Genomic DNA, 72089 nt, shown 5'->3' on the forward strand with positions numbered 1-72089 from the left:
GCAACACTGAGCAAACGGAAACAACCCAAGCCACACAGAGCCGCTCCCGTAGTACCGGGGTTCTTTCCTGGGAGGGGAGGTTCTCATCTAAGCTTTAAGATCTATCCCTGGAAGAGCTTCCAGACAGGCACAAAGCGCTCAAATAACAAAGACGATGATACACACTCGGTTAAGAGTCTGAAGTGTCTCAGACCCTCTGTGAGATTCAAGGCCAGAGCTGGGTAAGGACCTTCAACGTACTTAAGCAGCTTCCCACGGTGCAAAACCTAGAAGAAAATACTAACTGGATTGATGCGGCACGTTATTGATAAACCCAATAACCATGTGTCACAATTCAATCGCTGAAGGAGAAACGAATGGCACTGAAGGCTCTGTATTCACTAGGCAGACCCTGAGCCTGATTTATGTGTTGAGTGCAAACTGCTCCCAGCGGTACCCAGAATGATGGGTCTAAACTACCTCTCGTGTCTTTGCTTCTTGAGTCCTTCCTCTGTGTCTGAAAGGATTCGCTAGGCAGTACGACCTCTGCAGTGTCATCATTGCTTGTTACATCTGTGCTGAGAGCTGGACATAAAGGTGTACCGGAGAGGGAACCACACCCCTGGCATGGGACACGGCCACTGCTGGACATTGTTAAAACACTTCGGAAGGACTAACTACTGTACATAAAATAGATAAACAGTAAGTTTCTTCTGTACTACACAGGGAACTATATTCAATATCTTATAGTAACCTATAATGAAAAACAATATGAAAACAAATATATGCATGTATATATATGACTGAACCTTTATGCTGTACACCAGAAATTGACACGACATTGTAAACTGACTATACTTCAATAAAAAAGAGAGAGAGAGAACAGATACCAAAAAAAAAAAAAAAAACCCACTTTGGAAGGAGAGATTATTTTCCTGTCTTTCCATCATGAGGGTGGCTTTCAAGAAATGGTGAGCCATTTATTTATGTGTGTATTCTTCTAACATTTATTGATAACCATTAAGAAATAGACTCTGCTAGGCACTATAGTTACAAAAATATGTAAGAGGTAGCTCCCACCCTCAGTGTTCCTCACAGACTAGTGGAGAATGAGGATATTAGGGAATGTACTAAAATAAGAGGAAAAAGACCCAGGCTCTCACTGCATCCGGACCACCTATCTGTTCAAACGCAAGCACATCCCTTACTCTTTGATCCCCAGTTTTCTCATCTGAAAGCTGCAGACAATAGTAAACCTATACCTGGACTGAAGGCCGTTAGGAAGCTCAGACCATCCAGAGCACACAGAATTGTGGGCTTCACAGCACTCTGTGAATTCAGTATGAGTCTCACATTCATGATCATTATCATCCATTTCTTGAGCATCAGTTATTCGCAGCTTATACCAAAGACTTTTAAGAGTTGCATCCGCCATCGCGCTTTGGTCTTCAAGCAAATATATTCCCACTCCGCTCCGGCTGTAGAACAAGATACCACACCACGTGGCTTGAACAATGGGCATTTCTTTTCTCACAGTTCTGGAGGCTGGAAGTCCAAGATCAAGGTCCGGCAGGGTTGGTTTCCGATGATATGTCTCTGCTTGACTTGCAGGCAGCACCTTCTTGCCGTGATGACTTTTCTCTGTGTGCGTGCAATCTTGGTGCCTCTTCCTCTTACTAAAAGGACACCTGTCTATTGGACAAGCTCCCACCCCCACCTTATGATCTCTTTCGATTTTAATTACCCCTTTAAAGGTCCTATCTCCAAAAACAATTGCCTTTGGGGATTAGGGCTTCAACCTACGAACTAGGGAGAACACAATTCAGTTTGTAAAACTATTCAAACTGACTAAATCAATAGCAGCGTTACTTATTATGACCTAACAGGAAGCTCACAGGGTGCCGGTGGGAACTTCAGGTTTGGCTGATGCAGCAGCTCAACACTGACACCAGAAACCCAGAATTTCTCTGCACACTGTGCCCCTACCCAACTCCACAGTGTTGGTTTCACCCCCTAGCCTGGCTCCCCTCACTGACAGGACTGCCCGCAGAAACCGGGCAGTGGGATGCTTCAATTCCAGTACAGTGAAGGAGGAAAACTGGACTTCTTTTCCCAGAAGCCCTCAGTAAGGCTCTTCTAGCATCTCATTGGCCTCGATTGGGCCAATGGCACAGGCCTGCCCACCCCTGAGCCAATCACTGACGAGGAGGATAGACTGACTGTGGTCTGGATAAACCACCTGGAAGGAAATGAATGTGTGGGGTCCATCACGGTGCCCTCCATGCTTCTTGTCCTCAAGGGGTTTATATTGTTAAAAATGCAAAGGCAAAGATACCTTTGAAATGGGGATGCTGGTAGGGTAGATTTTTCTTTTTAATTTTTCATTTCTCTGCATGTGTCTATATATTCTCTGTAACCATATGGTTAGAAAAGGCAACGGTTGGAAGTTGACTTAAAATGAAGAAAAGAAGATTCTTTGATATGATGCAACCACGGGAAAGTTTTTAACCTCTTCACCAGAGAAGGAAAGGAAGCCCTTTCTGAGCTTTCATGCGCCAGTCACTGTGTGTGTTACCAGTCTGTAGTAACTGGTTTATCCTCACACCCTGCCTAGAATACTGGTAGGAAAATCATTACTCTCGCTGTAGAAGAAACAGGCCCAGAGGTTCAAAAATTAGGTTCAAGGTCACACAGTAGATGGTGGAGTCAGAACCAGAGCCCCAGTGTGTCTGACTCCACATCCACATTATTTCCAGCACATCGTGATGATTCCTAAAGACAGTTGGAGACTTTCCCTCCACAATTTCCTCCCCTTTTACAATAGCTACAACAATAAGTATGATTTACTGAACACTCGCTATGTGCCAAGCATTGTACAGAATGCCGAAAATATGATAGCAACCAAAAACATCATTTTTGAAAATTTAATAAACAGAAACCTCATTTACAATAGAGTCAGGAGACCAGAAGGGGGAGCTCTCACACCCTACCACTCAACCTCAGTTGCAGACCCAGTGGGAAGAGCCAAGCCTTGCATCTGTGACAGGAAGGCGGCTACTACTTTACTACCCGGCCCAGCGAAGGAAGAATTTCTCCTTGCCTAGCAACAGCCCAGCCAATGAGAGACTGTCACAATTCAGCCAATGGAAGCCACTACACTCTGAACTCCCAGTTTCCTCCAACAGACTCTTTATAGCATTTCCTCCCAACTCCCCCTTTTCCTTTATAAATGAATGGTCCACTTCTTTGTTCTCTGGACTTGCCTGTGGTTTGCCATACATTGCCTGTATCGAATTGCAATTCTTTGCTCTTCCCAAATAAACCCAATTCACTGATAAAATGACTTTTATTGCTTTAGGTCAACACATGTATTTAACCCCTTCCCTCCCCCCCCCCAAAAAAGAATGCACTAGGGCTTCAAGGAGAAAAGTAAAACTCTTATAAAGACCCTTTAAAAAAAAAAAAACAACCAACATCAACCCATGGCTTTAATACTGTTCTAAAGAAAATTCCAGCAGAAATTTTTTAGAAATTTGAAAAACTGATTCTAAAATTTATATGGAAATTTAAAAGCTGTGACTATCTAAGGTAATTTTGAAAAATGGGAGTAGAGCAAAGGTTTATTTTACTAAATATTAAGACATATTATTAAATCATAGTTTTTTTTCCTTGCTTTTTGTTTGTTTTAATGAGGGGGAAGTAATCAGTTTATTTATTTCTATTTGGAGGAGGTACTGGGGATTGAATCCAGGACTCATGCATGTTGAGCATGCGCTGTACCACTTGAGCTATACCCTCCCTCTTAAATCATAGTTTAAGTGTGGTATAAATAGATCAAAGAAGCTGCATAGAGATTCCAGAAACACTCCTACATATAAAGGAGGTTTGGTGTCATACCCCATTTAGGAAAGAATGAATTATTTTGTAGAATTTCATGGTTCACTATATGGGAAAAATAAAATTGAATTCCTTCCTTCCCACCTGAATGTGAAAAAAAAAAAAACTATAGAAGTAACAAAATGGAGTAGATAATCTTGGCAACTTGGAAGTGGGCAGGTTCCAAAGCAAGATCTAAAAAAAGCCAGCCATAAGGGAGAAATGTGAAGTGTGTGACTACATTAAAACTGAGATTTCTGCTCAGAAAAGGACAACCTCCACACATTTCACAACTCGTGGACTGTGAGAAGATGTCTAAAACGGGGCTGACATTGATAGCCAGAGAAACGTCTAAAAATCAAGAAAATTTTAGGAAACCCAATAGAAAAATGGGCAAAGTCTATGAGAAGAAAATTAACAGAAGAGGAAACACTAATGGCTAATAAATACATCAAGAGATACTCAACCTCATGAGTAATCAGAAAGAAGCAAATTAAACCAACAATGACGTATCACTTTACGCCCATTGGATCGGCAAAAATTACAAAGTCGGAGACCACCAAGTGCGAGGGACAAGTGTCAAGTAAGCAGCCATTCCAAGTAGCAGCCCCTGAGTACTCAGTGCAATTCACTAATCATCTGTCAACAATCCCTTGCCTGGACGTGCACCTCCGAGAAACTCTCCCACAAAACCATGAGGACGCATGCATAAGGATGTTCACCGTAGCTTCCTTTGTGATAGCAGAGACTTCGGTGGCTTTCATCACTAGGGGAATGGATAAGCAAATTGTGGTCTATACATATGTTGACTCCAAGGCCACAGTCAGATTTTAATTCATTAGATTTACATAGAACAAATAAAGAGAGGTCAAAATACAGTGCTGAGAGGGGAGAAGTAAGGTCTGGGGATCCAAGCCATTTATATAAATTATTCAAAAACATATAAAAACAACTCTATACAGTTTATCAATTATGTACATTTATCTACACTTGACAAATGAAAGGAGAACTGAGAAAGCTCATGTTCTGTATACTAAAATGAGTGCCTATGCAGTTATAAAATTATGGCTTTTGAAATGAAAAGAAAAAAATGTGAATGACGGGCCACAAATGGCAAAATATCCTTCTTTCTTATGGGTGAGTTGTGTTCCATTACATTTATATGCTGCATCTTCTTTATCCATTCATCTATTGAGATGCACTTAGGGTGCTTCCATATCTTGGCAATTATAAACAATGTTGCTGTCAATAGTGGGGTGTATGTATCTTTTTTAATTAATTCTTATTTTGTGGTTGGCTTTATTCCTTTGATAACTATGTAAGTTTAAAAAACTAAAGCTCTGAACGTTCTTAGAAACAATGAAAAGTACATAGATGTAAATTTTAAAATAGGTGCAGTGTATTGCGTGTATGTATTTACATGCAATACATTGTAAATGTGCAGTCAAATTGTAACAATTCTACCTAATAAAACTGAAAAAAAAAATGAGTGCCTATGGGATGGGAGGAGAGAGTAAGGAGACCTGGGGATGGAGGAGAAAACATAATGAAAGGAAATAAAAATGTGAGAAGCTTGCTCCGACCAGTGAATGCGACCCAGTCTACTCTGTGGCCCTGTGGTACCAACCGTGCTCACCGGAATGGTGGGGAAATCGCTTGATGTGCATTATCTCATTTAACTCTCACAAAAATGCTAGGAGGTAAGTATCATTGTTTGTCCCATTTTTACTTTGAAAACTAAGTCTCAGAGAGGATGAGGAGTTTGCCCAAGTCAACGGAGTGAGATTCGAACCAGAGCTGTGTGTCTCCGGATCCTGCACTCCTAGCATCACTGTCTACCACCTGTGTTCAGAGAAGACCTCTATGTTCAACGTGATGGAACATAATAAAGGCAAGTATATTAAATTACTTCTGATACAGGCTTATTTTTAGTCAACTAGCAACACCTGATCCAGCAAAACAACAACTTGAGCTCAACAATTTCACAGCTTTTAATGAAAAATAAAGCCTAAGCAAAAACCGTTTCCTGTGGCCCATTTTTTTGTGCGATGCAGCAGCTTGTACCATGGACCATCATTTCCCGAATGAGTTGCCTAAGATTTTCAATGCCAAGTGTACAGTTATTTAAGAGTCAAAATCTAGATAAACTCAGCACAACACTTTGCTTCACTTTAATGAAAACCCCAAGGGTAAGTTTACCTTCCAAAATTATATTATAGCAGAAAATGCAGTCTTGGAACTCCCTGAGGACCAAATATTGATAGCCTTAGATAATACATGGCACATTATTGATGCTTGACAAAGGTTGAGTGGATAGGTAAAATGAGTGGCTTGTCGGGTGGAGGGTGTGTGGATGAGAGAGTGGATGGATGCGAGGATGGGAGGGTGGGTGAGTGAGTGAATAAATTATATGCATTCTTGGTTCCACGGCAGGGACTTTTAACTAATGACTTAACTGAGATGTGTCCCTAGGTACATCAGGGTGATTATAGTATTTCACCTTCTTCCAAAAAAGAAAAACGTGTCCTTGAAAATAGTAGCACTATTTTAAGCTGGTATTTCTCTTAACTTTCAGAAAACTCATTAATCTGCCAGCAACTCCTCCAGAAGTACACGCAGCCTGGAGGGTGACAGCAGTGTGGCTTAGTTCAAAAACCATCCTAGAGACCCCGAAGGCTTTAGAAACTGCTTCTTGTGTTTTCTTCCCTACCATTTTTGCCTAGTTTTAGTGTTGAGAGGAAAAATAAAGAGAAAACTCACCATTAGTTTAACAGAACATCAGAGCTTTCAAACAGGGAGAGCGCTCCAGCAGACCCTGGGCTCAGCGCTCGTGTTCTTAAACACCTTGGGAAATGTCTTTCCTTGAGCTGTCCTTTGGACAAGTTGGTCCCATCTAAAAAAGTCGCAGCTTCTGCGGCTCCATATCTAACTCACGCCTCTCTGCACACACTGAGCGTGTGTGCCTGCCTTTACGGTCTCCGTACACAGCCAGAGTCACCAGAATTCCATGTCACATGTGTCTGTGATATGGACCAGGGCTCAAGAAACTTACACTTCAGATTCCTAAACCAGTCATTTCCGTTTCCATAAAAGATTTCCCCACTGGGGTGATCTTCACCTGAGCTTCGTCCGGCGCCGTTAAGCGAGGTCCTGCCTATAAAGAACAGATTCAGTATCACAAATGCAGCTTCCTCCCGCAAAAATGTCTATGCTGTTTTCTGCACGGTAATCTAGCCTAAGAGAACCTTCATTAACCCACCTACGCTGAAATATATGAAAATGCCAAAGACTCCCCTCTTTACCTTATGTCTTTCTCAATTCTCAATTGAAAGAGGAAATTTCAGGATTATAGGATTATAACTTTATGAATGCCAGCTAGTTCCTGGCCTTGGGGAAGTTCCTTAACCTTCCTCAGTTTAAATTTGCTCATGTGCAAAGGGAAAGAAAATACCCATTTTACACAGTTATTGTAAAGATTCCTTTTTTGGGAACCAGTTTTTGAGATCCGACCCTATGCAAGGCCCTAGGGTGGGGACTGGGGATCAGAGATAACACCAACTGCACGAGGTCAGGAAGTTCACAGGCGAGAGAGAGGCTCAGACCAGCAGTTACAGCACAAGTGCTGGTGCAGGAAGGAGGAAAACTAGATTCAGAGCCGTTCAGGCTGCGTTGAAATCTTGCTCCCCTGCTTCCTCATTGGAGGACACTGGGGAAATGACTGCACCTTCCCGAGTCTCAGCTTATCCACGGAGATAATAATGTCTTTCCCCTGATTTTGTAAGGATTAAGTTAGATACTACCTGATAAGACACTTAGCACAGTGTCCAGACCATAAAAAGTATGGAGTAGACAATGACATTGTGTTATAGGACGGGGTAGGGCGTATAGTTCAGTGGTTGAGCACATGCTTGGTGAGCATGAGGTCCTGGGTTCAACTCCCAGTGCCTCCAGTAAGGAAAAAACATCTTTTTTAAATAAAAAAGAAAGCAAATCAAAAAAATGTTATGGAAACACAAGACCGTAGGAGTGTATGTAAGCCAAGCACAGCGTTTGATATGCAGAAGACTCACTATAAATGTTAGTCCATTAGCCCTTATCCCGGTCCATGTCGTCTCTTCTCCCACAAATAAGGTCGTTACCCAGTTGGAGGAAGGCAAGGGAAGAGCTAGAAAGGGGCCCAAGATCTCAGCGGTCCAAAGCTGGGAGAAGATGCTAATAGCTGACTGCCTGGGAATCTCAGGCGGGACTCTCCCTGGGGCCGAGAGAAGTACAACTTCATTCATGAGGAACCGCTGAAGTACTGGGCAAGATAGAGAGGACAGGGCGGAGCACAGGCGAATACCACAGCATCAGAGCATGAATGTGGGACAGCTATGCCTAATTCTAGCAATGGGAGTCCTTGGAAAAACAGGAGATCTGCTGGGCTGAGACCCTCTGCTGAGCTGTGGACTAGAGCAGTCGCTCCAGCCTGAAGACTGTCCATCATCCCAAAGTGACCCCCGAAAGCAGAAGGAAAGAGAGCTGATATCACATCATTATCTCGGATATGAGTAATGTTGGTGCTGAGCACACTCTCCTGTGCATGGAACTCTACGGAAAGCTGGAAAACACAAGCCTTTAAGCCCTTGTTGGCGGCAAGTGGCAGAAACCCAACTGAAACTGATTTAAGCAAAAATAAATAAATAAACAAATAAAATCGATCAGCTTGCCTAATTGATGGGTAGGACTTCAGGCAGAGCTCGATTCAAGCATTTAAGCGGTTATTACCAAGAATCTGTCTGCCTCCATTTCTTGCCTGTTCTTCTCTGTCTTGTCTTCCTTCAAGAGTGTGCTTCCCATGGAGAGGAAAGATAACCTGAAACAGGTTTCTAGCTTATTCTTTTAAGAATTCCAATCAGAAAGTGTCCTCTACCCCAGTCGTTGTAGTAAAAGTCCCAGGATTCTCACTGGCTCTGCCTGGTCCAACTTGAGTGACGATGTTTCGATTGGCCAGGTCTGGGTCACATGCGCACCTCGAGCACTAGGAACAGATCAGGCCCACCTGAGCCACCTGCCCTGGGGCACGAGTCTGCGGACTGGTGAAAACTCCAGAGAGCCGCTCTACTTTCCCACTGCTCTTTCTCTAGGCATCCTTAGAACATCTGCGAACACATTCAGAAGTCAACCAGTCTCAGATGATGCCAGCAGGGGTAAAACAGAGCAACAGACTCAGAAGTGCCATTATGGCAGTTAATTATGTGAAATTTATCACCACGATTGATCATGCAGCATTTAACCTCAAGAACACCGAGCCTCTAAGTCTTTTTTGACAAAGGCGAGGCAGGGTTTATAAAGACTAGCAGATAGGACTGTGACTTACAAAATGAAAAAAGTAAACAAGAAACACAATTTGATACGATTTAATAAAAGATCTGTTCCTACCCCTTCTCATGGGAACCTCAGCACATTTTCTCTCCACTGACAGTTATTATCTCTACCTTTATTGAACACAGGCACTGGGACACAGCTGCCGAGGATCAGTAAAGAAAATCATTCTTTTATTAATCAGACTGTTATTAGCAGGAAAAAAAAAAAGTCCATGTATGGAGGTTTGCTTTGAAGTTACAGGCCATTTCGAAGAAATGTGGCTGACTCGGGCCAGCTTTATTTCAGGCAATTTCATGATCAAACGTCCTATTAGGTTGTTTAAAATTTTTATAGAGATTGTAAATCAGAACTGTTTTCTATTTTCCCTAAATATGTAGGTGCTACAGGGAAAGCAGATCAAATTAAAGGGTATTGTGTGCATTTTTTTTACTGGGGTCTCGCAGGGATATAAATCATTCCACTTGCACCACGGAGCTCTTCAGTAACACATGTTTGCAAAATCATCTGGTGCTTCTCCAGTGCCCTCATGAAAGGGATGCTTTAGGTTACAACAGCAGTGCCCAGTTCTTCTTCAAATCAGGGACCACGTGCCAAGATTCAAAGAAAACTCAAAGTTTCCCCAGACATCCTAGAGGAAGAAGTTTTGAGCTACTTTATTCCATTGCTTCAGCCCCAACTAACACCGTGGGACAAGAATCAGAAGACAGGAGAAACAAAGATCTGTAGACGTGCTGGAAGGAATCTGTCTTTCTTTTTAGAAACAGAGGGTCAATATCCATCAAACTTTAAGGTGCGTATCCCTCAATCTAGCAATTTCTGTTTAGAGGTTTAACCTACAGATAGACTCACACATGGGCATAAAGACTGATGTTCCAGGATGTTTAATGCAGCCTTGGTTACAGTAGCAAAGGATTGGAAACAATCCAAATGCCTTTCAACATGGCTCTGATTAAATAAATTATGGCACAGCCTCACAATGGAAAGCGATGTAACAGTGAAACAGAATGAGATGGTTCTAGCTAAACTGAAATGGAATTACCTCTAAAATATGCTGTTAAATAGGAAAAAAGGGATGGCACAGGGGAACAAGCATGGTAGTATGCCATTTTGTATTTTTTAAATGTATGCAAATATTTGGTTGTACACACAGAAAATATCAAAAAAAACCCACAGAATTTGCCTCTGTGGAGGGAAAGGGGGGCCAGCCTTATTTCAACTGTTATGTCTTTTAGTACTCCTTATTTTTAGCACTGCTTTTTAAAGCTCTTACCGTGTATGCATATGTAATTTCTGAAGTAAAGTTTTAAACAAAAATAAATGCGATGCCTTACATTAAATCTAACAAGAAACAAAAGATTTCTTGAAAAAAAATAGTAAAACTATTCAGACATATTTGAAGAAGTACACAATTTCTTTGGGTGGTGTGATAGATTGAGTTTTATTTTCCAAATCTTCACTCCATCCTTGAGAATGGGCTACCCTGTATATTTCAGGCTACAGGCGACATTCTTTTACAAAAGGTGCAGAACCAGCATGACTGAGCACAGGAAACAGAGCCCAGGGTTGGAGCTAAAAGAGCACATCTAGTCCACTCATAAGCCTGCACTTAGCTGGTCTGGCTGAACGGCTGGCTGGCTGGCTAGCTGGTCTCGGATGACCTCAGCTAAGACAGTGTGTCTCTGATCCAAGTGGGCTCCTATCATCCAGCAGGTTAGCTCGGGCTTGTGCACATGATGGCTGAGCAGAAGTCCGAGGGGTTGGATGAAAGTGTGCAAGGCCTCTGGAGGCCTACGCCTGAAACTGACACAATGCCACTTCCATCACATTGTATTGACCAAAGCAAGTCACAGGTCTGGCCTGGATTGGAGTGGGGACAGAGACTCAATCGCTAAACAGAAGAGGCTACGAAGTCACATTGCAAGACAATATGCCTACAGGAAGGGGAGTCATTGTAGCCATTGTTACAAGCAGTTTTCCAAAGAACTGTAGTCTTTATTCTGTGTGTGTGGCAGGGGCAGTGAAGACCCAGCTAAAAATTAGGGATTCTACTACTGTGGACGTAAAGGGGAACAAATACTGGGGGACAGCCTGCATCCTCTAAGCCCAGTTCCAAATGCACTTCCTCCCCCTGGGAGCCTTCGCTGAATCATCGGCTAGAATTCCGACCCCTACGGCTTTTTCCCTGTATGTTTCATGGTCCTTGCATGACTACCTGGGGGGATGCTGGCCCGTCAGTGTCTGTGCGGAGTGACAGAAGGGGAGCCCTCAGTCACCTTTGAAGCCACCGTGAGCTTGGATGCCATCTTCACTGAGATACCAACACTTCTGTTGAAACAAGTGCCTTTATTATTTGAAAGTAACAAAGCTCTTGTTTAAACAGCGGGAGTATGGGATTTTTACTCTTGTTTTCAACAGACTCATAAGAGATACAAAGAATCCACGTGATCCAAGGACAATAGGTCAAATACTAAAATCTGGAAGACATCCCCTGGCACCCAGCGCATAAATAGACATACACACTCCTCATCAGAGAGGGCATTGGAACCAGTCCATGGATTCGTTGGCATTTTCTTTCTCCCTTTGTAATTTTTTTTTCTCTCGGTATGACTGGAATATAAATCAGTAGCCTGGAGTCTTTCTGGTTAACAAGGTTCTCATTTGGGAGGGTGCAGCCTAGGAGGCCATTAAAAAGAGAAAGAAAAGCTTCTTCTATAAGCGTTTCCTGCCAGCTGCTGAGGGCTGGAGGGGAGGGAGGGCGGCAGGGTGACAGCCCAGAACAGGACCATGAAGGCAAGAAAGTCTGTAAAGAGTGAGAATTCTTGGTCCATGTCTCTGGCAGACGATGCATGAATAGAAGCCCACTGTGTAAAAAGAAGATCCCCGGAGGAGGAAGGACAAGGGGGAAGAGAACCTTCCACTGATCCAAATGGGCCACTGCTGTCCGAAGTGCAGCAGGAAATTGAAGTCCCTGCAGGTGCTTGCAAAGCGTTTAAAACTAAACACCTGGACTTTAAAAGCTGGAAGAGGGGTGGCCTCAGGCCTCGGCATCCTCCGTCTACTCCTAGAAGAAGAAGAAGAGCTTACATTTGCTGGGCTGTCACTATGTGCCAGCACCACGCGAAGCATCTTACATGCACTAGTTATCTCAGTTAACCTTCGCCACAGCTCCACGAGGCTGGAGCTATTATTATCCTCACGTTCCCAGTGGGCCTGGGGATGCTCCTAATTTGTCCAAGGTCATTTGGTTCACCAGCAGAAGAGCTAGAGTCTGCACCCAGTTTCTCTGCCTGCATAGACAAGACTCTTGGACCTCTGCACCGTCCTGCCCTTTTACACCGTGACAGAGTGAAAGAGGAAGTAAGGCAGATGGTATCATAGAATCATCTGTCCCCGAGATGATCCGGCGGTGGAGACAGTCCCCTTCATGGAAGAGCCCCCGCACTCTGGGAAAAGACACCGGAGAAGCTACATGTAAGGATTAAGCAGCAACACCAACAATCATAAAAGGAGTAATTATATTGTGCCAGGCATATACATATTACATATTATATATTATCTCACTTAATTCTCTGACATAAGAATTGTTGTTCCCATTTTAGAGATAAGAAATGTTAAGTCCCATGTCCGGGATCTCACAGCCAAGGAGCAGCAGAGCTAGAATTCAAACACAAATTTGAAGCCAAAGAGCAAGACCGTTTCCAGACCCCAGGTGCATCTCTAAGTAAGTGGGTGATGTAGTCACTGCTTTATTTATCTCTCAAATATCTTTCTAAAATTTATCTTTCAAATCTTTCAAATAACTTTATCTTTCAAATATTCACTTTGGGGACTTTTTAAAATTTCTGAGATGGGGAGGGGCTAGAAAGAAATCCTTTCTGTTTCTGTTTGACTACAGGAGAACAGATGCTGAGATGAGGAGGACGTCAGGAAGGGAGTGGATTGGAGGGACAATGTGAGAAATGTACACAGTCTCCGTCTAGGCACTTAGATCTGACGTCTTTGATGGAAGTTGGTCTGTGAGTGGGTGAGATGGGAGGCGGGCCAGGGTTGAAAGGGGGAGAATACAGAAAAGAAGAGGCAAGAGTGGAGCTAAGGAGAAGGGTGGAGCCATGACCACGTGTGGATGGCTGGGGGATGCAGGTCTCTGAGGCATCGGGGTGGTGTAATGATGGTCAAGACCTGGGACACTGGGCTCAGACTGCCTGGATGCAAACCCCAGCTCCTTCCCCTATGACTCTAATTATCTTAAAGCCCTCTGCCTCGCTGACATTTGCTTTCCTGGTCAGTAAAAGAGGGATAATTACCATTCCCTCTCATAGAGTTGTTGTGAGGATTAAGTGAGGAAATGAAAGTAAGTGCTTGGCAAGGTGCCTGGCTCCACGATCAGTACATGGTGATTATTTCTATAATGCATCCCCAGGGCTCCGCTAAACCTGGGGTTGAAACAGGGAGGAGTAAAGTTCACGGTAGTGATACGAATAATAATAATAATAATGTATTCTTGTATGTGAGACAGGAAGGAAGAGGGGCAGGGCACAGCCATTCAAGGAATGACACAGCAATTAACACCAAGATGGTGGAGATTCAACTCTCAATAGACCTTGAGGTCCAAGACAGTGGGAGATTTGACTTCCAGTAAACCTCGAGCTTCATTATACGCTCATTGTAATACATTAGCATACAAAATGGCATGCCCACGGGCAACAGGACAGGGCCAAGGCTGACCATAAAAGGTCAAAAAGTGGGCAGTGGCTCAGTTCCTGGGAATCCCAGCCCCTTCCCCAAAGTAGTTGGAATAACCCTCCCACTTGTTAGCATATGAAGTTACCGAGCCGTAAAAGCTAACACCCCCCTACACCTTGTCGCCCACTCTCCCTTCTGAGTGAGACGGCCCGCACTCTGTCTATGGAGAGTGTAACTTACTTTAAACTGAGCACCCAACCCCATAGCTCATGGCCTTTCTCTTGCTTTCTGAGACAGCCTATACTCTGTCTATGGAGTGTGTATCTCTCTGAATGAATCTACCTTTACTCAACTGTGGCTCACTCTTGAATTCTTTCCTGAGCCAAGCCAAGGACCCACACTTGGCGAGGCACATCCCAGAGACTCAGTTGAGACCTGGGACGTGGCCATCCCCTCATCCCACATTTTCCTGTATCGTATGTATTAGTCACCTATTGCTGCCTAACAAGCGACCCCCAAACTTAACAACTGAAAACAATAAACAGTTATTATCTCACAGGTTTTGTGGATCAGGATTCTGGGTTTAACTTTTCTGGATGCCTCTGGCTCAAGATCTCTCATGAAACTGCAGTTAAGCTGTCAGACTCCATGGTCCCATTTGAAGGTTCAACTGGGGGCTCTTCTTCCAGGCACCTTTATGTGACAGTTGGTGGGCTTTGAGCCCTCGCGACATGGACCTCTCCACAGGACTGATTCATGATACAGCAGCTGGCTTCCTACAGGACAAAAAAAATCTAAGAAAGAGCATCCAAGAGAGAAGTAATAGTTTTTAATAACTTAATCTCAGAAATGACAGCTCATCACTTCTGCCATATTCAATTAATTACAAGTAAATCAGTAAGTCCAGCCCACCCTATAGGGGAGGATGTTTCACAAGGGCACGAACATCAGGAGGTGAGGGTAACAAGAGGCCACCACATTGGGACACCTGCCACCTACTGTTTTCACAATCAGGTCACAAGAACCTTCAGTCATCATATCACCTAATCTCTTAACATATGACCTGCTTTCACACTAAAAATGATGGTGTGAATTAAGTTCTCCATCACTCTCAAGAATGTGGAATCAAGCTAAAATTGTGATTTTCAAGCTTTTCGGTGACAGATATTTTCCCCAAATAAAATCTTCTTCGAGAGATGGATGGGTAAACATTCTGTTTCATGTTCGTAAAATCAAATATGACTCAGCCAAAATCTAAAAACAGAAAAGAAGTACTGATACACACAAGAACACAGGTGAGCAGTCAAAGCATTATTCTGAACAAAAGACACCTAACCCAGGAGTACATACAATATGATTGCATTTGTAGGAAACTCTAGGAAAGAAAAATACAATGTATTGTGATAGGTATAGATCAGTGGTTCCCCGGGACCAGGGGTGGATGTTAAGAATTACGTGGGAAGAGGAGCGAAGGAATCTTTGTGGTGATAGAAATGTTCTGTAGCCTCATTGTTAAATCTTATTAGCCTATACTCTTAAAATGGGTATTGGTGATTATAAATTGTATCTCATAGAACTGAAAAATATTGACTGACCTGATCGCAATAAGGATGCGTATCTATCCTGTTATAAAAAACCAATGAGAGGGCTACGGATAGTCAATGCTCACGATGTATACTGAACCACAGAGGACGATTAATTCAATGCTGGGCACCTGCTCTCCCAGTGGAGGACAGGCAAGGACTCAGTCTTTCCACATGGTGCCGTGTAAAACCACCACACATACTCCTTTTATACCGGCCATAAAAATCTGCCTTCATTCTCATGGTTTCTGGAGTAACTGGTGCCTCTGCAAAGGAAATATACTTTTCTTCTACCCCTTTCTCTTTCCATCTCCTTCTCTCTCTCTCTCTCTCCTCTTCGTCCTCACTCCCTTTTCCCCTTTATCTCTGCCACCCCTTCCCCACTTCCTTCCTTCTTTTCACTTTCTATACATCAAATCAGACCCGAGTGACTGTTCTGCAGGTTTTCTCCCGCTTTGTTTCTCTTGGACAACATTCTAGACCGATCTGCCTTACGCTTTTTAATGGCTACGTTGCATTTTGTTGTATGGATATTCTAAGGTGCATTTAGCAAGTACTCTGTGGATAGAAATTTACACTGTTTCCAGCTCAGGCTATTTTTTCACCCTTTCTAAGTTGTTTTATTGTCATAATTGTTTGAGACAAGAAGGAATATCTCCCACTGGTAAAGAGATGCCACTGCCCCCTTAGAAAAGTCCAGCATCCATCCCAGTTGACAGGGTATGCGTATTACTCATCCTGGGCACAGTCGTGCTGCAGGCACCACTGAAACTTTTTTTCTCAGGATCCATGGAGATGGAAGCAGCCTATCTGGCCCTCCTGGGATGAACTTCTAACACCCAAGTAAACTTCCCAGAAGTGAGAACCCAGCAAACATCTTGAACATCTCTGAAGGCTGTGAAAATAAATTGCACTTGAGCTGTTATTAACACATGATAACTCATTAAAACCAACTAATTATCAATAAGCAGCAGGTTCCTTTCACACTCCACATGAATTAGCTCCATTCCAAAATGATGGCTAAATTAAATCCAGAGAGTCAGCCAATGGCCTCTTCCTATAGCCTTGCACATTCTTTGGGCTATTTAATTCCCCATTCTTCATCAATTGCTTGGGAAAATAAATGAGCAGGTGATACACTTCCTCTACTTGATATGCAAGACTTTCTGTGAAATATGATGGTAACAATGTTGATAATAATAATGGCCAATGCACAGTGAACCACTTCCTATAGGCTACATGCCTTACACAGATGATCCCATTGAATTTTACTAATATAATGTGAAAATAGGCACAAAGAATGTAAACAAAGAGTGATCGTAGCCCAATATGATGCAGCTGGTATGGGTGTCCAAGGTCTGTGTACTCCAAAACCCCAGGTTTAGAGTGAGAGGAATTGGACCTGATCACCAGGAGAGAAAGAAAGAAAGAAGAAAAAGAGAGAGAGAGAGAGAGAGAGAGAGAGAGAGAAAGAGAAAGAAAGAAAGAAAGAAAGAAAGAAAAAAAGAAAGAAAGAAAGAAAGAAAGAAAGAAAGAAAGAAAGAAAGAAAGAAAGAAAGGAAGAAAGAAAGAAAGAGAGAGAGAGAGAAAGAGAGAAAGAAAGAGAGAGAGAGAGAGGGAGAAAGGAAGGAAGGAAGGAAAGAAGGAAGGGAGGGAGGAAGGAAGGGAGAAAGAAAGAAAAAGGACTTCATGCTGGCATGCCCCAAAGTTGGCCGTATACGTTTCCACTGTCTGGTACACTGCTTATGTTCCTGAGTGCAAGCCCCTACTGCTTGCCACATGACAGGTCAATAAATTAAGAGGTGAGGTGTTAGGGCAAGGAAGAGCGACTTTATTTGGAAAGCCAGCAGACTCAGAAGATGGTGGACTAGTGTCCCAAAGAACCATCTTGCCCAGGTTTGGATGCTAGTTTCTTTCATAAAACAAAGAGGAGGAGGTAAGGAGGTAACATTAAAAAGGAGGTACATTGTTGCAAATGCTCCCCAGTTCCCACCAGACTCCTGAGGGGATGTGTTAATTTCTTCTTTCCTGTAGCCATTCATGGGTGGGTCTGGTCAGGATGTTCCCTGTGAGCTAAACAAAGGTATTTTAGCTTAACCCTCAGGCATGGGAGATGGGCCATCACGCATACTTTAAACTACAGGCAACATCTTTTTTGTGATTACTTGCAGCAAAAGCAATAGAATACAAAGGTTAAAGTAAAACAAATGGATCCAATATGGAGTCAGATCTGTTCTTCCCTATTACACGTAGCACATACTAGATGCTCAATAAAATTTTTTCACATGAATGAAGAAAAATGGGACTCCTTATGGATTGTTCTAAGGGTTACAGGAAATGTACCTATGGACAAAGCATTGTTCCTTGGCTGGAGTAACTGACTCGTTTTCTACCCCATAGGTAGTCAGGTGGGGTAAGTCAGCATCAGGAAATGCATGTTTATATAAGCTGATCCATCTTTCTTCACAGGCCACGCCTTTCAGAGAATGCTAAGGAAAAGCCTAAGGAAAGAGCATGCTCCTCCCCTAACACCACAGGGAGCATCTTGTCTCACACAGGGATGTCATAACTAACCCTCCAAACAGAACATACCCCGCCCCCTAAAAATTCCAAAATGAAATTAACAGGAGGCATGACAGTTCATGAAATTATGAAACCTAAGTTATGGTTTGATTTATTCTGCAGTCTTGCAGACATCACAAACCTTTCAACAGGATCAAAACAAAAATGTTCTTTCCATAATGGATAATGGATAAGTTAAATCAATCGTGGCATAACTGTAAAATGGAATATTTTTAAACTACTAGAAAGTGTAATCAACATGTATTTAAAGCCACTGAAAGATTTTTTTTTTTGGTGTATAGTCAGCTTACAATGCTGTGTCCATTTCTGGTGGACAGCGAAATAGTTCAGTCATACATATACATACATATATCCGTTTTCATATTCTTTTTCATTATAGGGTACTGCAAGATATTGAATAGAGTTTTCTGTGCTATACAGTAGAAACTTGTTATTTATCTATATTATATATAGTAGTTAGTATCTGCAAATCTCAAACTCCCAATTTATCCCTTCCCAGCCTGAAAGATGTTTTGATAATTGAATGAATAAAGCCAATAAAACAGAAGATGTGGTATAATCCCAGTTTTTCATAAGGTATAAAATTTAAGAAAAAGAGGCTGATAAGAACGTAGATAAGGGGAGCAAAATGTGAGCAGGTTTTTTATGTAGTTAAGCTTCTAGGTGATTTTTAATATTTTACTTGACATATCTGTGTTTTTAAATTTTTACATAATAAATCTATACTGACTGGTGGACTAAAACTAAACTTAGACCTATTGAGATGGTCATGTTTATTTAAAAAGAGGCCTATAGGGCAGAATTCAGTCCTAACCCAGAGCAGGCCCAGAAAGGGCATTTGAAACTGAATATTCAGCCAGGCTGCACCAATTACCAAAGGATCCCAGAGAACTTGGGTAAGAATCAGAAATTGTTGAAAATGGTGGAGAAGTTTTTAAAATTCCACTCTGCTGAGAGGCATAATAACTCCTCTCCCAAACTCTATTATAACTAATTTCAAATATGTCAGTGAAACGCATGTCACTTCTGGATATTTAAAAGCAACCAGATGCCCAATACCGAGTAGGAAAAAAAAAAAGAAGAAGAAGATAAAAAGCTAGTGTTTGTCCACATTTTCCAGTTCAGGTGGCATTTCAGAAGCCTTGCAAAGAACTTTCCTTGGTGTAGGAGCTCTTGGCTAGCTCTTTGGGCAATTTGATCTCCCCAAAGACTCTAGTACCATGATATGGGAAATGACCAAGTCCGGAAGTCAGGAAGGGGTGCCCAGCTCCGCTGTTAGGGCTGTGTGACCTTGGGCAGATCCACCCTCATGTCTCAGCTGGTTGATCTATTCAACCCAAGCACTAAGATTTTCTCCCCTTAGGATTTTGAAACTTGGAAACCGAGTCTGGGAAGTGAGGCACATTCATGGCAGAACTCGAGAAGTCAACCATGAATTCCACCTGCTACCAAGCTCTCCAGAGCTTTGCCAGTATTTCCCTTCCTAAACAACTCTCCCTTCCTGCCGTGATAGCCCCTACCATCCTAACAGTCAATGATTGATCTTCCTTGTAGTAGCCAGAGTCCATTTCTGTTGCTTGGAACCAGCTGAGACTTCACTACTGTGGCTCAGATGGAACGAAGTCCTCCCTGCCCAGCGTGGAGGCAATTGGTCATTCAGGCAAAGGGGTCTGACCCACAGGGAAAGGCTGCCACAGAGAGCAGCTGTCATCCCTGTGCAGAGAGGCAGGGACCCAGCAGGGCAAGCTGTCACACTCAATAAAGATTCTCAAGCCGCCCAGCCGCACGCTCTGAGTACCCAGGCGTGAATCCCCCTGGGGTGAGGGGGCAGAAAGCAGTGACAATGAACATGACTTGTAGTCTACACCGCCCAGCTCCGCACGCCCAGCTGACTGTGTGCCCACCTGAAGTCACACCTGGTGGTATCAATCAGGGAGCAATTCTGCTCCCCAGGGGACATTTGGCAATAATGTCTGCTGACATTTTTGGTTATCCCAACTTGGAGTGGGGTATTACTGGCATCTAATGGGTAGATACCAGAAGTTCTTGCTTTCCATTACTGCTGTAACAAGTTGCTACAAACTGAGTGGTTGGAAACAACACAAATTTATTTTCCTGCAGTTCCAGACGTCAGAAGACGAATGTGATTCCATGAGGTTCCCCTCCATCTGGAGGCTCTGGGGAAGAATCTATTTCTTTGCATTTTCCAGGTTCTCGAGGCTGCGTGCATCCCTTGGCTCATGGTCCTGTCCTCCATCTTCCAGGCCAGCAGCCCCAGCATCTTCTCCTCCCTCTCCGCTTCCATCATCACATCACCTTGTCTCTTAAAAGGACACATATGATTGCATCAGGCCCACATGGATCAACCAGGATAATCTCCTGCATCTCAGAATCCTGAGTTTAAGTCATATCTGCAAGGGTTTTGGTTTGGTTTGGTTGTTTACTATGTGTAAGGTAACATATTCGCAGATTCTGGGAAATGGGATACAGAAATCTTTGGGGGCCATTATGCTATCTCCCACACCAGGGGTCCTGCTGGACATCCTACAGCCTCCACAACAAAGAATCATCAGGTTTGCAAAGTCAGTAGCACAGAGGGTGAGAAACCTGGATGCTCCCCACCAGCCGTGTGAGCCGATTCCCATCCGAAATCTCCTCTTGTGTAATCCTAATGGTTCTGTTGCTCCGGCAAACTCTGACTAACATGATAGACATTAAAAAAAAAAAAAACTTTAATGATAAATACCAAATGTTTCTGGTAGATATTTCTGGGTAGTAGAATTTTAATTGTTTTTTATTGGTTTGTTTATTAATCTTTGTAGCTCCAGTGCCACTCAGCTCCACGCTAGCACATACGAGGTGCTCAGGAAATATTTGCTGTTGAGGTGAAAAAGTACCACCAGCGTGTGCTTAAGCTAAAGCATCAGGGGTTTCACTGGATATAAGGAAGGCGTTTCTACCATAATAATGGGCGGTAAAAACAGGAAAACATAATTAAAACAGCGTCTAGAATTACGTTTCTTGAAGATATTTTTTAAAAGAGTGGAGCCACCTTTAATAAGTCACAAATCCATGAGCTGTAAAAATATATATTTATATATATATATATTTGATTATATAAAAGTTTTTTTAAAAAAAGTCTGCAGACCCAAAACTATGATAAGCGAAGTCAAAATACAAATAATAAACCAGGAATTAATGTTTGTGATGTTGAGCGTAGAGAAAGGCTAATTTCCCTAAAGTATAAAATCAGTAAGAAAAAACGTAGACCAATAAAAAAGTGAGCAAAACATAAGGACAATTTGTAAGAAAAGAAATACAAGTGACTCCAAACAAATGGAAAAATGCTCTACTCATAAGCGAAATGCAAATTAAAACTATGCTGAGATATCAGTTTTCACCTATCAGATTGACAAAATTAAAAAGAACCTGATAACCCACTGTGGTTGATGCAGCTGGAGGGAAACAGTCTCAGACATGAGTGGGGTTGGGGTGTAAATTAGTACAGCTTCTGCAGGGAACATTTTGACAATATCTATTAAAAAGTGTATCATCTGGCCCAACCATTCTACTTTTAGGAATCTAATCCACAGATGTATTTGCACATGAGCAAATTATACAGGTATCAGATTATCGACTGCAGCTTGTTTATAATTTCAAGAGTGGAAACAGCCTGAACATGTACACCAGTAGGCTGCTGCTTAGATAAACTACAGCCTCCTACACAGTGCACTCTGTCGCTCCAGAACAAAGGAAAAGAAAGTTCTCTGTGTACTGAGGATGGGAGCATCTCTAAGGTATGTATTTAAGAGAAGGGATTGGGGAAGCAAATAACAGAAAAGTGGGCATCTTCTATGATTGAAAAAAAAAAAGAGGGAGAAAATATATGTACATAATGGTTCGTTTGTTGCCTCGAGGATGGAGGGGTGGAAAATAGAAAAGCAAGAGACCTTCCACTGTTCATCCTTTTGAACGTTTTGAAGTTGGAACCATGTGAAAATATTTCCTACTCGGAAAACCAATGGAGCCTCCTTCCTACTTCACAATTTTCTTTACAGTGTTCCTAAAGTCAGAGGTGCTCTTACACACACACACATGCACACACACACACACACACACACACACACACAGAGGCACAGTCTTCCTCCTGGAAATGCCTTGTTTTTCATTAAAAACTCCGTTCAGATGTAACTTCCTCCAGGAAGTCTTCCCTGACCAGCCCGAGCTCCTCCACAGACTGTGAGCTATCTCTGTTATACCCATTCACAGTACCCTGTGGCATTTATCACAATTGATGGCTATTAGCAATTATTTAACACCTGTCCCCCTCATCAGAGGTACCACAAGGGACTAGTTCATCAGTGAGTCCCCAGCACCGAGCTGAGCATCTACCACACAGACGTGCTTCTGAAAAAGGCCTTCTTCCTTGGGAGGGAGGTGTTATGCATTGCATGTTTGAAATCCTAACCCCTGTGTGATGCTATACAGAGATAGGGCCTTTGGGAGGTGATTAGGTCATAAGGGTGCAGCCCTCAGGAAGGGGATTAGTGCCCTTATGAAAAAGAGGTCCCCGAGCGCCAGCTAGCTCTCTCTCACTATGCGGGAACACAGGAGAAAATGGCCATCTGCAACCTGGCAGAGGCCTTCACCAGAACCCAACCACGCTGATGGCGGACTTCCCCCAGAACTGTGAGAAATACATGTTTGTTGTTTCAGCCACTCGGTCGGTGGTATTTTTCATAGCAGCCTGACTAAGACAGAAGGGAAGAAAAAGAAAGGAATACGAACAACAACAGTTATTTCACATTGTTGAGCCAGACAGTGGTCTCGGTGCTTCATGCATAGTCACACGTATGATCCTCGCAACAAGTGGGTACCAGCACTTTACAGATGAGGAAACAGAGGCTTGGGGAGACTAAGCCTCCTCCCCACGGTCACCAGGCCACGCCAGGATGCAAATGCAGGCAGTCTGGTTCCAGAGCCCATGACCTCAGTCCCTGGAGGGAAGGATGGATGGGGAGAAAGAGGAGGGAAGGCAGAGGGAAGAAGGTTCCCAGCCAGCAGGAGGACGGAGCATCAGACCAACCCTCCGGTGTGGGGCCTCGCCGGGCCAGCGAACAGCTGGCCTTTGGGACGTTACAAGGACACTGTTTATGAAGATTCTATACTATACATAAAACACTTGCCAACTTGAAGATATTGGACCTCAACAAAGAGACAGCAGGACTGAAGTACAACAGCTGCCTTGTCTAGAGGAGCAGGTAACCCACGTTGTAGATAAATACACTATCTGGTGTGGGTTAATAGGCTTCATTGAATTAATGATGACAGAATAATTAAAGCGACAAGCAAAGCAGCAGGGAGACTGGGGATGCTAATTGGGGATAATTCCCACGCCAGGCAAGATAAGAAGTTTTGACTTTAGGACTATGGAGACTTCCCGGCGATTGGAGCTTGATCATTTTTATTATTTTAAGTCGACAGCATCCACCATGACTTGTCTGGGTTCTCAGCAAGGCAACAGGAATTAGTAATAAGAGAAAGAGAAAGAAATGAGAAATCAGAAAAATAGAGGAGTTCCAATACGTGCTGTTTCTTCTCAAATAGGATTTGTCTGTAATCCTTAAGGTTCAGACTGGATCCTGGAAAGCATAAGTAAACGGGGATTACATTTGCAATAAAAATAGCTATCATTTATTGAGTCCTTACCTCCAGCCAGGCTCTGTAATAAGCCCTCTTTAGGCTTTGGCCCACTGATTGCCCAGAATAATTTGTGGAGTAGGAACAAACATATTCCCTCATTTTATGAGTAAGACAACAGAGGCTCAGAGAGGCAAAGTGACTTGTCCAAGGCCACACAGCCAGTAAATTACAAAAAAAGGGATTTTAAGCTGGAGTTAAGAAAGCAAAGCTTTAGAATAATGCCCAGAAAAGAGTCACTTCTGAGGGAGGAGGTAGATTAAAGAGCACATCAGAAGGCTACACCTAGGTATAATTTGTTGGTGAGAATGAATTCCATTGAATTCAATAAGGAGGGGTCTACTGGATACCTACCATGGGCCCAGCACAGCCCAAGTCTCCTGTTGTTAATTTTTTTCCCAAAGATGGTCAAGACAGTAGCTCCCTTGCCTCATGTTCTTATAAGGTAAACTTGATATTCTTCATGTTGAATGATGGAGTCCATGATCACTCTCCCTTGGACTTGAACAACTGCTTCAGTCAACAGACTATACTAGGAAAGATGCTCTTTGACTTCCAGAGACAGGGTGCTCACTCTTGGACCCCAGCCACTATGCCATGAGGAAGCCCAACTAGCCCATGTTGGGAGACCACATGAAGAGCCCACATGCAGATGTTTTAAATAACTGGCTAGCTGAGGTCCCAGCTAGCAGTCAGCATGAACTCTGGGTGTGTAACAAAAGATGCCTCCAGATGACTCCAACCCCCGGCCATTAAGTCACTCTCAACTTTTCAATTTTTCTCAGCTGAGTCCCCAGACATCACGAAGCAGAAATAAGCCACCCTTTCTGTACTGAGTCTGAATTCTTGACCCAGGGGATCTGTGAGAATAATAAAATTATTGTCATTACCCCTAAATATTGGTGTGATTTGGTACATAGAAATAGTAACTGGAAGAGCCCCCAAAGAGTGATTTTTTAAGTGTACGAAACAGAATCTGCCCTTCCATCTACTTTAAAAAGATAAGACTCCTATGACAGAATTTTAATCAGAAGACAGTGTGCCTCATCATAGCCAAAAGGTGAAAATAATCCAAATGTCCATCAATTGATGACTATTGAACAACCAAAATGTGGTAAATCCATACAATGGAATATTACTCAGCCATAAAAGGGAACAAATTATTGACTTCTGCTACAACATGGATGAACCTGGAAAACATTATGGTTTTTTCCATTCTTCTTTTTTAATGAAATGTAGTTGATTTACAATGTTAGGTTCAGGTGTTCAGCAAAATGATTCAGTTATACATATACATACATACATATATATTTTCAGTTTCTTTTCCATTATGGCTCATTACAAGAAATTGAATACGGTTCCCGGTGCTATACAGTAGGTCCCTGCTGCTTATCTACTTCACAAATAGTAATGTGTATCTGTCAATCCCAAACTCTCAATCTGCCCCTCCCTCCCCCTTTTCCTCCCTGGTAACCAGTTTGTTTTCTATGTCTGTGAGTCTATCTCTGGTTTGTAAATAAAATTTGTATCTTTTTTTTTAGATTCCACATCAAAGCAACGTCATATGATATATCTTTCTCTGTCTGACTTACTTCACTTAATATGATGATCTCTTGGCCCATCCATATTGCTGCAAATGGTATTATTTCATTCTTTTTTAAGTCTAAGTAATATTTATATATATATATATATATATATATATAAAATCTCCTTCATCTATTCATCTGTAGGTGGACATTTAGGTTGCTTCTATGTCCTGGCTATTGTTAATAGTGCTGCTGTGAACATTGGGGTGCCTGTATCTTTTTGAATTACAGGTTCTTTTCAGATATATGCCCAGGAGTGGGATTGTTGAATCAGACAGTAAGTCTATTTTGAGTTTTTTAAAGAACCTCCACACTGTCCTCCATAGTGGCTGCACCAATTTGCATTCCCACCAACAGTGTAGGAGGGTTCCTTTTTCTCCACACCCTCTCCAGCGTTTATTGTTTGTGGACTTTTGAATGATGGCCATTCTGACTGGTGTGAGGTAAAACCTCACTGTAGTTTTGATTTGCATTTCTCTAATAACTAGAGAAACCGAGTATCTTAGGAAAACATTATGTTAAAGAAAGAAGCCAGACATTGTATGATTCCATCTTTTTTAAATTTTTATTTATTTATTTATTTTTAATGGAGGTACTGGGGATTGAACCTAGGATCTCATGCACGCTAAGCATGTGCTCTACCCTTCCCCTTGATTTCAGTTGTATAAAACACCCAGAAGTGGGCAAATCCAGAGGGGTAGAAAGTAGATTAGTGGTTGTCAAAGGATGAGGACAGGGCCAATGGGGAGTGACTGCTTAATGGGTAGAGTTTCTCTGAGGGGCAATTAAATATATAAGAATTAGATAGTGATAAGAGTTGAAAAATCCTGCAAATATACTAAAGCCACTGAATTGTACATGTTTAAGGGGTGATTTTATGGGGTGTGAATTGTATTTCAACATTGTTTTAAAAGCAACATGCCACATGAGGGGCTTCTGCAAGAGTGTGAACTCATAAGCCCTGGGGTCAAGTAAGTCTGAGTTGTCATCCAGGAATTACCGATGTCTAATTGTGTGGACTTGGACAAGTTCCTTGATCCCCCTGGGACTTGGATTACCCATCTGTAAAATGGGAATAAGAAGACTCAGTGGGCAGGGCTGTTGTCTGGTCAAAAATTTTAACAGGAACTCACTCAAGCAGCACAAACCAAACCAAGGATTTTATTAAAGGAACCAAGGACATCTCACAGAAGCCCAGGTCACTAAGAGGGACTTGGACTCATAAGAAATTTGAACCAGAAATTGAAAAGCTATCAAAAATCAAGGCTGCGATTCTTTCTGGCATATGTGTAATGAATAAACGAATTTCTTTAAAATTTGTTGATTTGTAGAAAATTGAGATTTTTGCATCGTATTTTAAAGGTAATCCATTCGTGTCACTTAGCTATTTGCAAAATAACATTTTTGTAAAGGAGACTTAATTTGAATACCAAATAAGAAGCAGCTCAGTATCCTAGCTAGAAGACTCGAAAAGGAGTTAATGATCACAAGACTGGAGCACGAAATCAACCTCCTGTGACTAATTTAGTCTATGACCTTAGGAAGACAACTGGACTCTTTCTACAACTAACATTCGAATGAATAATAGTTCACATTTATTTTTTAATCTCAAGGTTACAAGTTAACAGTCCTAGGGACTTTTAAAACAAACTTTTTAATCATATGGGGAAATGCTTTCCTATTTTATACATAAAATTAGGAAGAAATTGAACTCTATTGCTGGCAAGAGACAAAATTATACATAGACTTCACTAAATTCTTAATGGCAGCAGCCCTAATACTCAATGGTCTTATTTATTAATCTGAAGGGCGGTGCTCAGCCCTAGCTGCACCTTAGAATCACTGAGTACTTTTTGTTTTAAATATCAGGACCCTACCAAAAAGTCTGATTTAATCAGTGTAAAATAGGGACTGGTAAGAAGAGTGTATTGGGAGCAGAATGAGTGATGGCAGGAGGGACAGAAGATGAGGTCACTGAAGCCAAGGGGCTGGGACATGTAGGTTCTTGCATGTCAATGTGAGGACATTAGATTTTACCCTAAAAACACAGGGAGTCACTGCAGGGGGGGAAGGGGTGTAATTGGCTGCATGCAACCTGAATTCAAGTCAAGTCAGCCCAAGCAAAACTGGAAAATTCCTGGCTCTTCTACACCTGTGGATGGGGCTGATCCAAGTTCCAACATTGTTCTCTCTCTCTCTCTCCGTCCTCCTCCTCCCCACAACCCCAGCTCACACACTTGCTTTGATGAGCAGGCTGCCATGTTGTCTGCCGCCCTATGGAGACAGCCATCCAGTAAAGAGCTGACCAACAGCCCAGGCGGAACTGAAGCCCTCAGCCCCACAGTTCTCCAGAAACTGAATCCAGCCAGCAGTCACATGAGCTCGGAAGTGGACCCACCCCCAAGTCCTTCCTGGAGATGGCTGTAGCCCTCACAGACACCCTGACTGCAGCCCGAGGGAGACCCTGAGCCCAAGGGTCTCTCCCAGGTTAAGTTGCACCCCGACTCTTGACCCACAGAAACTATAAGCTGCTAAATTTGGTGGTAATTTGTCACACAGTAATAGAAAACTAGTATGGTGACTTAGACCAAGGTAGGGGTGGTAAAGTTGAAGAGAAGGGAGTTCCAAGCATATTTTGGAGGTTGAAATGAAGGGTTTTAGAGATGGGCTGAATGGGGAGGAATCAGTTTGAACAGCAGAATTCTGTCTCCAGAAACAGTGTGGATGGTAGTGCCATTTGCTGAGATGGAGAGGAAAGGAAGATGAACAGGTTTGAAAGAAGGAAAGAAGTGTTTTCTTCTAAACACCTTAGTTTGCCTGTAGGACATCTAAGCAGAGGTGCCAAGGCGACGGTCAGCTAGGCAAGCCTGGAGTTCAGGGGAGAAGGGGTGCTTCTGTGCTCACGGAGCTTCAGTGACTCAGTTCAGCACCTTTAGCCACGTGCATCCAAAACGTTGCCAAGGGAGAATCGAATAGGTGTGCCAAAGAGAAGCAGAGATGGTGAACACATCACCCAGAGAAAGAGAAATGGTGAGAGGCTGCCTTGGCCCCTGCCTGCCAACCTGAGCTCTGGTGCCTGCGGTTCCCATTAGACGTCCACGTTTTCTTGCAATAAATCGCCTTTGGTTCTTAAGCAACTTTGATGGTATCAGCACCCTGATAAGACAGTGATAAAAATAGTTATATATTTGCACCCACAGATCGGGATTGCCATGATGACTATCAAATAAGACGTTTTTGGAAATCCCCTGTAAACTAAAAAGTGCTATGAAAAAAACAGCTATTGTTATGACTTTGGTCTGCCTAACGTTACCCTTTTAACAATGTCTTTAGGTTCACTGAGCAGCCGTAATGTCCAAACGTCAAGCATCAGAAAAGCTACAGGAGAGTAGACCAGAGATCCAGAATTGGGCTGTCCGACACCATAGCCACTAGCCATAAGCAGCTATTTAAATTGAAATTTAAACAAAATAAAAATTTTAATTGCCTGTTGCACTAGCCACATTCAAAGGGCACAGGAGTCACACATGGGTATGTGGCTACCAACTGGATAGTGAGAATATAGAAAACTCCCAGCATCACAGAATGGATGGTTCCATTGGGGCCGGAAACTCTCACAGAGGAACTAAGGACGCATTGGTAAAAAGCAATTCCAGAACCCGACTTCGAAAGAATGAGGTCATGTCTTTCCTCAAATCTCACATATGTACATAATTCTTTTTAAAAATATATCATTTTTGAGCTTACCCAGATAGTTTTAATTATATCTACAGAGTCAGCCTGTATCCCTGGTTTGAGTAAAAATCCTGCATAGGTCCTGCCCAACGTGTGAAATCCCTTCTTTTGTTTTGACCTTATTCTATTTTGTTTTCCCAGCTCAAACCACCATCATCTCATTCCAGGTTTCTATCTACACAAGATTTACTGGCCTCTGCCAAGTGGCATCTGAAGTTGGGGGTAGACCCAAACTGCACTTCTTTCGGAAATTTGATTCATGTTTTTACCAAAAGTAAGCCTTCTTCCGCACCCTTTCAATTGGGGGAAATGAGGGCTCGCAGGGAGAAACGCTGTCACAATCACAGAGACCAGGCAACAGAAATGACAACTCAAGAAACTGATAGTCCACCCCCACAGAGGTGCTGGGGGCTCACGGGAGAGCCGCGTTTCAGGGAAAAACTCTCAGTTTTGATAAGCATCACACCCTTTTCAGAAGAAGATGGTACGAAACGTTAGACGCTGCCTTTCACGGAGCACTTCCTCCACCAGCGCCACCGTGTTAAGTGCTTTCTGTGCGTTATCTCAGTCTTCACAGCACTTGTGGCTGGTAGTTATTGTGATTTCCATTTTAGAGATGAGGAAACTGGTCTCAAAAGGCTTCATAACGTGTGCAAATTCGCACAGTAAGTGGAAGAGCCAAGAATTCCACGAAGCATCTTTGATCCCAGAACCAGTGTGGAAAAGTCACTAAATCAAACTAGCATAGCCCTCTCCTGGGGCAATGGTAAATAAAGCACAGCTCACAAAGTCAGAGGCTCCGCCATACATACACTTAGGTAGTTCCTTACACTGAAGTTCTTTCAAAGTTTAATGATCAAGCAAATTATCACCATTGGTAGCATCTTCCCTTCACGGAAGCCCCAGCGCTCGTTTCCACGATAAAAAATTCACCATTAAGGCTCCTTTTAGAAAAGCAGGTGGCTCTGATTTTCTCTTTTCTTTCCTGTTTCCTTTTTTTTCCATCCTGAGGGGAATTAGCTAGAAATGTTTGGTTTAAAGGTTCAAAATCAACATCCGTGACTTTGAACAACGGGTTAAAGGGGTTGTCCACAGACAAAAAGAACAAAGGAACAAATGACAGAAAAACACTCCATCAACAAAAATTCCTTCTGGCAGTTTTCTTGGGAGAAGTCAGTGCTGTGACTTAATTTGTCCGCCCAAAGCCTTCTCTTTTACCATTTTACTTCTGTATTTGTGTTTTACATCATTTTCAAATTGCTCTCGTATTCAACATTTCTTGGTATCTTAATGCCTCCATTTCCTTCTCTATAAAAAGGAGGCAATAAAGTGTTTGTCCCAGTATCTGGTCCGTAGTGAGAGCTAGAGATGTGGCGCCTTAAGGGTAGGACTGTTGTTCATCTCATAACATATTCATTCAACAAACACCTAAGCGTTTGCAAAAGAAATCCAATATTCCATCTACCTATGGCTCGAAAGATGCAGTGGAGGATCCAGGATGTCTATACACGGGAGTAGCAACCTAGCCAGGAGGAGGAGACGGGACTCTCGTCTAGAAACAGTTATGGGAGGGGGCAGCTGACGGGCTCTGGAGGGAATTAAAACCATCTTTCTGCTGCTGTTGCTCTGTTCTTTGAGACAAGGCAAGTATTCTTACCGCCATTTGACAGATGAGAAATTTGGAGGTGGCAGAATTTAAGTGGCTTCTCAAAATTACAAGACCAACATATGATGGAAAATCAGACCCCTTAGTGATGGAGCTGCCCTGGGGAAAGGACTTTGCTCATCTTGTTTAACGTCTGTCTCCAGGGCGTAGACCTGGAGCCTGGTACATAGTGGGTGCTTGTCCTAGGTCAGGGTCCCATGAAGCAAAGCCTCAAACAGGGATTCGTACGCTCTGACTTATTAAAGGCACACTCTCAAGAGAGAGGGAGTGAGGGAGGTGAGATGGGGGAGCAGAAGACGGTGGGCGAAGATGTAGGTTCATCAGAAGCCTAGCGTCATTCTGATCCCTGGGGAGTTCTGGAGCATGAGTCACACAACAACTATCCAATCTGCCTCAAGGGACCAGCCTTTTGGATGCCCGCTCCATTGGCAGAGGGCGTCCCCAGCCAAGGGCAATGTATAACCCCCTGGGCGTTTCTGAGCACCATCAGCGGAGCACACCCACAGCCGCCAGGGGATGGGTACCTCGGCCTCTGCAGAGGCATCCGGGTGGGAAACCAACAGTGTCCAGCAGCGCTCAGTAAATATCTGTTGGATGAACGGCTCAACACTGGAACACAATTCTACTCTCTCTATGTGCTCTCTCTTTACACGAGACAGAACTCTCACCCTACAAAATTTCTCGGTCATTGTCCCTCATCAGGGAAACTTCCCCAGCACAATTCACCAGCATCGAGCACAACTCAGCTGGCAAGGGTCACATCTGACCGGGTTTAATTACCACTTTGGAGGAGGAATGACATAGCTGTTGAGGTTTTAAGCTATGAAATAATACCTTCAGCCATCAGCCGAGGCCACTACAAATGAACGGTTGCACTGGGGTTTAAAACGGCTGACAGTTGGAGAAAGCCAATTTATGTCAACGGACTAGAGGCCTGACGTAAAAAGTCCACTAGAATTTTACCTTCTAAAGAGGGTAGTTGCTTCTCACATTCCCATACCACCCCTGGGCTGTGAACTCAAACTGGGGACTGATACACCTTTCACACCAGGTCAGTGTTAAAAAGGAGTATGTGGTATAATCATTCCTGGCAAGAGGAACCAAGCCAGAGCTTTCTACCTTTTGTCTTTTAATTACGCCCGTTCTCCACGGGGCTCTCACATGCCCTGTCATTCTAGTTAGAGCTGCGACTCGCCCCCTCCTGCCACCAGGCTGTTTTTCCTGTTCTCCATCCCGCAAACAAAAGTGGCCCTGAGTGGGAAGGAAGAATTGCAGAAGGGAGGGTTATGATGGAGTTCTTTTCAAAAAGGAGACATCTGATCCATTCTCCACACTGCAGCCAGAGTGTGCATCTATAAAACTGCTGTCACTCCCCTGCTTAAAACTCTTCAACTAGGGACAAAATGAACCATCTTTAATAGAGCCTGGTCCACACCTGTTCTCCCTCATGCACTACTTGCCAGCAACATCGACTTTCTTCCAATTCCACAAACATGCAGCTCTCTACACTGCCACAGGGCCTTTGCACATGCCGATCCCACTGTTGAAATGCTCTCGCCTCTAGCTGCTCACTCAGGTTCAGGTCATAACTGTTATTTCTGTGGCTTCCCTGTCTAATCCAGATTTGCTCTGGGTTGTTACAGTGCTTTTTCTTCATAGCACATCACGGTCGTGACTATAGTTTTGTGTTCTCCAATGCAGGTGCATCAGAAGAAAGCTCTTGACTATCAAATGCCTGTACTGATTCTTCAGTTAGGTTCTTGGCTTAGAGGGAAAAAAGAGGTCCATCCTCTCATTTCAAGGTCTGAAGCTCATGCAGAAGTGAAAAGGCTGGAAACAGTTGGTTTCGCTCCTTCCAGCATCCATAATGAAGCATGTGCAGAGCCCCTCCTACCTCGAACCCCTGACCAGTTCAGGTGTGTCCTGTTCACCTTTCATTCTGTGGTATCAAAAAAAAACATGTATTTGCCCTTTTCCGTGTTTGTGGGCTAAGAGCTCCTAAATCCCTTGGCATCTCTTGAGTGATAGGAATGTCTTCCCTTATTCATAAGTACCCCTTTGACCACACCTGAATTCATGCTAATGAAGAGACTCATGACGGGGCCCCTGGAGAGCTACAGGGTGAGGGCTGGTCCCCAGAAATGCCACGCACCTGATTAGCGAATGGAACTTTCAGCCCCACCCCTGGACTTTGGAGGAGGGAAGAGGCCCTGGAGACAGAGTTCAATCGCCAATGTCCTAGGCAACCAGATCTTGACAAAAACCCCTAAATAACAGTGTTTGGGGGGGATCTTCCACGTTGGTGAACACACCCACATGCCAGGAGGGCGGTGCGCTCCAATTTCACAGCAACAGAGGCTCCTACACTTGGCATCCCCAGACCTCACCCCCTGTACCTCTTCATCTGGCTGTTCACCTGTATCTTTTATAACAGACTATGAGTAAGGAGAGCGCCTTCCTGAGTTATATGAGTCAAGATGACACAGGGAAATGGGGTGTGAGAGGATGATGTCCCAGGTCTCAGACGAGTCCCTGGGACGTGCGTGCCCCGCCAAGTGCGGGTCCTTGGCTTTGCTCAGGAAAGAATTTAAGAGTGAACCATAGTATAGGGAAGGTAGATTTACTCAGAGAGATGCACACTCCATAGGCAGAGTGCGGACCATCTCAAAAGGCCAGAGAAGCCACAAGGCCTAGGGGTGTTTAAAGGAAAAGTCAGTGCACACTCCAGAGACAGAATGCAGGATGCCTCTGAAGGCAAGAGAGAGTGACCACGAGGCGCGGGGCTGTTGGTTTTTATGGGCTCGATAACTTCATAGGCTAACACGTGAGAGACTATTCCAACCACTTTGGGAAAGAGGCTGGGATTCCCAGGAACTGGGCCATCACCCACTTTTTGACCTTTTATGCTCAGCCTTGGAACTCCTCGCGCCTGTGGGAGCACCATTCAGCAGCTACTGTATTTCAATGAGCGTATATTGAAGTTCAAGTTCTACTTGGAGTTGAATCTTCCACCATCTTGGTGCTAATTGCTGTCTCATTCTTTTAATGGTTCTGCCCTGCCCGCTTCCCTCCTGCCTCAGTTCCAGCAAATTATTAAAACTGAGGTGGGGGAGGGGGTCACGGGAACCCCAGAATTCGTAATCTGCCAGGCAGCAGTGTGGGTAACTTGGGCACCCCATTTGTGGCTGGAATCTGAAGTGGGGCCATTAACCCCTGGGGTCTGTGCTAACTCTGGGTGGATAGTGTCAGAACTGTTATGAGTTCTGGGATTCCCAGTTGGAGTCAGAGAATCACACTGGTGTTGGAACAACGTACTTGGTTGGTGTTAGGAAAGACATCACATAGCGTGCCTATTTGGGACTCATTTTCTTACCACTGAGAGAAGCGTGAGAGCACAGGGGCTGGACGTTCTTAAACACCGTGGACGCAGAGTGAAGTCTAAGTGCTGGGTTTGTCCCTACGTAGGTAACTATGGGCAAATCACACAGCCTCACTCGGGCTCAGCTCCCCCATCAGTAAACTGGGAAGAATAAGAATAATACTGATTTCAAAAATAGATAAACAACAAGGATGTACTGTCTCACACAGGGAACTATATTCAACTTTTTGTAGTAACCTATAACGAAAAAAATCTGAAAAAAATACATATGTATGTATATGTACAACTGAATCATCTTGCTGTACACCTGAAACTAATATTGTAAATCAACTACACTTCAATAAAAAATTAAATTTAAAACAATACTGACTTCACAGAGGCGTTTTGAGAGTTGAGAGTCAGTCCGTCTACAGTGGGCGCACAGTAAACCATCAAAGTAGGTTGCTGTTACCAACATTGCTCTCATTGCTTCCAGTTTAGTCCTTCCTTGTTTAAGTTTGGCAGAGTGGGTTTCTTCTGCTTAAAGCTAGAAACACTGGGGATACTTCTGCCTTTTTTCTTTGAGCAGAGGAAGTCTGTTTAGCAAGGAGATTCCTGGGGGAGGCGGCTTTCTTCAGACAGAGGAGGGTCCCACAGAGGAGATAAAGGGATCCGGAAAGGAGGGAGCCCCAGCCACGCTGTGGATCCACAAAGAGAGGAGAGACCCCGTCCATCCTCTCCTGGACCAGGAAGCGCACTGTCCAGGCAAGTTCCTGGGCTCCGGAGGAAATGCTGCCACACGGCAGTGCCCACTGGAATCGCTGGGGCAGCTGCAAAGCATTCTGGTGCCCGAGTCCAGCCCCAGAGACCTGACTTCACTAGCCTGGGAGGATGCCCAGGGCAGAAGGATTTTTTTTTTTTAATCCCATCATTCGAAGGTGCTGGCAAGGTTGAGAACCTCCATCTAGCTGGAGAGAGGCAAAGGGTCACCCCTCCGGTATTCACCACCTCTTTAGAACAAGGCCCCTGAACGTTGACATGCCTGTAAATCACTGTGTCAAATACAGATTCCGATTCAGTGGGTCCTGGGTGGGGCCTGGGACGCTGCATTTCTCACAAGCTCCCATGGGGGGCCAATGTTGCTGGCCCACGGACCAGGTTTTGGGGAGCAAGAGCCTAGGTGATGCTGTGGGAGCTTCAGGGCACCCTGGCACCAATGCCTGGCAGCGCAGGCCCCTCACCCATCACCCTCAAGGGGGCTGGACCCCAGTGCAGGACGCCCGCCCAGCATCCGGGCCTTCCCACACCTGCAAGGCACCACTTCTGCCCGCCTGGATAGCGGAAGGTATTACCAGGGGCGCAGAGGGAAGCGGGCTGTCACTCAGACCACCGTGATGCTCCCCCAGCCTCAAAGCCGGTCAGTCTGAGGTCCCCAAGCCCAGTTGTTCTCAGTCACCCTTTTCTATCCAGAGCCCAACCCCCGTGCACGGAGCCTCCTCTAAAATAAACTCGCTGAGCCACCCCCCACCCACTTCCTTTGCACCTGAGGCCATTACTACTTGTCAGAAACAAGAACTGGCAGCTGTGAGTAGCATTCAGCTCTGTTCTTAAAATGCCTTCTAATCCTTTCTCTCCAAGAACTCGCCAGCCCTGCGATGGTTCTGCCCGGCCAATCACAGAGTGGTCCCCGGCCCCTGTTTTGATAAGGTCATCTGTCACTGTCAGTCAGAGAGAGGCAAGGCTCTTGCCGCAGGGAGGGGAAGCGGGGCAGGAAAGTTCAGCTGACTGCTGAGTTTCCCAGGGGCCGGGACGGTCCCCGGACTGGCCTGGACACGTGTCAACAGACAGAATGAAACCCGCTGCTTCTCAGACACCTGCAGGCCCTGCCCCGGCCCAGCTTCACACACGCCCATTCCCTGTATGTCTCTCAAGCGCCATTCAGAGAGAACAAAGACATCTTCTTGGACTGAAAGTTGAAGCCAGGAGGAAAAAGTTTGGGGGCATCTGGAGGAGCAAGGAGGCCATCTGTGGCAGCCAGCCTTGAAGATGGCCCCCGAGGGTCCTGGCTCCTGGTACTGACACCCCTGTGTGATGTCTCCCCTGTCCCCACGGTACCGGCACTGGCCTGAGCAGTAAATAAACACAGGTGACCTCTCACCCTCCCTCTTGAATCAGTCACTCTGAGGGAAGCCAGCTCACCCACGTTGTGAGGACATCAGGCAACCAGTGGAGAGAGGCTGGGGGAGGGGGGAAATGTGGCCTCCAGCAGCCACGTGAGTGAACATGGAAGCAGATTCCACCCCAGTGGGACAATAGCTTAAGTGCCACCTCGTCAGAGGCCCTGAGCCAGAGTCGCCCAGCTAATCTGCTCCTGCATTCTCAACACACAGAAGCTGCGAGATAATTAATGTTTGTTGCTTTAAGCTGCTAAATTTGGGGCGATCTGTTACACAGCAGCAGATAACTAATACATGATCCACCCCAAACTAAACTACAAATATAGCGTGGGCTCCTTCTACAGTAAGATGTGATACCAGTCATTACAAGAGACACAGAGATGGTGATGATAGTAATACTAATGCTAGTAGCAGTAATAATAGCAGCTGATCTTTATGTAAGCCTTACTTGGAGCCAAGCACTGTTCTAAGCACTTTGCATGCATTTGCATGCATCAACTCACCTAATCCCATAGCCACCTATTGCTACATTATCATTATCCCCGCCCACGTGCACCAGCCAGAACCCACCAGGAACGTGCCTGTAGTGAAACAAAGTTGGGGTTGGGGACGTGTTGCAACCAGGGAGACCGCACACCAGGGGAAACTGTGGTGTGTCTCAGTTAGAAGGTGTGAAGTGGGGCTTGTAATAGGTTTTGGGTTTGCTCTGGATGGTGCATCTTAACCATTTTTATCTAGGAAGCAGGAGGAACAGAGTGGAGCTAAAGATGTCGTTGGAAATTAGCAGCACCCATTTTTGTTAGCAGGAAAGATAAGACATTTGGTCATTTCTGTGGTTTGCACAGTATTCTTACTTACGCACTCAGACGTGATCACAGAATGCTCTTATTTCTGTCTTGTTTCATCACAGTCAGCGTGAAGTCTTCCCATATACAGCTGTCCAGTGAAGTCGCTCTGGGTGGGGGTACCATGGCCAAGCTGCTAGCACCAGGCCAGCTACAGCTGATGCAGTCAGCACTGCATTCTCCCTTTCTCGTCCCCATTTTACAGATGGAAAATCTGAGGCCAAAATGAACAAAAGAGTTACATTGTCATGGTTGTAAGGGACTTTTTAGAGCAGAGCTTCCCAAATTCTCTGCAGTTTCGGACCAGTTTTGGCCTTTCTCTTTTGTTTTCCAATGCATTGTGTGTCACTACTTTTATATCATACAATATAAATAAATTACTAGAATAATGATCATGCACTTGGATGTTGCACCAATGTCAAACTGCTAGAAAAGTTTCTAAATATTTATTCTCAGTGTCTGTATCAGCTAGCCACTGACAGGTAGCAAACTGTTCTCAGGCCAATACTGTCTGAGCACAAATGAACTTATTTAGGAAACAGAAACAGACTCACAGACATAGAAGACAAATTTATGGTTCTGGGGGGCAAGGGGTAGGGAGGGATAAATTTGGAGTTTGGGATTGGCAGATACAAACTATTACATATAAAACTGATACACAACAAGGTCTTATTGAATAGCACAGGGGATTATATTTCGTTATCTTTTAATAAACCATAATGGAAAAGAATATGAAAAAGAATATATATATATGTATAACTAAATCACTTTGCTGTACATCATAAATTAACATAACATTGTAAATCAACTATACTTCAATTTAAAAAAAAAATATATATATATATATAGTCTGCAGCCTACACTTTGAACAGCTTTACAAGTTGTCTGATTGAGCGTGTCCCAAACTTTATGCATTGGTTCATTGTTGCCATATCTGTGTAGTACCTCTCCTATAAGTTACTTAATGTTATCTTTAAATATCCTTGTCCTCTATCACCTCACAGCCATTAGGATGGCCACCATCAAAAAAAAAAAAACAGAGAATAATGTGTCAGCAAGGATGCAGAAAAAAATGGTAATCTTGTGCACTGTTGGTAGGAATGTAAAACAGTGAAGGCATTATGGAAAACAGTATGAAAATTCCTCAAAAACTAAAAATAGCATTATCATGTGATCCAACAATCACACTTCTAGGTATATACTCAAAAGAATGCAAAACAGGTTCTCAAAGAGCTATCTGTGCACGTATGTTCATTGCAGCAATAACTAAGAGGTGGAAGCAACTCAAATGTCCATCAGCAGATGAAGGCATAAACAGAATGTAGTATACACACACACACACACATATATATATATACATACATACATACATACATACATACATACATACATACATACACACAGAGGAATATTATGCAGCCCTAAAAAAGAAATCAGTCTTGTCACATGCTATGATACAGATGAACCTCAAGGACTTTATGCAAAATGAAATAAGCTAGTCACAGAAGGACAAACACTGTTGTGAGGATTAAATGAGAAGATATAAATAAAATATTTAATCCAATGCCTGGCATGGAGCAAGCACTTTCTAGATTTTATCTGTTACTGCAACTGCTACAGCTGCCTCTGCCTTCTGACCTTGGGAAAGCCACTTAATTCCCCCAGCCCATAGCATCCCCCTTCCTAAGAAGGAATAACTATGTTCTATGTCCACAGAAAGTTTGATGCCTCCCACCCTTATTTCCTTCAGTTTCCTTCTCATATATCCCCTTTTCAAGGCAACCTTCCCTGACTAGCCCCTTTCACATATAAAATGCACACTCTCTTTCCATCCTGTTAGTCAACTTTATTTTTCACCTTAGTACCTATCCACTCAATTTATATTTACTTGTTCAATGCCTGTCTTCCTGATCAGAAGATTAAGTCCAGGGGAATTGGGGGCTTTGTCTGTGGTGTTCACTGCCTATCCCCAAGACCCAGATCACATAAAAAGCACTCAGTGAATATTTCTTGAAAAATGAATGAACGCATGAATTACTGAAATTCAGTAGCTCCTGACCATAGCTGGCCAGCCCCGAGTTGCTGCTCAGTAGCTTTTGGTTTCCTTCCTTCCTTCCAAGGCCAGAAAAATGAATGGCTCTAGATGCCCTTTTGCGGGAAGGGGAGGGAGTGAGAGAGGAATGCCCACAGATTGGCTTCCCTCCCCCTTCTCCTCCAAATATCATTCAGAAAAACCAAAACAAGAACGGGCTGCAGGTGCCAAGAAGTTTGGTACATCTCTCATCCCCAGTAAAGCCTCCCTAGTTGCAAAATGTTCGCAGAAGCAAGTTCCCTGGAGCTCACTGCTTGTAGAGAAGAATCTGGGCAGAATTTAGACAGCTACTCTATCGCCCGTAACCCCAATGAACGATGTCTGGTCAACCTAATGTGCAGCCTCTGAGGGTTAGGTTGTGCTGCTCTTGGGGGTCCCAGAAGCAGGAAGTCAATGTGTTTGATCTCTGGCCCTATTTATAGCACCTGAAACGGAACATCTGTTACCGGGTTGGCTGCTGTCAAATTCGCCTTCAAATAACAGTGCAAGCCATCGCTGAGTCTTGAAGACCGCTTTACACAACGAGTGGTCAACTAGCAGAATCATCTCTTCCAATAGCAACCAGCTGAGATGATCACATCATTCTGCTGAAAACCCTCCACTGGCTTCCCGTCACACCAGGAATAAGGTCCCCACGACCTGCCCAGGACTGCACCAGGTGCAGCACGGTCTGGCTGCACTTGTCTCTCCAACATCATCTCAGGCCATCCTCCTCCTCACTCAACTCCACTCCAGCCATGCTCACCATCTCTATGTTCCTACAAGAAGACAAACGTGTTGTCCCACAGGGTCTTGGCACTTTTCGCCTCTTCTGTCTGCCTGCACTGGCTCCTTCTCCTCATTCAGATCTTAGCCCCTGACGAGCCCTTCTAAAGGCACCACGCAGCCACCCTCCATCACATCAGCCCTTTTTCAGGGCATCGTAGCACTTGGGCGCCTGAGCGATCTGCAGTCATCGTGTTGGCTTATTTATGTGCTGACTTCCTCCCCTCCCCGCCTTCCACTTGACCATAAGGTCCCTGCATGAAACAACTCTTCCTGCCTGTCTCACAGCTGTGCATCCCAAGAAGAGTCCCTGGCACATAGTAGGTGCTCAGTAAATATTTGTTAAAGGAATAGACGTGTTAGGAGTGTCATTGAAGCCAGGAGCCGGCAGACTCTTTCTGTAAAGATCCAGATGGTGAATATTTGAGGCTTCACATGCCATATGGTCTCGGTCACAACCATTCAATTCTGCCCTTGCAGCACAAAAGAGCCAGTGACAATATGTAAATAAATGGGCGTGGCATTATTCCAACAAAACGTCATTTAAAAAATCAGGCAGTGGGGGAGATTTGGCCTGTGGGCCATAGTTTGCAAACTTCTCTCCTAGATCAGGACTCTGAATTCAAGTAGACTATCCACACAGTTACTTGGCACGGTTCCTTACCCATATGCTACCACATCCACTGTGTGTTGTATAAACACTGAATAAACCACTCTGCATTGTGTTCAATCCTCTATCTATAAACAGGCTTCACTCAAGTAAACAAATCTTAAATGGCTACAGTGTATGAGACTTCCTGACTTCGTCAGGGCTTCCTGAGATACAGCACTGCACAGGACAGACCCAGGTCTTATAGTGTGTGGTCAAGGGGCCACACATGTGAGACGATGACAGGAGAATATGATGACAGCACAAAGTGCATCAAGAAGGGGTTATCTGGCCAAGTAAAAACGGACAGAGAACCTAAATAAATATTTTCCCAAAGAAGATACAAATGACCAGCAGATACACAAAAAAAAATGCACATCACTAATCATCAGGGAAATGTTAATCAAAACCACAATAAGATATCACCTCATACCTGTCAGAATGGTCAGACTGTCCATCATCAAAACGATCACAAATAACAAACGTTGGTTAGGATGTGGAGAAAAGGGGACTCTCATGCTGTGCTGGTGGGAATGTAACCTGGTGCAACCACTGTGGAAAACAGTATGGAGACTCCTCAAAAAAACTAAAAATAGGGCTATCATATGAACCAGCAATTCCACTCGTGGGTATTTATCTGAAGAAAACAAAAATGCTGATTCAACAAGATGTATGCACCCCAATGTTCATTCCAGCACTGTTCACAATAGCCAGGATATGGAGGCCACTTAAGAGCCCATCAACAGATGAATGGATAAAGAAGATGTGATATATGAATACACATGGAATATTACTTAGCCATAAAAAAGAATGAAATCCTGCCATTTGTGGCTACATGAATAGACCTGGAGGATATCATGCTAAGTGAAATAAGTCAGACAGAGAAAGACAAATACTGTACAATTTCACTCACATGTGGACTCTGAATAACAAAACAGACAAACAAACAAAACAGAAACAGACTCATAGATACAGAGAACAAACTGTGGTTGCCAGAGGGAAGGGGCTGGGGGACAGGTGAAATAGGCTAAGGGGATTAAGAGGTACAAACCAGTATGCATAAAATAAGCAACAAGGATGTTTTGTACAACACAGGGACTATCAAAATGTCTCCCAGATTTGGGAAGTTCTTAGGCATTATTTTTTAAATAGACTTTCTGCCGCCTTCTCCCTCCCTTCTCCTTCTGGGACTCCAATAATTCACAGATTGCTTCTTTGAGGGGATCCATAGATCAGTAGGCTTTCTTCACTCCTTTTCATTCTTTTTTTTTTCCCCCAAAGTTCCTATCTTCTAATTCACAGATGCTTTCTTCTGCTTCATTTATTACGCAGCTGATGCTCTGTGTTGCATTTTTCATTTCATTTATTGTCCTCTTCGGCTCCCGAGTTTCTGTTTGGTTCTTTTTTACAATTTCTACCTCTTTGTTGAACTTCTCATTTTGTTTGTGTATTGTTTCCCTGATTTTGTTAAATTGTCTTCCTGTGTTTTCTTGAAGCTCATTGGATTTCTTTCAAAGAGTTATTTTGAGTTATTTACTGGGTAAATCGCAGATCTCCATGTCTTTGGGCAGTTACTGGAAGGTTATTGTGATCCTTCAATGTTGTCATGCCTCCCATGACTTTTCATATTCCTTGAAGTCTGACATTGCTGGCTTCACGTCTGCAGTAGCCTTCACCTCTGCCAGTCTTTACTAACTGGTGCAGCCACTATGAAACACCTCCCATCCGCCCTGCTGGGGATTCTGAGGCTCTCCCAGATTGTCTTTGGATGCACCTGCTCCATGCTTCTTGCTCCCTCTTATGGCCAAAATCTTAAGCTTGAATGCCTTCTCTGAATCCTACAAAGCACCAGGCTGGGTGCTGACAGCCTCCCTTTTGCTTTTCCGAAGGCAAAGCTAAAGCACAGGTTTTGGATCTCCCTGGCCTACAGATTCTGGCTGGTTTTCTGTGCGTGTTCACTAGCCACCTGCCAAAGCTTTTTCTCCCGTTCTCATCAGGAGCACGCACAGAGAGCCTGCTGCAAGGTGTCAGGGGTGTGGGGGTGAGGCGTGCAGAGCCCTGGGAGGTACCCACATAGCAGTTGCAGGGATCCATGGGCAAGGCATTTCCAGCAGCTTGTGGGTGGGCTTCTTGCTGGAGTCCAGAACACAGAATCTGCAGCCTTCTAATGCCTTCCAAGAGTCCTCTCTGCTGCTGTCCCAGCCTCTCCCCACCCAAGTCCTGCAGCTCACAACTCAGTACTTTGGATGAGGTGAGAGAGAAATGGGCCTCTTTGACAATGTCCGGCACAGCTGGATGCTGCCTCACACACCCTCACTTTACCCCACAGGAGAAATCACAGGCTGAGAAGATCTCGCTTGACACTGAGCTGCGCTGCCTGGGGAAAGGAGTGAAGCAGCTTAAGTCAGGTTCTTCCTCTTATCCTCTCCAGTGCGTCTAAACTTGTATTTTTTTGCTCCACTAGGGTGCCGGAACTTCTTCACTGGAAACCTGGACTTCCAAAAGGCTCCCTGATCCATGAGTGACTGTCTGTGTCATTGTTCTGCAGGAGCTCCTGGTCCACGGCCAAGGGAGGCTGGAGCCAGTTCACGGGCCACTTTGGGGTCCACAGTCAACTGAGGTCTGTGTGTCTGTTACCCGACACACACTCCTCCCGGTTCCCTGGCATATGGTGCTGGGTCCCTCAGCTCCCACAAAAGGACTTTTGTCCAAGGATGGATGCCAAATGGTTGTTATGGAGGGAAATACAATGAGAGATAGCTTATTCAGCCATGTTGCTGACATCACTCCTGTTACCCAATTTTCTGGACCACTTTTTATACAAGACCTTGTATTTCATACACCCTTTGCTAAGAAGGAAAGGGTACCCCTGTGCTCACAGTACACAGTAAGGCCAGAGGTGAGATGGCTTAGTTTCTCTGCAAAACCAAAAGACATCTAACATTGGGCTAAAGAGGGAGGTGGAATGAGGGGGGAGAAGGCTGAGCAGGAACATAAGAGTCACAACATGAGGCCATGTTAAGATATTTGGATTTTATCCTGAGGGCACTGGGAATCCTGTCTAGGTTCTTCAGCAAAGGAGGTGGAAAACCAGATTTGCTTTTTTTGGAAGCATGGCTCTCAGCGTGTACACATGATGGATCAGGAGCGAGAGATACTAGAAACCAGGAGAGGTTTTGAAAAAGAAAAAAAAATTTTTTTGAATGACACACAGCACCCACATAGAGCTTCCAGGCAATTTCTCATGGAAAAGAAAAGTTGGCCTATTGGAGGTTTTCCACATCAGACAGACTGCTCTTTCAAATAGGAACAAGGTTTTTTTTTGTTTGTTTTTCCAAAAAGTTCAAGAAAGACCATCATTAAGGGTCTAGCGGCCAGGCCTAGAATGAGCTGAGCAAAGCAAAAATGATAGGGAAATAAAAACATAAAATGAGAATCTATTTTCCACTATTAACTGAGGCCAATATGGCTGGAAAGGAGCTTGCTGTTTTCCATGAATAACAACAGGAAACAATGCTAATTATTATTATTATTAGCATTATTATTTATGTTAATAACAACATTCAATGGGACTATTTAAACAGAGGGTGCCTTGGGAGGCAGACAGTCCAAGGAATTTCATTATCAAAATTTCGTTTGCAGCTCATAGTCTCCTTAGCATCACTAATTAATATTCTTTCCCTAAACGAATAAGGATCGAGGAGGTTGGCGAACTACCGAAATAGCGCTTATCACAGGAAACGATGGAGAATAAACAGAATGAAAGGACTGGGGGTCACACTTGTGATTATTATCATAACAAAATGCTTCTGAGGAACAGCTTGGCAAAATGCACCTGCATCATAATGCCTGGCAGATTAATGGCTTCAAAACAATTGAAAATTAAAGCAAATCTCAGGTTCAGTCACTGAATTTAAACATTGGGAAAATGCACATTTTTGCTCCAGCCATCAATCCATGAGAGGTTTTTGGTTTTGGTTTTGCTTTGCTTTGTTTTTGTTTTTCATGCCAGCATTGGATTTCCTTGCGATCTACTTCAGTACACACCTACGGGCACTGGATTCCTGGTGCTGCCAAGGCCGTGGTTCATAGGAACGTGGGTTTTGGAGTCTGAGAGATGTGGGTTCAAATTCTCATTTTGCCATTAATTACATGTGATTAACAGCCATTAATCGCTCTGTGTCTCAGTTTCCGTATCTGTAAAATGGGGATAAAAACACTATCTAAAAAAAATACTATCTAGACTTACAGAACTTTAAAGGGTGATGGTTCTAAGGCAATGCCCAGCACCTGACATACATTTCAACAAGTGGCAGTTGTTGTGGAACGATTATTATACGGCATCCCTTCCCCTGATCATGGGAGATCAAGGAAACAACCCACTCCGGGTCAGATCCTGCATTGAGCCCACCGGCTTTCAATAAACATGTGTTGTTTGAATGTGAATGAATACGTGATCCTGGCAACTGGTCACTCCGAATTCCCATTCAGTTTCTTGAACCATCTTACTTTCACTTAAAAGGCCAGTAGATCTTCTGATGTGTCAGTTATGACAAGCCCTGACTGACAGAGAGAGATGAAGTCCCTGAAAGGGAACAGAGATGTCACAGATCCCCAGACCATTAGCCTTGAGAGCAGCGGTCAGAGACAGTGGAAGTTCCAGCTACGTGTGGTCCACAGAGAAATTTTTAAATCCTGGGTAGCAGAGGTCTCTTCTGGACTCAGTAAATGCTGCCAGTTATTACTAACGATAACTACCACTCATCAAGTGATTACTATGTGCCAGATATTTGGCGTAGCGCTTTTTTTTTAATTTTTAATTTTTATTAGGTAGAGTCATTACAATTTGACTGCACATATACGACTTAGCGCTTTAAATACATTATTAACTCATTTAATCCTCGTGACAGTACTATGAGGTCTAAGTCTCTATAATTCCCCATTTTATTCTGAGGAAACTGGAAACCTAGAGATAATAAGTAATTTTCCCAGATTACCCAGCTGGAATTCAGACTCAAGATATCTGGTTCTGAAAATCCAAGTACTTAACACCATACTACATCACCTCCCAAGCAAACACAAACCCTTAGACAAATATCATAAACATATCACTTGCTTTAGTTGCCTGTGGCTGCTGTAACAAAAGACCGAACAAATCGGGTGGCTTAAACAACCGAAATTGATGGTCTCACAGTTCTGGAGGTACTGGCAGGGTTGATTCCTCCGGAGGGCTGTAAGGAAGATCTGTTCTGTGCCTCTCTCTCAGCTTCTGATGGTTTGCTGGCAATCTTCAGCATTCCTTGACATCTGTCTCCACCTTTGTCTTCATGTGCTGTTCGCCCCGTGTGCATGTTTATTTCCAAATTTCCCCTTTTTATAGGGACACCAGTTATACTGGATTAGGAGTCCACCCTACTCCAATATGGCCTCATCTTAACTAATTACACCTGCAACAGCCCCAGCTCCAAATAAAACCACATTCTGAAGTCCTGGAGGTTAGGGCTTCAACATATGAATGGTGGGGACTGGGGTAGGAGGGCACAACTCAACCCATGACACCACGCAAACCCATTTGTCTTAACTGGTTATCTTTTCATCTTCTGACCTAGGAGTATGGGGGAGGGGAGCAGGATTTCCTCGCACTCACAAACATCCTGCAAGTTGTAACTCTTATTCCAAGCCCCACAGAGCTATTTATCCTGTGTTAGAAAGGAGGGCTGAAAAGGGGTACAGTGCAAAAGATGTCAAACCAAAAATAAATGATTCCTCGGGGGCAATGACTTTCAGAGGTGTGAGTAGTAAGTTTTCGAAAAATGGACACATGAGAAACAAAGGTTGAGTTTTTGTAAAATCATTGCTAACCCCCAAGACAACACCCAAATTTCCCCCACGATTATAAATGGGGAGGTTTGAAGTGGAACTTCTATTGTGTGGCTTTCAAAGTCCTTGGTGGCCCGGGAGTAGTGAATCATTTCTAAGGTAAAGCGCTTCCTTCCAACCCAGGGGAAACAGAAGTAGGCAGATAAAAAATGATAACACAGGAAGCAGATTTATGAGCAACCTGAAATCTGAACATGGCTTTTTATATTCCATAAGAGGGAGCTGTCCTGTGGCCCAGGTGGGAATAAGAACCTAAAATTGAACACCAAAAATAAAATCTCTCAGCATTTTCCAGACTCATATAGGATGTCTTACACAGGCCCCTCCCCAACAAATAATGAATATAATGTAAAATGCAGATTCCTTTGTCTAAGGAGGGACATAGGCAGATGAACATTTGTTCATTCTTTCAGCAGTTACTTCCTAATTGCCACATGCTGAGCACTGTCCCAGGTTCTGAAAATAAATACAGCAAGGGAGTTTATAGGTTAGATGGGTCCCAAACCCTGAGTAATTAAAGCATAGATCTACAAGGGATTTCAGGAGTCACTTATGCAGACAGAAGGGAGGTAGGAGAGAGAGGAAGGTGTGTGTCTTGTATTTCTGTTGTGTGTCAGCTAACTCATCACAGCAACCTTTCAAGATGGTGTCTTCCCTGTGAGCCAGTATTACCAGTCTCATTCCTACCATTTTGTAGGAACCCACAGTAACTCAATTCCTCTCCTTTTGGTCCAGTATAATTTGTAGATACACCACTAGGAACCATCATTTTGCTTTTGAGCTAGCAGAAAATGTAAGAGTCAGTTTTGTTCACAATGTGTCCAAGGGTATAGAAGAACATTTGAAATGGGAATGGAAAATGATGTGGCCCTGGGGAAAGCACTTTGGCATTTTCTCAAAGTGCTAAACATAGAATTACTCTATGACCCAACAATTCCACTCCCCAAAGAATCAAAAACAGATATTCAAATAAATGATATATGAATATACAGCATCCCTTTCACAATAGCTCCAAACAAGGAAACAATTCAAATGTTCAGCAGTGGATGGGTGCATAAACAAATTGTGGTACGTACACAAAATGGAATATTATTCAGTCATAAAAAAGAATGACATATTGATACACATTACAGTATAGATGAACTTCAAAAACATGATGCTCAGTGAAAAAGCCAGATGCAATAGGTCTCATATGACATGATTTCACTTATATAAAATATCCGGAATAGGTGTATCGATAGAGATAGGAAGCATATTGGTAAATACCAGAGGCTGGGGGAAGTAACCGTTTAATGGGCTTTTATTTGTGGGTGACAAAATATCTTGGAAATAGATGGAGGTGGAGGTTGTGCAACATTGTGAAGGTAAATGCCACTGATCTGTTCACCCTAAATTGATTCATTTTGTGTTAAATTCATTCAATTTAACCTCAATAAAAAAAGAGCATCTCAAAAAAATGGCTTCAACAAATATTTGTTGAATGAATGGATGAATGAATAACAAATAAATGAATATGTATGGTCCTGAAAACAGCTCACACAAAAAAAGCATTTCAGGAAATTCTGTGGTCCTTTACCAACCACATATAAATTACCTTGTTTGGAGGAAACATAAGCATTGGAGCAGATGTTGGCCTGGGAGTCTGTGACCATTCTTGGTGGCCTCAGCTGAGTTTTATTACTCCGTTCATGGAAAACAGGAGAAAAGCCTGGGGTCCTATCAGAGAAAAAAAATCTTTCTGTTTCAGAATTTTCAGAACTTACTGTCTTCCTGCATAAAGACACATCTCTGACTGCCAAGAGGGAATAAAGCCAGTGGGAGTTTGTCCCATCTGCCTGCAGAGAAGCAGGAACATTATCTGTCTAATACTTCTTCATCAGAAAGTCTTACAGCTGGGGGCCTTTCCTGGCTCTCCCTGTGACCTCAACCTTAAGACCACATTAAAGAGCATAACCATGCTGTGGAGAGGTGGTGGGAGGGAGGATATGGGCTGCCAGACTGGAACTAAATTAAAAATAAAGCTCCCCTTATTAAATTCATAATTATTGTGAAGCTGTGAAATCTTATTTTAAACCTCCAGCTCCTTTCTTTTGTCCATGGTGCAGGCTGCCTGCTTCCGAATCCCTATTCTGCTTTATGGACAATTTCTTTTTAGCATTCTGAGCATTTAACCTTGAAAAATAGTGTTGTTTTGCTGCTATATTTTCTGATTGTTAGTCTCCAGGCATCTCCGTGGCATCTTTATAAATCTGCAGGAGCTGGTAAATATTTCTTGCCGACCAGCAGCTGAAATCTGAAAACACCAGCTCACTTTTTAGCTGTCAGGCAATTAATGTAATTCAAAGGAAATGAAAGGTATGGGCAACTGGGACTGCTTTTAATAACAGGAGGGTTCCTGGCTCAGGCTTAGAAAGACAGGAGAGAAGAATCAATAAAAGGCGAACAGAAAATGTAGAGAGGGCATGGAGTTCTCCAGAAACATTTTGTCAGCATCCTGGCAACACCACATCTGTGCCAAGAGAAGCTGATAAATGCAAACATTGATGGTCAACTTAGAGCTGGGTCAACCTTCAAGGGTAATTCTATCAATGTCTGATAGATAGATAGATATATCAGACAAGGTAGTTAAGGTTGCACAATGCATAGGGAGCCAATCGCATGCTACTCTATGTAAATGTTGCCTTCCTTGACTACATCGTGAATACGGCCCCTGGTGGTGTAATATGGAAACCCTGAGTCCCAGGTGCAGTGCATCTGGGAGGCTAAGAGAGATACATACTTCAACCTTCCTCCCAAGAGAAAACACGTGTTCAAAACCCAGTCCATCCAGATAAATACAAAATCATCAAATGTATTTTTATATACCAGCAAACATTTCAATAACAAAAATGTCTGCTTATAATAATATTTTAAAATATCAAATACCTAGGTATAAATCTAGCAAAAGATGTATAAAACTGGTACACAGGAAACTCTAAAATATCGCTGATAAAAAATTTTAAACACTTCAATAAATGCATACAAATCATCGCCATGGATAGGAAGACTCTACTGTTAACAATGTCAATTCTCTGTAAGTTTATCTATAAATTTAGCATAATTCCAGTTGAATTCCTAGTTGGTGTTTTCATGGAAATTGAGAAGCCAATTCTAAAATTTATATGTAAATACCAAGGGTCAAGACTAACCAGACAATCTTAAAGAGGAAAAACAAAATAAAAAGGCCTGTTCTCCCAGGTATTAAGACTTACTGTAATAATAAAAATTAAGACTAGTGTTGGCACAAAATAAATAAATGAATGGAAGAGAATCGAATTCAGAAACAGATCCATGCAGCTACAAACACTTGATTTATGATAAAATGGCAGGACAATGAGGAAATAAGTCTTTTCAATAAGTGGTGCTGCGTCAATTGGATATCTACATGGGAAAAATAAATAAATAAAACTTGACCCCTGCCTCACACCATACATGAAAATAAATCCCTAATGGCTTGTAGATATAAATGTTAAAAGTAAAATAATAAGCTTCTGGAAGATAACATAGAAAGGTATCTTCATTACTTTCAGGTAAGAAAAGATGTCTTGGACAGGCCACAGAAACCACTAACCATAAAGGGAAAGAATGACAAGTTGCATTTTGTTAAAATCAGGAGCATCTGTGCATAAAAAGATACCATTAAGAGAGTGAAAAGGCAAGCCTCACAGTGGGAGAAGATAGTCACAACACATATAGTTTGAAAGAGATTCATATCCAGAGTTTAAAAGAATTTCTAAAAATCAGTATGAAAAATAATAATAACACTATAGAAAATGGGCAAAAGACTGAGTCTCTTACCAAAAAAAAATTTTAAAGATATCTAAATAGTCAATAGCAGATGAAAAGATGCATTTACCTAATGACTAATGATGCAAATTAAAATCATTATGAGACACCACTACATACCCACTAGAATGGCTAAAATTAAAAAGACTGACAATATCAAGTGGTGTTGACAATGTAGAGCAACGGGAATTCCTACACACTGCAAATGGAAATTTAAATTCATACAAGCACTTTAGAAAACTGTGTAGCAGAATCCAGTAAACTTGAATGTATGCTTATTCTATGACCCAGCAATTTTACTCCTAGATTATATACTCAACAGAACTATGAACCAAAAGATCAAGTACAAAAATGTTCTAGCAATACTGTTGCTAGAACAGGAAATAATCACAAACGTCCAACAACAATAAGGCAAATAAGTAAATGGTGATGTATTCATATGATGGAATACTATACAGCAATGAAAATTAACTAACTGTAACTACATGGATGAATCTCACGTTGATTTATTCCATGGATATTGTTTTTAAAATTGCAAAAACTGACCTTTGGTTTAGAACTCATAAAAATTACTTTTTAAAATTTTTTTGGTTTTTGGGGGTAGGGGGTAATTAGGTTTATTTCTTTGTTTTTAATGGAGGTACTAGTGATTGGACCCAGGACCTCATGCATGCTAGGCGTGCACTCTGCCACTGAGCTATACCCTCCTCCACCCCAGAAATTACTTTCTGAAAGAAGAGGACACAATGGTGCTTTGAGGGTGCTGGTTTTTCAACAGATAATATGTTGAGCTGTACACTTACGGCTTGCGCATTTTTCTTTAAATATGTTATATTTTACTTAAGTGTTTAAAAACCTATTTCAGACAGCCTACCTGTGAAACCTGCCTGGAACATCCAGATAGATTTAATTATTCCCTCCCCCATACCTTGGACCCATTTCAGCTGTTGCACTCTCAACATCTATTACATTTTGTCTTCCTCCATGCTTGTGTCCCTGTTAGATTCTGAAATCCTTGAGTCAGGAGCAATAATGAGTATTTGTTGCAGTATTTGGTTGCTATTGTCTGTTGGTTGTTGTTTGACCATCAGCATATATTTTCCCCATCTTGACAGTGCCAGGGTTTTTCTTTTGAGAATCCACTCTTCCCCAATTCCTGGTCTATGTGGCCTGTGTGGACTTTCATTCCTAGTCCTACAGGTGAAGATGGTGACTCAGGTTCTTGACAATCAGTATCCTAATTTAGTGTCACATGACCAAAATTGGTCTAATCAGACTCAATCTAGCCAAGGGTTTTTGTGGAGAACATCAAGCCAAAGACATTTGCCTTCCACTAAACAGAAAGCTGAATAACAGGGTTCCAGGAGCAACTTTCAGCCAACCTGAGACCATGAAAATGAGTTTACCTGAAAATAGCCAACTCTGAGGAAGCACAGCCTTGTTCAAAGGGACAAGACACAGCATCCAGGAAGAAACCCATACTTATGCGGTGAATTGTGTTTCACAAATGTGTGAAGGCAATTTGAGAAAGGATAGTCTTTTCCAAAAACGCTTGTGCTAAAATAATCATGCTGATAGCCATTTGGGAGAAAATAAGTAAATTTTGACACAAACTTCATACAAAAACTAACTTAAAATGGATCATAGACCTCCATGTAAGACCTAAAACTAGGTCTTCTAGATTTCCTTTGTTTGTTTTGAAGGGGGAGGTAATTAGGTTTATCTACTTATTTACTTAGTGGAGGTGCTGGGGATTGAACCTAGGACCTCATGCATGTTAGGCTTGCAGTCCACCACTGAACTATACCCTCCACACCAAATGAGGTCTTCTAGAAGAAAACATAGAAGGCAATTTTTTTCCTGCACATGTTAAGCAAAGATTTCTTAGATATGACACCAAAAGCATGATCCATAGAAGAAACAGCTGATAAATTTGACCTCATTAACTTTTTAAAACTTCAAGAGACTCCGTTAAGATAATGAAAATCCAAGCCCCAGACTGGGATAAGGTATTTGCGAAACACATTTCTGGTAAAGGATTTGTATCTAGAATATATAAAGAACACTGAAAACTCAATAATAATAAAACAACAATGTAATTTTATATAATATTATGTCATTTTATTGCCTCTGGAGTTCTATGTTGTTTTGCATTCTTTAGATTTTTTACAATTAGGGTCCCATTATGTTGTTATTATAGTTGTTTCTATTCACTCAAACTTGACCTATGAGAATTCTAGCCAAGCCTATTTTGTTTATCTTCAAAATAGGTAAGAATACACTTTTTTTAATGGACAGAAGATATGCACAGTTTACCAAAGAGGTTGTATAGATGTCAAATTAACACATAAAAAGATAACCAGCATCATTAGTTATTAGGAAAATGCAAATTAAAACCACCTAGAGCTACCACTGCACACCCATTAGAATGGCTAAAATTGATGATACCAAGAATTGGTGTGTATAGGGAGCCATTGGGACCCTCATGCACTGCTAACAAGAATGCAAAATGGTACAGCTATTTTGGAACAATAACTTGCCAGCTTCTTATAAAATGAAACATAAATTTACTAAATGACCCAGCAATTCCACTACTAGGTGTGGAATTCATTTTCACCATTTTATATTCACGAAAAAAAGAAGCCTATGCATGAATGTTTATGGTAGTTTTTTTCATAGTTGCAAAACATGGTAATAAGACAAATTGTCTTCAGTTAGTCAATGGGTAAACAAATTTGCGTACAAACGTAAAAGGAATCACTATTCAGCAATTAAAAAAGAATGATCTACTGATACATTCAGTGACATGAGTGCATCTCAGAAGCATCATGCTGAGTGAAAGAAGACAGGTTCAAAAGGCAATATACTGTATAATTCCACTTAAAAGCTATTCTGAAAAGGCAAAACTGTAGGTACTAAAAAGAGATTCATAGTTGCCGGGGGCTGAGAGTGGCTGGAAAAGTTGACTAGAAAGAGATAGAAAGGATTTGGCGGGGGCGGGGGGTGGTGGAGAAGTTCTATATCTTAATTTTGGTGGCAGTTATATAACTGGATGTGTTTATCAAAACCCACGAATTGCACACTAAAAAGGGTGGATTTTGCCATATATATTGAGCCTAATCCAAAGAATAAAAATAATAAGCAAGCAAATAAAATACATTGCTTTAAGCCTCTGAGATTTATTCTTGGATGTTCTAGTTCCATAAGATAGTAATTCTCTCTTTTCTTAAGCCACCTGGGTTAGAGTTTCTGTTGCTCGCCATTAAGAGTCCTAACCATCACATAGGCCCTGTCTTATCCAGCACACAGATTTAATGAGAATGAATGGTGTCCCTTCAGTTCAAATTTCCCCAAAAGAAAACAGGGTTTTGAGGAAGAGATGGAAAGTGTGCAATATGCGCACATAACCCCCTCTTCTACCCATGACAGTCACCAATCATCACTCAGCCTTCAGAGAAATATGGCTTCGGAGAACTTCCCAGCACGGAAGGTCTTGTGCTCATTAAGGCTGACATCACTGCTCCTCCTCCCCTGTAGCAAGTAGACCCTGAGATGCCTGCCAAGTGTCCCCACCCACCGGGACTCATGTCCTTGTGTAAACTCATCCGCTTTGGCCTGGGCAAGACCTGTGACTTACTTCTAATCAATAGAAAATGGCAAACCGATGAGATGTCACTTCCATAATTAGGTTGCATGAGATTGGGAGTTCATTTCGCTAGGAGAGTCTATTGCCTTCTTGGTTTACATGCTCTGATGAAGCAAGCTGCCATACTGGAGGTGCCCACATGGCAAAGCACTGAGGGTGGAATCCAGCCAACAGCCAGCGAAGAACTGAAGCCCTCAGTCCAATGATCCTTGAAGAACTGAATTCTGCCAACAACCTCAGGGCCTTGGAAGTGAGTCTCTCCCCAGCTGGCACTTCAGAAGAAACCCCAGAGTGGCTGACACCTTGTCTGCAGCTTGTGAGAGACCCTGAAGCAGGCAGGACAGCTAAGCTGTACCTGGGTCCCTAACCATGTGCTGTGATACATGTGTGTTGTTTTAAGCTGTCAAATTTGGGTCTAATTATCATGCAGCAAAAGATAATTAATACACTCCCCCCTCACAAACTGTTTCAAAAGATGCAGGCGACTGTACACCTCACAGAAAGAACGCCTCCTGGCATCTTCTTAACTGCACATTTATCTGATAAAGATTAAACCTCACTCTGCTAACCTGCCTGTGGTCTCTTCTGCAGACTGATTTCTTCAGACTAAAGCAAAGCATCTCTAAACACGTTTTCTCTTCTTTCTGCTTATTTTTAAAATTGCCTAATAAAGAAGCTAATCTCTGGGAGCAAGGGGAAAATTCTCATGCTATAGATTAAAATTACTTGATGGACCCTGCAGCCAGACCCCAGGGCTGGATCTGGGCCAGCAATAGCCCAGAACCTGGCTCCACCCACCAGTGATTGCGCACCAGCCCTGGGAGCTCTTGGACCCCAACTCCATCCATCAATGAGCCAGCACTAGCCCTGGGGCTCCCTGGAGTTCTCTGTGACCCAGCCTTGCCAAGCAGCAGCCAGTAGCCCCTGCACAAGGCAGAGCCTGGCAACCAACTGGACTGGGTGCCATCCATGCCTGTGAGACTGCCCACAGTAGCCAGCCAACCACAGCAGAAGACCCCCACAGCCTTGATAGGGGACATCCCTAGAGCATATAGCTCTGGTGACCAGAGGGAAGGACACTGCTGGGATGCATAGGAGGTCTCCTACCAAAGGCCACTTCTCCAAGGCCAGGAAACATAGGCAGCAGGTGGAGATAATCAATCAACCTGATAAAGAGCTCAAGGAAATAACCGTAAAGATGATCAAAGAACTCAGGAGATGAATGGACAAACCAAGCAAGGAGTTAGAAGTTTTAAACAAAGAGTTAGAAAATATAAAGAATAACCAAACAGAGATGAGAAATACAATAACTGATAGAAAAAATACACTAGAAGGAATCAACAGTAGACTAAATGATATAGAGGAATGGCTCAGCAAGCTGGAAGATAGGAGTAGTGGAAATTACTGACATTAAACAGAAAAAAAATAGTGAAAAGAAATAAGAACAGCAGCATTTTTTATAATAGTCAAAACATGAAAGCAATCTAAGTGTCCATCAACAGATGAAAGGGTAAAGATGTGATATCTCTATCTATCTATCTATCTATCTATCTACACCATACACACACACACACACACACACACACACACACACACACACACACACGGTGGAATACTACTCAGTCATTAAAAAGGAATAAATTTTGCCATTTGCAACAACATGGATGAATCTGGAGGGTAATATGCTTAGTGAAATAAGGCAGACAGAGAAAGACAAATACTGTATGATATCACTTACATGTGGAATCTAAAAAAATATAAGGAGCTAGTGAATCTAACTAAGAATAAGCAGACTCAGATACAGAGAACAAACCAGTGGGGAGGGAAACAGTAAGATAGCAGTAAGGAAGTAAGATGTACAAACTACTATGTATAAAATAAATAAGCTACAAGGATATATTGTACAACACAGGGAATGTAGCCAATATATTTAATAACTATAAATGGAATATAACCTTAAAAATTGTGAATCACTATGTTGTACACCTGAAACTTACATAATATTGTATATCAACTATACCTCAGTTAAAAACTATATATAAAATAAATAAGCTACAAGGATATATTGTACAGCACAGGGATATAGCAAATATTTTATAATAACTATAAATGGAGTGTAATATATAAAAATTTTGAATCACTGTGTTGTATACCTGAAACTAATATAATAATGTAAATCAACTATATCTCAATAAAAGTAAAATTAAAATAATCCAAAAAAGTACTTGAGTCACACTGACAGATAAAATGCGCCCTTTAAAATTTAGAGTTTCTGGTAAGTTGTACCAGGAATGCCATCGTAATCAACACCATTTTAGTGAATTTCTCCCTTAATTTCATTTCTCCCTTAAAATAACGTAGAAAACAATTGTCACCTCTATCTTCCTTCTTTTAAAAAAATTAGAAATAAAAAGAAACAGAGGTAGGTGGGTTTACTATCAAGCTCTTTACAAAAAAATATTCATTGACCACTGTCACAGAAGAAATCAGAGATGCTTCAAAAAATGGCTGTATTTCTACACTTGTCTGGGGGGCAGTGCAAGGACCATGAACAGGCACCAGGACACAGGTGTTCAAGGTCCAGCCCTGTGTCTGTGGACCATGCATTAGTCAGTTTCTTTCTCTGAGCCTCAGTTTACCCATCATAATTTTAGCAAATGGACTAGATTAGGTTTTTTTTTTTCCAGTTTTGAGTAACATATCAACTCAAACAACTTTAAGCACAGCATTCACAGGAACAGCCCTCCTATTTTAACGTGAAATGTAATGATTTTGTTTTTCTTCCCTTTGTTGATTGCACTCGACAATAAACAAGTCTAAGCTCATGTTGACTCAGAGGAAAAGAAGAGCTAATTTCCATTTGGATAGGACTTTGTGTCGTCAACTTTTCGTAGGAAAGAACCAGAAGAGAGGAGGGGGGTTGTGTAGAGTAACTTTAACCATTATCACGGCTGTCATCCTCCTCCTCCTCCTCCTACTCATCACATACATTGTACCTACCATGTGCCAGATAGTGTGCTGCCCTAATGCTTTAATTCTTTTAAGTTCTTGTAAAATCTTATGAAATAGGTGTTGTTACTAACCCCAATTTACCAGTGGGGAAACTGAAGCACAGAGATGAACATCTTGCCTAAAGTCACAAAGCTGGTAAGTAGCAGAGCCAGGATGTGAACCCCGAGAAGTCTGGCTTCAGAGTCCTTACTGTTAATTTCCAAGGTATAAAAGAAAGAACGTTCCTGTTCTTAACAAAAAGGCATGAGCCAAAGCAAGAGGGAGAGAAGAGAGTCTCTACCTCCCTCCCTCCTCCCCCACGTTCAGACTAGAACAATATTCCCCGGGGCCCTGGGGCGGAGAGAGGAGGAGAAGGAGGAGGTGGGAAGTATGGCCAGACCGTAAGCAGACTCCCTAAGATTCACGTTTCCGGGGGGAGGGGGTCTCCCATCTGCAAGGAGCAGTTTTCGAGCATCACGGAGTTGTGGAGATGGCCTCAGCCAAGTGACTCTACTGGCTGTTCATCCAACAATCGCCCATCTGTGCTCAAAGCTTTGCTCAGTCTGACTGACGTGAATGTAGGATACACTCTCTGGACCTCGAAAGGGTAAAGGTAGACGAATGAGCCTCTGCACTGTATTTCTGGGGGGTTGAAAGGAAACAATTTGGGGACATGCTCTCCCAAGATGGGACTGTGGTCCTTGCATCCCAGGGACCTCAGCAAAAATGAGAGCTGGGTTATTGACAGAGTCCTGAAGAATGTCATGAGCTGGAACCCAGAGTTGAACTACAGTGGTGGGGACTTCCATAGCAGGAATGCATTCTTACAACAAATGCTTAGTAAGCGCCAACTACGTGCCACACTCTGTGCAAAGACTGGGCATGTGGAGATGACAAAGACTCTTGCAGTTCCCCAAAGGGCAGCCTCTCTCTTACCCCTAAGACTTTGCACCGCCTGCTCCGACCGCCTGGAATTCCTTTCTGATGCTCCGTCACCTGGCCAAAGCCTTCTCACAGTCATCATGTTGACGGGCTTTGCCTCCTCCAGGGGGGGCCTCCTGACCCTCACCGGACACCAATCTGCAGCACCTTGCAACCAACTGTGTCCTTGGGCAGCTTCTACTTCCAGTCTGGCACGTATTCTTCAGCAGTAAAACGAGAAAAATAACAGGTGCCTCTAGGGTTGTTCAGAGAATGAAATGAGGGAATTGGGTCACGTTAAGCTCAGTGCCTGGGTCTCTAATGGCTCCCATACTGTGTTGAGATCTTCCCTCTAGAGCAGGAACTGTGTCAATTCATTTCTGTACCCACAGGGCCTGACACAATACAAGTTTGAGGGACTTGGAAAGAAGAGAAGGAGGAACGCGATCTTTGACAAAGATTTCCCAATCGCAGGAGAGACGGACATGCACACAAAGAACTAGAGCGCAATATACAAAAAGCTACAAAGGAAACATTAACAGAGCCCCTGGGGGATCGGAGAAGAAAGGGCCACTGATGGCTGGTGAGACTGAACACTTCACGAAGAAGGTGATGGCTGGTTAAGAGTAGGAGCTTGCAAAGCAAGCAGACAGATTAGGGTTTTCGGATGAATCCCAGGCACAAGGCTTAAGTTCTTACAGAGAGTGGTGGGCTGAAAAAAAAAAAGTAGAAGGGATAGAAGTGTTGAAGGAACGTTACGTCCTTAACATGAAAATGAGATAAAGGGATAGTGTAGGGAAAAGTCTGACTATTTCACCTCCAGTAAATGACATAACCAAGCAGAGAGCAGTAAAGAGATTATCTGTGATTTTTCCGTGTCTTAAATAAGCAGCAGTCTGTACCATACAACTCATTTTCCATTTGCTGCCTCAAGACTACAGGAAAATTTTCAGGATCTCCTTCCTCTGCATCAATAAGACGCTTACAAATTCGTTTTGCTTTGTTACAAATAACATGCATGCTAAGAGGCATTTTTTTCCCTCTGTATAACTGTACATCTATCCAAAGGGGATTTTCTTGATTTTTCTGACTTGAATTTGTTCATGTTCACCCCCTCAGGGACTCTCTTCTGCCACAGAGAGACAGAGCTGGTAAAGCCCTATTCATTTGATGTCCTTAATCGCTGCTAATGTTGATTAAGTGCTTAACGTGTGCCAGGCATGGTGATCCGTGCCTTTGAACTATTACATCATGGAAATCTCACAGCCTCCCTGTGAACATACAAGCAGCCTGGGAATGCCCGTACTGTGGCTTTTATTTATCCCCAGATGACAGAGAAAGAAAGTGAGGATCAGAAATGTGAATTCCCCCGAGGTCGCCCCCGCCCCCACCATCAAGCGGTAGAGCCAGGATTTGAGCCCAGCGCTAGCTGACTCCCGAGAAAGAGCCTTCAGCCACAGAGCTATGCTGCCAAGTCCACTTGGTCCAAGGAAATAGCTCCTTCTTTAACTCCTCCCCAATGCTCAGGATTCTAGAACTGTGGCTGTCCTGGTAAAACTCCAGGCTAGACAGTGCCCTGGGGCACGCGGCAACTGCTACACACATTTCAGACCCTCCTCATGGAGACGGGGTTTTGGTGCCTAAGCACAGGTTTGCTTTTCTTCTCCAAGGCTCACTGCAGAATCTCTGCTCCTACTCTATCGCCCATCACCTCCCTCTTTCACTCCCAACCTCCAGTTTCCTCGTCTCCAGTTGTACGCAACAGAGGGGCTCATGTTTGCTTACCTAGAACCAAGATTCCTCCTCCTCCAAGAAAATGTTCAGTGCCTCTGCAGTTTTATGACATAGATGTGAACACACCATCTCCTAACGGAGGCAGAGATGGGACAGTCTCTCAGTGGTATTTATTTGACCCACATAAAAACTGATGGCATTTTTAAGCACTCACTCTGTCCAAACTGTGCTTAGTGCTTTGTGTTCATTAGTCCTTGGGACTCTCCCAACCACCAAACTGTAGGGACTCTCACAGCCCCATTTCACAGGTGAAGAGACTGACGTGCTAGAGCAATTCTCTCCTACAAAGCTGGTGCTGAGTGGGACAGCCTCCACTTGAGCTGTTCCATAAAACATGAGCGAGCCCTGGGGAAGCAGACATCTCATTCATTGCTACTGGGAGCGTGAATGGCTACCCTATCCTCATGGAGGGACAATTAGGCAATTATCTATCAAAATCACAAATGCATATCCAATTTGACCCAGAGTCCCATTTATGGAAATTTATCCCAAATATATGTAGCATCATGCATATACAACATTATCCATTGCAGTGTGTTAGCCTAAGAAAATAGCTGGCAACAGCCCAATGCCCATCTAGAGTAGACTGGTTAAATAAAGTACAGTGTAACTTATAATAGGGAGTCTGTGGATGGAAATAAAGAATGAGGAAGCTCTCTGTGTGCTGATACAGAATGATCGCCAGGGTATATAGCAAATAAGATCAAAAGCAAAAAAACTCAGGTGCAAAATAGTGTGATGTAAGAGTTAAAATTATCACTTGCTGATATATGCAAAGGGACATTGGACAGATACATTAAAATGATGGCCATGATTCCTTGTCTCAGGAAAGGACAATGGAGACAGAGACAGGAATGAGAGGAAGAGTTTTCACTGTATTTTTTTTTCTTTTTTACTTTTTAGTTTTTTTAACCATTCAAATGAGTTGTCTGTTTTCCAAAAAATAAATAAAAGAAAATGTGTTCACAAAAAGAAGTTGTCCTGAAATCGGCCAGTAAAGAAGAGCGTCTAGATCCTGTATTAAAGGTGAACTTTGGCTTTGCAAGAGCCCTAAGCCCTCAAAATACTGCTCTTACTGGCTAGCCAGACGTCGCTACGTTAGACTGGATTTCATACCTCTCCCAGTCACAACACCCACTCCTAAACAGAAGATCTGGAGATAGATCCTCCAAAAACTTTGTGCCAAGGGACCGTGGTCTTACTTTGCACATCAGATGCTTTTTTTTTTTTTTAACTAGCTTTACATCCCACCTCTGAATGCTGGTGCTACTGAAATGTAAAGGATTACATTAATAGCAACTGCCTTTTAATAATTGATAATCTGTTTATTTAACACTCAGTTATTACTTGATGTAAGAAGTCTCTAGTGCAAAATATTCTCTGCTGATAGCTCAAATAAAATTGATCAAGAGAGGCTGGGTGGCTCGCTGTTTTTTTTTTTTTTTCCATCCAAATACCATAGCGTTTGCCTAGTTCTTTATCTGCAGAAAAGAATATTTAATAATAGGTACTTGTAGCAATGCTTTTGGTCCACAAAACCAACAGTTATTAGGAAAATAATACTTGCATCTTTAAATAAAATGGTAATGCTTACCACTCTTTGACCCATAAGAGTCTCAGCCCCTCAGATTATTCACAGAACAATCAAATCAGAAGTGAGAAAATACTGCCCAGATAAGAAATATGGAGAGAAGTTCCCATGAGCACCAAAAGGAGATGGTTTATGCACTCCAAGATGCTGTCCAGGTGATAAATCCCTGAAGTCTTCTTCAGACCCCTCTTCACCCACACACACCTGCAAGATTGCCCTCAGACCTGAGCAACAGGGGGTCCTGTCCTGGGCACTTCTGTCACTAGGGGTCTGCACCTAGCAGTCAAACCATGCATGACCTGAAGCATCCACTCACATGAGCAATACCATTCGGGGCTAGAGACACTTCTCTAAGTCCTTGACCTCTGTCCTCAAAACTGAAGGCAACTGCACCAAATGGCTGGAAGGTTTTGGTGTGGTGCCAATGCCAAAGCAGAGGCAGGCACTGCTGGGGAGTGCCTGGGTGATCTGAGTGGCAGGAGTGTTTACGTAAGAGAGAGGACAAGTTGTTTTGTCGAATACGCCGTCTCAGACAGAGTCATTGCAATAGGTTCTTGCATAGCATGGTACCATTTCCCCGTGATGCTGACGCTTATTTCTTCCCTCTCTTTGTGTTCCAACTTGTGGTTCTGGACCTTGGCAGGAATCAGTAGGGCATTTGCAATAGCTGCATATTGTGGCTGAGAAAAATGCTTGAGTATTAAATAATTCACATTACTCTTAATTTTATATGCATAGAAGTCTGGGCACAACGTAGGACCCATAATACTGATTCTTGATGTTGACAACTGAATGGATATAGGAAATTAGTAGTAGGGATAATTTTTAAATAAAAATATGTGTAAGATCTAACTCAAATGTTGAAAACTAAATCTCAAATATTTCGACTGGACAATGGAGTTGCCATTAACTGAGATGGCCACAAGAAACTGAAACATCATTTTCAATAACTGGTATGGTAACAAGTGGAATTCTATGTGCAAGAGTATAAACTTTGATCCCTACCTCACACTACACACAAAAATTAACTCTGAAAGGGTCATAGACCTAAATGAGATCAACTACTAAAACTCTTAGAAGAAAATGTAGAGTAAATCTTTGTTAAGCAGCCTTACTAGATATAACCCCAAAAATACAAGTGACAAAAGAATAGATATATTGGATTTCATCAAAATTGAAAACATCTGTGCTGAAAATGATGCCATCAAGAAAGTGAAAAGACAATCACAGAACAGGGAGAAAAAGCTTGCAAACCATATACCTTATGAGACTTGCATCCAGAATATATAAAGAACTCTCACAACTCAATAATAAAAAAGACAACCCAATTACAAAGGAGTTAAGAATATGAATAGATATTTCTCCATAGAAGATATATAATCCTTTATGTGCCAATAACCACATGAAAAGATGCTCAAATTCAAGCCATTAGGGAAATGCAAGTTAAAACCACAAGTAGATACTGCTTCATACCCACTAGGATGGTGATCATCAAAAAAAAAAAAAAGAGAGAGAGATAATAACAAATGTTGGTGAGGATGTGGAGAAATACAGTGCTGGCGAGAATGTTAGACAGGGCAGCCACCTTGAAAAACAACCTGGTAGTTCCTCAAAAAATTAAAGACAGAGACACCATATGACCCAGCAATTCAACTCCTGGGTATATATCCAAGAGAAATGAAAGCACACATCCATGCAAAACCTTGTACACAAGTGTTGATAACAGCCAGAAACTAGAAATAATCCCAGTGTCCATCAACAAATGAATGGGTGAATAAAATGTGGTTTGTCCATACAATGGACTATTATTCAGCCATGAAAAGGCATGAAATACTGATGCATGAGCCAACACGGATGAATCTTGACACTACTCTGCTAGGTGAAAGAAACCAGTCACAAAAGATCATATATGGTATGATTTCAACTATATGTGATATCTAGAAAAGACAAATCTTTAGAGACAAAAATAGATTCATGGTTGCCCAGAGCTGGGAGGTTGGTGAGAAATAAGGAGTGACTGCTAGCAGGCATGGGGTTTCTTTTTTGGGATGAAACTTTTCTTGGCACCTGAGAACAGGTGCCTAATGTCCAGTGAGAGAAGGTGACAGTTGAGTAGAGGCCAAAGCGGATTGTGGTGATGGGTGCACAACTCCGTAACTATGCTAAAAACCATTGCATTATACACTTCAAATGGGTAATGGATTATATCCACACGGTTTGAAAAAAACAAATAAATAAAGACAAAGATCAGAAGGGAAAACAGGGCAATCAGATGGCTTTGTCTTTGTTACAGCCTGGTGTCCTGCAGCTTTGTCCTTGGCCTGTCCCGTCTGCTGGCTGGCTGGCTCCCTGCCCCCACCACGCCAGCTCTAACCCCCACAATTTAACAGAGAATTAACCTGACACATGTGTGTGAGCGTTAAACCCAGTCCAGCACATCATCTCCTGCAGATTAGAAAGAGCCAGCGAAAATGAAATATTATTCTCAAAAGCTAATATGTAATCTTCACAGACACCATCTCATTAAAGTCTGAGAAGTGGTGCCTTAGGACGAGCGCACCTGTCCATTCAGGGGCCTGGCGGCCCCCCTGCCATCAGAGCTCTCCGGTTTGCTTCGCTCAGCGCCAGCACCGTCTGCCTCCCCAGCGCTGGTCCCTTCTAATTCCCTGAAATCCCCCTGCGTGGACGGGGTGGGGACTGCTTTCCCTGCCAACCCTAGGCCTGTGTGTATTAACGGGGCCATGTGCTTGGATTTGATGGAAGTGACGGCTTAGCCACGTAAGCTCCTCACATACGGATGAATAATCACAGATAAAAACTACTTTCAAATATGATTAGGCTCTAAGGGAGACAGACAGAGGCCAGAGGGAGCACAGCTCACAGAGAGTGAGGAGCTAGGCTTCTGATGCCTAGAATAGGCGATTAAGGCCCCCGCAAGGACCCCTGGGACTTTCCTAGGGAAAATATTACAGTGACGGAGGCATCCCGCGCCTCTCTTTTCCTCTGGCCACCGTCTCCCCCTCCCTAAGATGTGTGCCACTTCTTTCTGCGGATTGTCATTTTCCTCTGGGAACAAGGCAGCTCTTCCCACTGTGACTTCTCAGATCTTTAATCCAGGCTACTGTCCCTGACACGCCTGTGGAATCCAGTAGGGTTTCCATTTGCCATGCTTCCTTCCAGTGATAGTAACTTGTGCTTTCTTACTGATGTATGTGGTTGTTGCCTGGGTGCCGACCACATGCAAGCCCCACAGTCACAACTAAAACCCCAGATCAGGTACCAGCCACTAAGCATCTCCCCTAGGTTAGCTAATTGAAACTTCATAATAATCCGATGAGCTAGGAATTATTATTATTCCTTTTTTACAGATGGGAAGACAAAGCCCTCAGCCTCCAATCCAGTCAACTCTCTGGCCCACGAAGATGACAATATTTACTACCTCACCCTTTCGAGAAAAAAATGTGCCAACCCCTAGTCTAGAAAGTTCCCAGTACCAAGTAGGACCAGGCTCCTTCAGGATGTCCTTGACATAGGGTCTCACGGAAGCCACTCAACCAGTGACCATTCATTCATTCAACAAATGTTTATCAAGCACCTACTATGTGCGAGGCACTGTGCTAAGTGTTTGGGGTTTACAAGGATGAACAAAATTAAGCAGGTGCCCTGCCCTAGTGGAGCTCAGCTTCGGAGGGGAAGACAGAAATTAGTACAATAATCACATAAATAAAATGGAAATTTCCAAGTGTGTTGAGCACTGCACTGGAAACTTCCATGGTGCCTTGGGAACATTCGACAGTGGGATTTTACCCAGACTGGTTAACATGGGGTGGTGTGCATAGTCTGGGGAGATGTCCCTCAGGAAGGGACCCTCGTTCACTCTAGAAGAATGAGAAGTGGGTGACTGGGTGAGAAGGAGAGCCTCGTGTTCCAGGCAAGGCTTTGACAGAAGGGAGCGTGGTGCACTCCAAGCACTGAAAGATGGCTGGGCTGCAACAGGGAAGGAGGTTTGTTCAAGATGAGTCCAGGAGCCAGCCAAGGCCAGAGCACACAGGGCCTTGCAGGCCACCTGAGAGCAGGTGCCTAATGTCCAGTGAGAGAAGGTGACACTTGAGACCAGAATGATGAGAATAGGCCAAGGACAAGGAGGCCATGGAGGAAGCACTGCAGATAAAGGGAGCAGCCCACGTATATTATGTAATGATATTCCAGAGGGGGAAATGCCCCTTTACAATGGAGTGGTCTGGCGTTACGTCTTTAACCCAAGGCTCAAACTTGGCATAACCAAGAGAGGAACAAGGAGACATTTATGCGCCTCTTGGTATGATGCAATGTGCAACACGTGTCGTCACACAGAAGGATTCTTGTCAGAATGTTTTGCCTCAATCTAATCAAGGCTCTGAGGGAAACTTCCAGTTTACCAGAAATGCAGGGGATGGAAGAACAAGTTAAACACCACCAGGAGGAAACGTCAGGCAAGTCCTGCTGTGGGACCTCCGACAAGACACCTGGCCAAGGTTTTTCAAAGAGTCAATGTTTAAACTTCAGTTGAAAAAGAAGAATTTTAAGCCAGGGTCATTTCAAAGGGGAACCCTGTGAGACTTTCTATATAAAGACATCCACAGATCAGGAAAAAACACTTTGTCAGACCGCATTCTTCCATTTTTCTCTCAGAAAATATCACCTCTGCATAGATAGATGACCAATCCTTGCTCTTTGCTCCTCGGGCAGCCAGGATTCCAATGGGAACTCGATGTACGATGCTGACTTCCAGATCAGACTCTGCCTGGGAGAATGGAGATGCCGTGCAATGGGGCCACGGCTGATCAACTCCACGGTCCTTCTGGTCCTCACCTAGGGGCTGGGAGACCGAGACTGCTACCAACCCAGTCCTTTTAAATTTAGTTCCTTCTTCTATATTCTTAACAAATGCAAACTTTTGAAGAGGATATTGCTTTGAGGAAGTTTATAACAGCTGTAAAGATCTCTAATAACCATCCTTTATCAGTGAGATAAAAACCAGCTGTTTCACTAATTGCCCTTAACTGCTCAGGCTTGATTATTAATGAATGCCCTTGCCTTGAGTTCAAACAGCTTAATTAGCTAAAGTTAAGTGTTCCCAATAAATCTACTAACCTATGATAAGCTTTTCTTTAATAGGAAAGGAGCAGTTCTTAATTAAATAGAATAATTTACAGCTCCACGTCTACTATAAAGTAATGGCTGCCCAGTTACCGCGTTACCTAATTAGATGATACTGAAACTCTTCCGAAGGGGTACTGAGGGTACAGTCGAACATGCCCTTGGACAAACCAATTTGTTAGCGGCCCATCAGTGATGTGCGTGTGGGGTCTTGGACAGATCATGGCATTGGCTTCTGGGGAGCAGTCTCCTCCTTGCCACTCACAAGGCACCTGCTGCCTCACCTGTGAAATGGGAAACTCCCCGCTGAGCCTATGAGGAGGTAGATTGGAGAGCATTTGCAATCACTCGAAGAAAGAAGAAAAAACAAGTTAATGCCCTCTTTAAACTCCTATGGGGGGGGGGGTCACATCTTTACAGGCAAAATTATTCCCAGTGGAGATCTGTCTGGATAACATGCACAAAAAACAAACGCCTCCAGTGTAATCAAGAAAAAAAGCACCTGGTAAACCCAGGTCGGGGACCTTTCTACAGGATGCCTGGTCTGTAGACTCGAGACTGCCAAGGTCATAAAAGTAAAGAGTGAAAAAGACCACAGGTGACAGGATGCATGACAATTAAATGCAGCGTGGTACCCTGGACGGGACCAAAAGAGAGCGTTAATGGAAAAATTGGTGAAACCCAAATAAAGTCTGCAGTTTCATTAAGAGCAACGTGCCAGTGTCTGCTTCTGAGTTTTCACAAATGTGCTCTGGTGATGTCAGATGTGACCGATGGAAAAAGCGAGGGGCAGGGTGGGGGAGTGTAGTTTATGAGAACTGGCTATACTGTCTGTGAATCTAAAATTATTCCCAGGGAGTGGGTACCGCTCAGTGGTAGAGCACAAGCTTAGCATGCTTGAGGTTCTGGGTTCAATTCCCAGCACCTCCATTAAAAAAATAAAATAAAATAATAAATAAACCTAATTACCTACCCCCAAGAAAAAATTTTTTTAATTTTTTAAAAAATAAAATATTTTTTAAAATAAATAAATAAAATAAAATTATTCCAAAACAAAAAATTTGTTAAACACTGCTTATCTATGTGGTAGTAGAAGCTTAAAAATAGGCTTGTCCAACTGATGAAGGGATAAATAAACTGTAGTACATCCATACAATGGAACGTTGTTCAGCCACAGAAAAGACTGAAGTACTGATGCTCGGATGAACTTTGAAAACCTTATGCTAAGCGAAAAAAGCCAGACACAAAGGTCACATACTGCACAATTCTATTTATATGAAACATCCAGAATAAACAAATCTGTGGAGACAGAGTGCAGATTCGTAGTTGCCAGGAGCTGGAAAGAGAAGAAACTAGGGAGTGACTGCTTACCGGGCACTGGATTTTCCTTGGGGGATGAAAGTAGTCTGCAACCAGATAGAGGTGATGGCTGCAGGATACCGTGAAGGTACGAAGTGTCACCGAATTATACATTTTTAAATGACTTAAATGGTAAATTTTACGTTATGTACAGTCTACTACAATATAACAATTAAAGTGAAAAATAGATGTGTCGTGATTACTGACATGATTGACACAATTTTAAAGACTTTTCCTTGAGGTTCTCATTGTGAAACCTGACTTTTTGTGAAGGGGGGCCCTGAGTGCATCTCAGCAGGTCCCAGTGGACAACTCTACCTTTGTCTGGTGGGGAGGGGACAACACTAACAGACACTGGCTCTAAGTAGGACCGTCGCCGTATCCGAGACCCTTCCATGAAGACACCAGCTGATCTGTAGCAGGGCGTGTGTACCGTCTGGAGGTCCTTGGCAGAAAATTTGAATTTGTTCAACAACTATGCTGTACTGAAAGGATCTTTGTCCCCAAAGTCTCTCTTAGTTTTAGAATCCATGCCTGTTTGTTTTTCACGTTTCTGTAAAAATTATGGAAAATCTTGCTCGTTAGAGTACCAAATAAGGTCAGGAAAAATGGTGGCTGGCTATTGCCAGAGTCCGATAATCCCTGCCCAAGGGCAACAGTAACAGTCCCCACCCCGGGAAGGGATGAATTAGGAATTTGAACGTTGCACCTCTTGGGGAGTGATGGAAATGTTAGCTCTCTTGATCGTGGTGGTGGCTTCATGGGTGTATACATCTATGAAAACTCATCAAACTGTACATCTGAAATATGTGTAGTTGACTGTACAGGAAACCATACCACAATACAGGTGTTTTTTAAAAAAAGTTCCCACATCCCTCCTCACAATGGTGGCTGGGTCATGCTGGAAGGGGCTCAGCTACAAATCTCTAGTAAAACCCACTGAAATTCATCTCAGATTGGGCAATGCCAGCTCCAAGGCTCCGTGAGAAGACCACCTTCAGAAGACAGGAAGCAGAGAATGGAGAGGGCAACCCCTCTTGTGTCTGTAACTGGGTTGAAGAGTATCCCCCAAAACTCATGTCTTCCCAGAACCTCAGCATGCAACCCCATTTGGAACTAGGCTCTTTGCAGGTGTCATTTAATTAAGATGAAGTCATACTGGAGGAAGGCAGGTGTCCTATTAAGGGAGAGGTTTGGACACAGAGATGCAGGAGGAAAGGTCACATGACAACAGAGCCAGAAATCAGAGTGATGGACAGGAGCCAGACAGCCAAGGACCGCCAGCAACCACCAGAAGCCAAGAAGGCGGATCTTCCCCTAAAAACTTCAGAGGGAACATGGCCCTCCTGACACCTCGATTTTGGACTTCTGGCTCCAGAACTGGGAGGGAAAAAATTTCTATTGGTTTAGGCCACCTCTTTGAGGTAGGTAGCTTGCAGCAGTCCTAACAAACGAATCCACTGTGTGTATCCCACACAGCCTGGCCACCCCCGTTTCATCGTGATCAAAAGAACCCAAGGATGGTGTGCCTGAGAGAGCACGCATCTCCACAGTGGCAGACCCAGCAGTGCTGTTTTCAAGGTGATGTGGGTGAAACACAAAAGAGGGGAATGGTTTAGCAGTCAGGCCAAACAAACGGGTCATACTTCGAGCCTCATTACAGCTGAGGACTGGGAACTCAGGAGTATACAGACCTCCAGGCATCCAGCAGAGTGGTTTTAACAGTCACCTGGAAGGACAGCAGCCATCACTTAGGTTACTTTTTATTGTATCTGTCTTATAGATGAAGACACCATGTTAGACCTAGAACAATAGAATTATTGTCTCAATACCGTATCATTATTATAAATATTGTTTGCACGTTATAATAAATCCCACCATCACACATTTGGGCAGAGCCTTGAACATCTTCCAAAAAGCTTTTGCATCATTTGTGAAATCCTCACAGAAGCCCTGGGACAAAAATTAGACAGGAATTTTTCTCCCAGTTTCTCTGATGAAGGAACTGAGACCCAGGTCTCTCTTTTTTTTTTTTTTCTTCCCTTTTTGCTTGCCTGTCCAATCCTCCCTCCCTCCCTCCCTCCCCATCACACCATCTGGCCCCTCTCTGGTAATCCCTTTTGACAACCAAGAGTATATTCTTCCAAATTTGTCTCCGGATTCATAGAGTCACGCGCAATTATATGTATTTACACACGCTGTACGACACACGGGCATTTGTCATTTTGTTCACATTCCTGGTTCCTGTTTTCTCCTTCTGCAATACGCCCTGGAAATCCCTCCAAGGCATCTGGTATTACTCTAATTCATCGTTTTTAAATGGCTGCACAAAATTCCATGGTGTGGATGTCCTGTAATTTACTCCATCATTAACAAGCATGTGCTTATGTCCCCTCATTTCCAGCTAACAACAATGCTGCAATAAATAGCCTCTCTACAAATGTCCTTATGTCCTATGTATGGCTTTTTGTTTCTGTGAGATGGAGTCCCAGGAGGGTGGCTGCTGGATCAGGGAGTATTTGTGTTTCTTTTAAACTATTTTTAATAGGCCGAGGCAAGAGAGTAGAATTGTGGTTAGGAAGAAGCTTGCGGGGGCATTAGCAGCATTGGGGATGATCCAGTTCTTCAGGTGGAAGTGGGCTTATTCCATCATCATTCTTTACAATTTGCTTGTAACGTTATTACGTATATTATTTGATGTGTATCAAATATGATAGAATAGTTTTAAATAATCTGCGCATTTTAGTTTGAAGCAATGTGGCCAAAACAGGTGAAGGAATTTGTCTCCTCACTGACAGAAAAAGAGCAACCCTTTCCCTGCTCCCCGACCAGTAATAGTTGTGATTAGCCTTTTCCGTTTTTTCGCCCAGCCTGAGAGACACATCTCATTGTTACCTTAATTTACATTTCTCTGACACTGGTGAGTCTGAGCTTTTTTTTCAGATGTTGGTCGTCCATTTGAATGGACACCCATTTGAACGGCTGCACATGGCATTTTAAATGCTCTGGAAACCCTTCTTAGTTAAGTAAAAAGGGGAAGGCAGATACTCAGCACTTTCGACCTCGCCCCTCTGAAAGATAAAGCTCAGAATTTTCAAACGCCACAAACAAGAAATTAATCAGCATGAATTTGTTCTCTCTCATCTAAACACCAGATGCTGTGATGACACGAACAACCTACAGGGAACACCCCAAACGACACCCAAGGCCCCTGAAACACGAGACACGCGTGTTATCTTCACATGGGAATCAATGAGACTAACAGATGACGGCCACTGCCAAGGTGCAATGGCCTGGATGATTACGTCCCCCCCAACATGCACATATGGGAATCATAACCCTTGCTGAAAAACCAACCCTTCAGGAGATGGTATTTTGAGGGGAGCGTTTGGGAGGTGATTAAGTCATAACGGCAGAACCCTCACAAATGGGACTGGCGCCCTTATAAAAGAGAACCCAGAGAGCCCCTACCCTCCCCACCACGTGGGGACACGGCGTGAGGACGACCTCCTGCGAACCGGGAAGCAGGCTCCCACCAGACACCGCATCTGCCGGTGCCTTGACCTTGGGCTTCCCAGCCCCTGGGGCTGTGAGATACATTTCTGTTGTTTATGAGCCACCCAGCCTGACGGTCTAAGATAGGAAGTGACTGTGTCCTTTCCTGAATGAGGGGCTACCTGGCCAGCAGGTGAGCGCTCGCACCTCTGCCCCCACCCCTCTGTCTGGGCTCTTGCCACGCCTTTCTTCTCGTCAGTTCACACTTCCATAGGGAGGGTGCTTTTACAAGACCTCCCGACTCGTCACTCCATCCCTTCCTTTTCTCACTTCACAGCACACCACGGACATCTCTCCAGGAAAGTAGCTAGAGATTCCATTTATTTTTAATAGCTACAAAACAGCTCATAAGTTAGACGTACCAAATTGTATCCGATCGTTGGCGAGGGGTGGATATCCAGGTATTTCCCATGTTGTTTTACTTCTGCACTGTCACGAACATTGCTGTAATAGATTTTTCTTGTGTGTGTATCTTTTGTAGTTCTAGGTCAGATTCCTCTCTGCTGCAATATGTATGTGTTTAACTTGTTCACCATACCCTCGTCCCCGCCCGATGTCATTAACTACTGCTGCTGTTTGTTTGTGATGAAATCTGAGGAGTTATGAATGACAAAGGAATGTCACTGAGGTATCAGATTCTTTAGCCATCTTCTACATAGAGAACACCTCTCATTTTATAGCTAGAATTTAATTTTTACAGTTCCCCATTCCTTTTGATTTATTTGGTTTTTTTTCTCCTGGCAT

The 72089-nt window shown here is 43.1% G+C and overlaps 1 long non-coding RNA gene and 1 other non-coding gene across 2 annotated transcripts; one reads left to right on the forward strand and one right to left on the reverse strand.

Annotated features, from left to right (window-relative positions):
• The first annotated feature begins 7733 nt into the window (after positions 1-7733).
• Positions 7734-7805, forward strand: TRNAT-GGU (transfer RNA threonine (anticodon GGU)). The gene has a single exon. It is a non-coding gene; the product is annotated as a tRNA-Thr (tRNA).
• Positions 7806-11706: 3901 nt separating this feature from the next.
• Positions 11707-48207, reverse strand: LOC116284234 (uncharacterized). Its single transcript, XR_012061135.1, has 5 exons — positions 48119-48207; positions 44692-44841; positions 37152-37352; positions 14463-14681; positions 11707-12665 (listed from the first exon to the last, which is right to left on the reverse strand). It is a non-coding gene; the product is annotated as an uncharacterized lncRNA (long non-coding RNA).
• Positions 48208-72089: the final 23882 nt, after the last annotated feature.

Source organism: Vicugna pacos, chromosome 18, assembly GCF_048564905.1.
Source record: "Vicugna pacos chromosome 18, VicPac4, whole genome shotgun sequence".
Classification (NCBI taxonomy): domain Eukaryota; kingdom Metazoa; phylum Chordata; class Mammalia; order Artiodactyla; family Camelidae; genus Vicugna; species Vicugna pacos.